Raw genomic sequence first — 52,340 nt, 5'->3', positions numbered from 1 at the left:
AACATCTTTAGTTGATTGGAAATTCTTAATTATTGCCCTGATGGTCAAAGTGGCGATTTTCAATTCTTTAGCTTTGTTCTTACAGCCACTTTCTATTTTGTAATGCTCAACAATCTTTTGATGCACATCAGAACTATATTCTTTGGTTTGACTCATTGTGATGGATGATTAAGGGAATTTGGCCTTTGTGTTTCCTCATATTTAAACTCCTGTGAAACAAGAAGTCATAGCTAGACAATTCCATGTTCCTAGTCACCATGGTGAGCTAAAAAAAAGGTAAATATTAATGGGAATATACTTTAGAGATATTTTACTCGTAAAAAAATCTAGGGGTGCCAATAATTGTGGCCAACGTGTTTTGTAGAAAAACATTTATTTCATAATGTGATCCCCCCCCCTCTCCCCCACACACTTTCAAATATTTTACTTCAATGAAAGGTTAGATTTTTGCAAATTATTTGAACGAAAGATCAAAAGGATAAACAATGCAGATTTATTTTTTACAGACATTTTTGATCATATTTACCAGGGGTGCCATTAATTCTGACCACCACTGTATATATACATTTATATACTGTATATATAAATATGAGGGACAATGACGTGTCTGTAGGCTATTGCCTAATTGCCTAATTTGTAATCTTGTATATTCATTAGCCTATACAGGTCCTTCTCAAAAAATTAGCATATTGTGATAAAGTTCATTATTTTCCATAATGAAATGATAAAAATTAAACTTTCATATATTTTAGATTCATTGCACACCAACTGAAATATTTCAGGTCTTTTATTGTTTTAATACTGATGATTTTGGCATACAGCTCATGAAAACCCAAAATTCCTGTCTCAAAAAATTAGCATATTTCATCCGACCAATAAAAGAAGTGTTTTTAATACAAAAAAAAAGTCAACCTTCAAATAATTATGTTCAGTTATGCACACAATAGTCAATACTTGGTCGGGAATCCTTTTGCAGACATGACTGCTTCAATGCGGAGTGGCATGGAGGCAATCAGCCTGTGGCACTGCTGAGGTGTTATGGAGGCCCAGGATGCTTCGATAGCGGCCTTAAGCTCATCCAGAGTGTTGGGTCTTGCGTCTCTCAACTTTCTCTTCACAATATCCCACAGATTCTCTATGGGGTTCAGGTCAGGAGAGTTGGCAGGCCAATTGAGCACAGTAATACCATGGTCAGTAAACCATTTACCAGTGGTTTTGGCACTGTGAGCAGGTGCCAGGTCGTGCTGAAAAATGAAATCTGCATCTCCATAAAGCTTTTCAGCAGATGGAAGCATGAAGTGCTCCAAAATCTCCTGATAGCTAGCTGCATTGACCCTGCCCTTGATAAAACACAGTGGAACAACACCAGCAGCTGACATGGCACCCCAGACCATCACTGACTGTGGGTACTTGACACTGGACTTCAGGCATTTTGGCATTTCCTTCTCTCCAGTCTTCCTCCAGACTCTGGCACCTTGATTTCCGAATGACATTCAAAACTGAGCAACAGTCCAGTGCTGCTTCTCTGTAGCCCAGGTCAGGCGCTTCTGCCGCTGTTTCTGGTTCAAAAGTGGCTTGACCTGGGGAATGCGGCACCTGTAGCCCATTTCCTGCACACGCCTGTGCACGGTGGCTCTGGATGTTTCTACTCCAGACTCAGTCCACTGCTTCCGCAGGTCCCCCAAGGTCTGGAATCGGTCCTTCTCCACAATCTTCCTCAGGGTCCGGTCACCTCTTCTCGTTGTGCAGTGTTTTTTGCCACACTTTTTCCTTCCCACAGACTTCCCACTGAGGTGCCTTGATACAGCACTCTGGGAACAGCCTATTTGTTCAGAAATTTCTTTCTGTCTTACCCTCTTGCTTGAGGGTGTCAATGATGGCCTTCTGGACAGCAGTCAGGTCAGCAGTCTTACCCATGATTGCGGTTTTGAGTAATGAAACAGGCTGGGAGTTTTTAAAAGCCTCAGGAATCTTTTGCAGGTGTTTATAATTAATTAGTTGATTCAGATGATTAGGTTAATAGCTTGTTTAGAGAACCTTTTCATGATATGCTAATTTTTTGAGATAGGAATTTTGGGTTTTCATGAGCTGTATGCCAAAATCATCAGTATTAAAATAATAAAAGACCTGAAATATTTCAGTTGGTGTGCAATGAATCTAAAATATATGAAAGTTTAATTTTTATCATTACATTATGGAAAATAATTAACTTTATCACAATATGCTAATTTTTTGAGAAGGACCTGTATGAAGGCCCAAACTTGCAGAAATTGAAAATAATGTAACTACTGGGAAAAATAGAGGAATAAATTACTTGATAAAATAAATACAATTATTTTTAATTAAATGTAGTCATTATATTTTTCTGTATTTTTTTTTACTTTTTATTTTAACTTTAATATTATTTTTGTTCTATTTTACCCATAACAAGGCACTTACATTAGAATAGCGTGACATAGAACATTAGCCTAGTAAATAACTTAAATTTGGATCTGTTCTCAATATTATTGTATGACTTCAGACGACTTGGAACGTTGTATGGCCTACATTTGTGAGGCTTTGTTGGTGTCTTGATATATTTAAAGATAGAGAGTCATTCTGTTACAAAAAAATAAATAAAAATGAAGTCATATACCGTAGGTTTGGAATGACTAGGCAAAAAGTTTCATTTTTAGCTGAATTAAACCGGTGTAGAGTAGTAGAGTCAACGTTAGAGACCGTCAGTCAAAGCTAACTTAAATCAGTTTTGTCTACGTTACGATGGTTCAACGAATTAGCCCTGTTAAATTCTTGCTTACCTCATGTTATATTAGTCAGTAAGGGAAATAAACAAAGAAGCGAAATTAGGAATCCAGGTAACGTTAATATGGTTATTTCTTGCAAAAGTACCCGTAGCAAAATACCGAAATTCTGAGGTTGGAGGAGAGCGCGAGGACGCGGCGCGAGCTGCGTCCAATGGCGTGCGACATCCTGCTGAATAAAAAAAGGCGTGATGAGGAGGAGAAAAAACGTCCGTTGAAAAGAGGGAGGTGGGGGGAAAGCACGTCAAGCTCTGCTCTCTTGCTAGACGGCTCGGGCGGTCAGAGCTTGTGCTGGTACATTTCATTCAGCTCAGCCAGAGAAGAAGAACATCATTTTAGACCAGCAGAGAAAAGCGAATGAGATTTCAACCGACTCTTGCACAGTGATTGGACCAGACAGCAGATCTCTCGATTCTCTTCATCAGGCTGATAAGGAAACCCAGATGGTGAGTTTCCCCGCTTTGATTCAGCAACAGCAGCCAGTGAGTGAAGTGAACCCAGCGACCCCCTCGTCGTCTATTGTGATGAGGTGCAGTACGCTAGCTAGGGAGCTATCAAGAGCTAACTGTGGGTTACTGGGCTGAAACATAATGGTGGTGCAGTGATCCATCAAATCAGATCGTTTAATGATAAACTTTCTTATTGTAGAGATGTAAGTTAACGTTATTTATGTGAGCGTTTAGACGGGAAACAGAAGATGAATACTAATCAGACCTTGTTGTGTAGTGGGGGTCTAGGTCTGAGCCTCTGACTGAGGGTCCAAAGCTGTCATGCGTCTTCCTGGAGATGCGTGTATGAATTAAAACCGAAAACGCATAAGTTAGCAAAGCCATGTTTTGACAACTGGTTTATGTCGACCCACTTTAGTTCACGGAAAGGTGGACTTTTTCTTCCGTACTGAAGCAAATAAAACCTTACGGACTTGTTTGATTTTGTAACCATAAATTCATTATACTTATCTAACGTAACGTTAAGTGTCATTGTGCATTTGTATGATGCTTGAATACATAAAATTACGTAGCCCAGCCAGCCTCTCCGTGTTCAATGGATCCTTTCTCCTGTCTGTCCATATTTATTAATTTGGCAGACACGTTTATACAAAGTGGTTTGCAACGCATTCATGCTTCACATTTTGTCTTGTCTCATTGTGTGACATTTGAACGCTGTAAATTGAACGTTGATATGTAATACTCATCCCACGTTGACCATAAACTGTTTGTCTACTTTCATAGCCCAACAAGCTTTCTTTTTATTATTGTATCATGGAAAAAAGCAACTAGGAGTAAGCAGTAAGCACAGGTTTAATGTGGAAATTTATGTAAATGTTTTGACATGCACACCAGTGAATTTCAGCCAAATGTTGTCATGGCAACATATTTGTTTAACTTCTAACTATTGAGAGAAAAGCCAACATGCTCATTTATGAGAGAAAATGTAGATTCTTCAACTTCCATTTGGCAAAAGACAGCCCACTTCAATTCTGCATACTCCAAAGTAACAAACAGTGATACAAAGAGCAAAATGCCCCATTTTTATACTCTATCGGTACTGAATAAATTTTGATGAACAGAACTAACTAACAGTTGTATAATTTAATTTTTGTGATTAAACTTATCCAATAAAACTTAAATGTCTGTATCTTTAGTCTTTTAAAGCTTCCTTTCCTCTTTTGCGCTGTTCTGTGCGGTCATTAGTGATAGTGGCACTTTGGGAATCATCTGGCAGTGGATTGTCTGATCAAACATGTACATTCTCAGTTAAATTGGCTTCATTGGGTATTCAGCAACATAAGGAAAATGGTTTTAGGTAATGATGTGCTTGAGAGATTGCAAATGCTCAAGCAAATGGTACCACTACATGCATATGTAACCGCTTTCAATTTATTCCAGAAGCATGTGTTGCTTTTTAATGATGTCTTCTTTCATTAGAGGTGTCAATCTCTGTTGTACGCAGAAGTTACTGGAGATGGCAGATGGCGTAAACACTCAGTGTTTTCAGATGAAACTAAGCCCTGAAGATTGTGTACACACAGATTATTCATGTGGAGATGAGATGACAGCCTGCGGCATCAACTGTCCAGTTGTCAGAAACGAATGTGCTGGAGGCATGTCATTCCAGGTGTCTCAACAGAAGTTAAAAAGGGTTTTTGTGTGAGACTTCCCAAGAAAACATCATTATATGAATTTCTTTCTAGGTTCTCATTCATAGGAATATCAGATACAAATGGAATCATGAGCATCAAGGCATGTTTGTTCATTCAAGTTTGTTCAAGTCTACTCTCAAATGCAGATTTTCTCTTGTACAGAAAACACTGTGCATCAGCGATGTACCTACTCGAGCTGAACGTCTCACACTGAGGTTCTAGTCCATGGACTACTCTTAGTCTCTTGACTATTCTTAGAGCTTGATACTAATGAAATTATGCCAACAAGGACTCTGGGACAGCCTCTGCAGAGTGATAATGGAAATCCTTTTTTCCTTTGCAAAAAATGTGTCCTTATATGGAGAAAGAAGAAATTAGGCTTGCTCCATAGGCTTAAATAGAACTTTCCACTGAGTGACTAGCTGTAGCGCCACAATTGATGTAGTTGTTGTCTGTGGTGTCCCAGGGGTATGTCTTTGACTTGAGCATTTTTGTAAGTTCAAATTAGTACTTTTTTTTTTTAAATCACATTAAAGCAGGTGTTTATGAGAATCAAGTGTCATTGTGTGTGTTTGGTCTGTTGACCCCTTGCATGCATTGAGATTAACCCAAATTTAAACATTCCTAGCCATTTAGTATTGGACACTTTTAGTCTTCATATAGGGGCTTTTTTGAAGCATATTTTATTTGATTTGCTTTCCTGTGGGAAAATTAGTGTGTAAGGGCAAAAGAGAATAGGTTTGCCATCTCTACATGTTTGTCAAATTCCATGGACAGGAGCAATGTCTCTTGGCAATTCTGTCGGTATGTTTTATTATTTCTGAATTGCAAAATGCACTCCCTTTCTTGTGATAAGATCATGGTATGGTAGATGCTGACTGCTGTGTTTTGTGAAGTACCACAAAGTGCCTAGATCAAGTTTCGTACTCTGTCTGAACATGTTTGAAAAGCTTCAAAAAAGGGATGTGTCTTGGCAGAACTGTTTAAGATCCACTGGTTTTCTTCTCATTTTGATGTATAAACACAAAGCGTGTTGCAAACATACCTGAGCCTATGGAAAATGGGATGGTTCTTTGGAAAGCATAATTATTTTTGCAGTTGTGTTCATGGTGCCACTTCAGCTTGAACAGGTGAAATCTTACACCATGCACTTTCTCTTGGTCAAAGGTGTACTCTGGAGTCAAATGAAACCTTAGACTGTTCCTCTTCTACCCTTCCAACATGCATTCTCTTTAAAACGTTCAGTTCAGGCATTTTTTTTCTGCCTCAACACATTTAAAGTTTCACATCCGTGCAGACTCCAGTCACAGTGTCAGCTTCTGTCAGTGGCTCAACAGTCAACACATTGGTGAAGACTTTCACATTCTTCTTTAGAAGTGTTTGAGCCAAAGCATTTTTTCATGTTTCTCCATCTTCCATTCCGACCCAGAGTTTCTGCTCTCAGTAAGAATTCAGTCTGCTCTGGCTTATAAAAATGAGCACTATAATGGTTAGAGAAGCAGTTAAAACACAGGAAATAGTTCTAACGATGGTACGAAGCAAAACTTGTGGTAGAAATTTGAATAAGACAAACTCTAGGCTTAATTTAAAACCTAAAACAGTCATGCATCTACAAGAGTAATTGGCAACCAAAGGTAATGGCAACCAAGTATTTATGTCCTTTCTGTTCTGCATCTCATTTGAGTTGTCTCTGTAGGCTGAAAGTTAGCAATGCATTGCAGTGGAGAAATGCACAAAATAACTGAAACTTTCAGAAAATGACTTGCTGACTGGAACCAGTGGAAAAAGGCTAACCCTAATGTGTCATTTGGTAAATGAATGTATCTGTTTTGGTGTCCAAAGGCTCATTTTGTTTTTCTAGTTACATGGATATCAAACATAACTTGACTTTTGCAAAAATGGGCCCTCTAGCATCTTTTAGTATATTGAATCTCATTCATGGAGCCCAGCCAAACTCCCTCAGGGCTGCTGCATGAAACTCATATCTGTGTTGCCAGGAATTTTGACAATAGAGTTTTGTCTTCGAAATCTGACTCATTGCTCTTGTTCTTTAAGAATTATTAGCTTGGCAGAATGTGGCAAATGGGACGTCACATCAGCCAAACCATTCACTCCTTGTCTATGTACTACCTGGCTCAGATGAGCACAAGTGGTCACCCCAAACAGATTGCCATTTACACCTATTATTAACTGTAGTCTAACATGCATGTCACTGCACGTTGATCAGGCATACCAAAGATATGCTGTTGGAATTTGCAGGTGCACTACAAATGTAATGTGTTCTGTGCATTCCAGGTTGCATCTGAAAGTTTGCATGATCAAATGATGCATTAGACAAAAGGTGAACAGGGCTTGGATGATGGTGACCACAAGATGGTTGTTGCTGCCTCAGTCCACTGAACTCCTGCTTATTCCCCTGGCTGTCTGGACCCATGGGGAGCAGCTGATGGGATTTTGTCCAGCTAATGAGATTAAAAGAGTGTCTGCAGTCTAGTATCAGAGAGGAAAAGTAATGGAGAGTGAATGTTGAGTGTACACGGTGTGGCCGTGGGAGAGAGTACAATGCTGACCTTTGGCAATGGCAGGGCATCACAAATCATACTGGTGTGTCAGTGTTTGAGGGGAGCAATAGGTCCCTGGGTCATAGTATGGCCTGCAGCCCATCTAGTTGGCTGGCTGTATTTTTTTTAAATTAGGTTTGGTATTTAGCTTGTTCTGTCTTGTGCACAGCACACTCTCTGCCCCACTTTGTTTTGCTCAGAACATTAAAATCTGAAACTAACAAGGGTTTTCTGTCATTGTCTCTGATCAGAAAAGTTTTGATGTCATCCTTTAGAATTAAATAATTAATTTAAATATGATGGCCAGTTATCGTAGTAGTAGCTTTATTAAAATATATATATATATACACCTTATCCTTATCATTTTCACTTTGTGGTAAACCCACTAATGCACTGTACTATGCACTATTTTTTAGATGCATTTTTAAAATAATTGGAGTGCTTAAAAGTTTTTTGGAGTCTGAGCAGGGCCTGAAAAATATTTAGAACACTGACATTGTTAGATTTCACACTATAATCATCCCTTTATACATAATGGCCTGATTGCAATACTTTTCTTGTAAATGACATTTACACAAGGTAGTGTTTTTGAAACAAGGCTGAACTTGAGAGAACATTATGTTTTTTTTCTTTTTGCGTCATTGTGAAACCCAGAGGAGCTGGTAATGTGAACTGTCGTGATCTTCAGGGTCTTATGACTGCTTATGGCATACATATACAGCACTAAGACTAGACTTGGTGTGCAGGTCAGCTGATGGCTGATTTGAGGGTCTCTAAGGAGGGTGGATTGGACCACATCATCGTAAAGTGCTTCTGAGCAGAGCACAGCACAGGAAGAAGATTTGTTATCACTCCTTCCTGCCACAGTGCAGACGGTTGGGCAGCAGTGCTATCTGCGTGTGTGTGTGTGTGTGTGTGTGTGTGACTGTGTGTGTGTGGTGAGAAAGCGTGTTTTCTCCATCCTATGTACAAATAAGGCAAAAAGGGACAGATGGCACCGGCTGAGATAGTGCCCTGCTCCACTGGTTTGTGTGCTTCTCTTGTGTGCAAGTATTAACACACTCACACATCTTTAATCCTGTTTTTTGCCACCATTTAAACTGTGACTGATTGGAGCATCTTTGTTTTTGGTTCAATAGTTTGTGGCATTTTGTTTTGCATTTTTGCTGACCAGAAGACAGAAAATCCCTAAAACTTTTTTTGGTTCCCTTTGTGAACTTGTTTAGTCTCCTTCACACGCTCTATTTATTTTCCATCTTTACTTCTTTTAAATGTAAATGGTGTTTTTGATATTTGTGTGCATTTAGCATGATTAGTTAAAATACTGTGGCAATGGCTCCGAAACAAACATGTTACACAAACACTCTGAAACAGGAAGTGGGTTGAGGGTTGTCTTGCGCTTCGGGTGTGTTGTGACTTTTCAGATAAAGTGCAATCATGTTGGCTTCTCGTTTTACATTTGCAGGTGTGTGTGTGTGGGTGTGTGTAAAAATTTAAAGAAATAAGTAAAAAAAAAAATGATTTGCTATCTCTCATAAAACATTTGGCCTATGCACTTCTTTTGGCAGATTAATGGGGAGTAAACTATATTGACAAACTTCACTATTCGATTAGGCTATATATTGATTAATTTGGATGCATATCAGGTACAGTATGCCAAAGTGAGAATTTTTTTTTGCTTTAACCCTATACAGGGAGTCAGTTGGTACTACACATTACTAAATGAAGTCAATATAATATAACTTTATAATTACATTATTATGCTTCTACTCTAGAAGATTTTGAAATAAAAATGTAAATGTTGGCTGTTATAATTTGACAGATATATTCAGACATTTAAATATTGAAGAACCATAAGATGTATAATATAGCGCATATTTAGCAAAATGTTCCTCTCCGAGTTCAATTTTTCTAGCGGACTAATGTCTTTATGGTCACTGAATGCCTGACTTTTCAGAGGTAAATGTAATATCAAGTGACATTGTTTACTGGGGTGGGACAAAATCGGTCTTATATTTAAAGTAAAAGCTGGCATGGATGGTCATTTTTAGCTTGTCACATCCAGTTGTTTTAGCTGTTCAAAAACACCTTTATTGTGCTCTATTGTTACACACTTGTATTTACTTTTAATTCATTTTCGTAATCGCAAACACAAAAATAGCACAAAATAGTTTTACCATTTACTGCACTTTGTAATTCTTCTAGTTATTTACCTATAGCAGCCAGTGTACCAGAAGTCGCACACATTCACAGGAAATTGTGTACTTCTGCTTTGAAATTGATGTGGATAATGATTGGAAATGAGGAAATGATTAATGAAAAGATGAAACGATTGAAGCGCATTTGTTGGCGTGTGATACTGTTGGTGTTCTTGTCTGATTCAGTTTTTAATGAAATATTATCATGTTGAGGAGGCTGAGTGGTTGAAATCTCATTTCTTTGTGTGTGAGCGAAATCTCTCTCGATAATGGCTATAATTTGTGAAAAGTGGTGTTATTGAATATGTGATGTCTGATATAATGGTCATCACTGATACTTGCACTGTTTTTCTGAGCTGAGCAAATGAACTCACTGTGAGCTATACCAGCAGATTTGTGTGCGATTCAAGCTGTAGGTTTATTGGAAAGAGACAAGTATAGATGCCGTAGTGGAGGTGGAGAACTGCTCTTGGCTTTCTGACAGACCTGAGCTGTTGCATAAAAACCTGTCAGTTCAGCATTTTATCAAGCAGAAGATTCTTAGACCGCATTGGTTTAACTTTTAACAGACTCTGTTTGTCTTTTGTTACCGGTTCAATGTCGTGCCAGTGTCACAAAGCCTGACCCTATCATTTGCATTTTTTTCTGAAATCTGTCATAAACGCTTGGTTCTTTAATTCCCATTCTCCTGTGTGCGTGCGTGATTTGGTGGCCTGTACAGATTGGCAGCTGTTTTGATTTTAAGCACTACAGAATATGTGGTGCAGAGTTGACCGTGGGACATGGGCTTGTGTTATGCAATGTCATATTTTAGCTTTAGACTGGCTGAAACTGAAAGCGTGTGTGTGTTCACGGGTCTTTATTTAACGGGGCGATTGAGTTAGAAATGCTCACCAGGCTTAGTCTTCGTTGATCCCTCTTCATGGATTTGTGTGTGTGTGGGTACATTGACAAAAGGTGCTTGTAAAAGCATGCGACCAGATGGAGGGATATAGGAGGGACTGGACATTTTTGGAGTAATGTCAGGTTAGAAGGACAGCAGTGATTCTGGATGGATGATGTGCAGGTGGTATTCACACTGAAAAAGGGTTGCCATGGCTAACCTGTCTTAGGAACAAACGCTTATTTTTCATTCTTTCTTCTTCTTCTTTTTTTCCAGGACAACAGGAACACGTCTGATGACAAGCCCGTTCAGCGTTCTAAGGTATGACACTTTGTTCACATCCTTGTTTGTTCTCCATTTGTTTCTAGATTTTATATTTTTATGAGCCATGCACTATATCTCAAGTCTATATTCTGAAGTCGTGTGATGAAATTTTGATCTGTTCCTTGCAAATTCATTGAGTGAACTATTGTTTTAAATGACTGTAAACAAATGGCAGTGCCTTTTGTTTCCTAATAGTCTTTCAGTTTCAAGACACAGAAGGAGACCTGTGCATCATGTGAGAAGACTGTGTATCCGATGGAGAGATTGGTGGCCAACAACCTCATCTTCCACGCCACATGCTTCTGCTGCAAGCACTGTAACACCAAACTCAGGTTAGACACTTCCTCACCAGCACATACTAAGAAAAACAGCAAACCGGAGCAGTAAAACATGTTGTAAACTGAAAGAAGTGTTCAATCTTATGCTCACCAAAGCTGCATTTATTTAATCAAAAATGCAGTAAAAACAGTGTTTTTGTGAAATATTGCAATTGAAATAGCTGTTCAAAAGAACAGCATTTATTTGAAATGGACATCTTTTGTAATAATGCTAACATCTTCGGTAAATAAGTGTTCATTTCTTATTCTTACTGACCCCAGTTTTGTATGTATGCGTACATGTATATGCATGTAATCTGTTGGTTTCTCTGCTCTGTAGTCTGGGAACCTATGCAGCACTGCAGGGGGAGTTTTACTGCAAACCACACTACCAGCAGCTCTTCAAGAGTAAAGGGAACTACGACGAGGGCTTCGGACGCAAGCAGCATAAGGAGCTCTGGGCCTCCAAGGATGCAGAGAGCATCACCAAGTCGGCATAATCCTCAGTGATTTCCAAAACTCACCTCTCTCTCCACTGGCCAATGATGATGACCCTTTATTTACTCAGCCCACATCTTTGACACACAATAAATACACACATGCATACACACTTAGACACTCTTGATCCAGGCTCTTCATGATGTAACAACACAATCACAGATCTTTCACCATGTCACAAATCCCCCACCCCTCGCTCAATTTTAATTTGGTTTTAATTATTTTTTAGCTTTAGCAAATGTAATTTTGTGTCCATTTCTTTTTGTCTAGTGTTATGGAGTTAAGTTAGTTAGTTGATTGTGACCAAAATGTTTGTATCCCTATAGGTGGGATGATTCACTTGTTAGCATCATTACAATCCTGTATGGCAGTGCTAGTATTGTCTGGTTTCAAGATGGTTTCGATTATACACTCAGGTAATGATTCTGGGGTGTTGCATCAATTTTACAGCAATCTTTTATGTTCATAGTCGACTTAAGTGCTTTTTTTCGTTTCTTTTTTTTATGATTGAGATTTGTCGCTCTATTTACATCAATCTGTACTATTTCAGACTATATGGCCTAACAATGTTCCTTACGATGGGAAAACTGTCTTGTTTTTTTCTTTGTTTTTTTGCTTTGTTGGTGCAGGATATTTTATGTGTGAATCTACAGGGTACACTGTACTGTAAAGAACTCACTTGAGTTTACACCCCCCCTCATTCCTTTTCTGTATCCTACCTTTTCTAAATCTTATCTTCTTTTGACATTAAGAATTAGTAGAACTTTACAGATCCTGTAAGACGGGCCTCTGCGAACTCCTCAAATAATATCATCATCATTATTATTAAGCATGGATATCCTTATCAAATGTAATTATAAACATTTATAAAAGTATTTGAGATTATATTCCCTTTGCTTAAGATTGAGCATTTTCAGTTAATTTTATAAATTGAGATCTAGACTTTGCACAGTCTTATGTCGCCTCTCTTTTTTGGCGGCCTCTAGTGTTTTGGATGCTTTTCCTTGAATGTTAGTTGTTCTTTTAGAAACTCAATGCTGTCTAGTGGTATCTATGCTCATCATATCAACAATAGATAAGCCGCTTATATCATATTTGATTCATTTTAGTGTTTTTCTGCACACTGCACATTTTTTTTTATTGTTGCTAAGTGATTTCTTGCAGAGGCATTTGTACATGAGCACCACTAAGCAGAGTGAATGTACTGTGATGCACTGTACTGTACTGTACTTATGCCTTGCTGCATGGGACCAAGCTTGTTTGACAAATTAAGATATTCACAGGGAACTAGGTCTGAGAGGAAGTGACATTTATGATGCTTCGCACCATTGCCTTCCACCACTTCCTGTCATCACATATTTGTTGGCTTTTTCCTGTAGGCTTCTCTGTGACGTGGTTTGGTAGGACTTTGAGTACATACGTAAAGGTGTTGCTCCTAAGTATTGCTCAGGAAAATAGATGGGTCACAATGATCTAACAGCGTCACCCCTAGTGTTCATTGTTAAAAGCTGTTGTTCAATTAACCGCTGTTCACTAAATAAATAATTTTTACACTCGAAATTGTTGACACAGTTGGGGTTTGAGCAGGAATGGGAGTGATATACATCTAAATGAAGATGATCTAAATGATCCCAGGTTTTGTATGCGCATGTCAGCGTGAAACTGCAACTTTGCATCTTGTAGATTGTCACTGTGGCCATAAGCTGTGACCTCTCCTGTGGTTCATGTATTTGTGTACAAATATCATTTATGCCATCATGTAGTTTCTTTTAATGAACGAAATGCCTCTGTGTTTTAATACTTTTGCCCTTTGGTTTTATAGTGTAACGAACAGTAAAGCTATTTGGATGTCTGTATATGTTAAATGCCGTAAGGCATTGGTCTTTAGATAGATTTGCCCTTAGTTTTAGTCCATGATAGTGGCTTGTTGTGTTTGCAAGTGTCTTGTCTGCCTTCCAGTGCAATGGCCTTTTGTCTGTACGTTTGACATGCTCCGTTTAGACTTGCAAAGCCATTGAAAATCATCCAAATATTTTCAACAACTTGAATGCCACAAAAATACCCTGTGTATTTATATATTTAAGGTTACTGTGAAATTGAAATGCATTGCGAGGTTTAGAGGAATTATTGAAAGCTCTGGGCATGAACGGAAATAATATTTTCATATTAAGCCTTATATCAGTTTGTTTCAAATCCTTCATATTAAGAACACATTTTCTTTTCAGCTTCCTTTTTGAGTTTATTTCCCCAAAATCTTAAGCGTTTTAAAAATGTCATAAGCAACTTTCTCACTCTTAACTAAATGTTACACCAAATGTAAATGATTTGGATTTCTGTAATGTCATAATCTTTTCTGTCCAAATGTGATTTTATTTTTAGAAACAAACTTTCCACAGGCACGAATCACTGTTTACCCCAATTACTAGTTATGATTGCACACAGTGCGCCATGGTACAAATGACACAATATCCTGCAAACACTCACTGTCTTTTATAAACTACAGAAAAAACAGGAAAAGGTACACTCTTCTTTGCTCTTTTCTGATGGATTTGTAGTTATTGAAATGTGTGAGTGTGTCTTTGTAAGTGTATTGATAGTTAAGGTTGTAGAAGATTATTTTTAAATGCATGCATTGAGTGAGAGGAGATAAATGTACGCAAAGTGTATTACTCTATATTTAAAACTTGATCAGTGGTACAAGGTGGCCTTAAAGCAGAAGGAGGTCTTGGCTCTTTATTTGTTTCTTTTGTCCCCATCAGGTTTATTTTCAGTTTGGTACTTTTATCAGCCCTGCAGTTCAACTGCTACTACAATTTTTAATAAAATGTTATTCTTCTTTCTCTCTTTTCCCACAGACTTGTCTTGTCCTTTCTTCCTCCTCTTTATTTGTCATTTTGTACACTCTTTTGTACAAATAGATAAATAAAATATATGCCGGTGTTGATCAACCCTTAGTTGGATGTTTTATTACAGTAAAGCTCACATTAAAGTGTGTGACCTGAGGCTTATTTTCAAGTTTTTTTTAAATTTATTTATAAAATGATTTTTGCCATCTTTATAAATAAAAGTGTGATTGTGTTTAATAGCCTACTTTTAAAACGATATATTAAAAAGTTAGTTTTTATATAAATATAAAAACTTTTAAAATATAAAGACAGTAAAACAAATAACAGCATGTGTAAAATACAGCAGATGGGAATAAATATGAGATGAATGTAATTGCCTTTTATTCACAATTATTAGCGTTTTCATTTGAAATGTCTATTTAAAAGTATCGTTAATATTGTAATTTAATCCTGGTCCCAGATACAAATACAAAAACAAATCACAGTAAGACATTTTTGCTGAAAATTATTGCCTGGATGATAACAGTGTGAAAGGTTATGTTGTGCATTTGTTTAATGCATCACGTTATTCACCTAAACACAGCACCGCCCTTTGAAAAAGTTCACGTCTGAATCTTACGTCATAAATGTGTGCGCGGCAGCGACGCTGTGCGTGTGCGCTTTACGTCACCAAACAAGAACTTAAGAAAGGAACAGCACGCCCCCGAGCGTACACTGAAGTCCGTGTGCTTAAACACAGCTGTCATCTTGAACGTGTTACGGATATTAAAAACGTTATACAATGCATTTTTCCACCGACGACGAGTAAAAAAAAGTGAAAGCAATTTTATCCGTGCACGGGCATAAACATGACGAACTTTTGGCTGGTTTAAAGGAAGCGAGCTTATGTGTTCCGGTGACGAACTGCTTTTTCGCTGTCAGGAAACTCACTGCGCTAAATATTCATTCTAGCATCTGCTGTTTATCATCCTCAACATCACGAGAATGCTTCGATTAATGTCGCCGAATAATCTCATCTCACTCTTAATATCACCAAAAGCGCTTGAACGGCCCTCGGGGAGCGTATTTCTCGCACTTTCGCGGAGTTTTAACTTTCGCTGAGTTTTAACCGTCATCAACGGAAAAGGCAATTTGTTCTCGAAGTTCAAGTAGCCGCTGACTGTAATGCGCACGCTCTTTTGTCCAGATCTTCGACAGTGGTTTTCCTGTGCAGTTATCCTCATACGTTTTTCGCCTTTCCTTCGGTAAAGTGGATACACGAATGCTGCTTTCACTGTCACATGCCTTCACTCATAATCATTTGTCGCATAATAATGCGCAGATTGTCCAATCATCGAGCTGAGGGCTCATTTTCTGGTTTATTTGGCTTTACAAAGTTGTTACGCGCAGGATTAACGAACATTTACGGACTTTTACCGATTCGCCTTTCACTAGGAAAAGTGAAAACTGTACGTTCGTGCAAGTGAGCTGGCCAGACACATCAACGGAGGGGGAAAATTTGCAAACCTAGCAGGAAAAGAAGCCACCAGAATTACGGAAATCCTTTCTTTTCCTCCAGTCTGCAAATACAAATGGATTTTATGTACGCAACTCGCTTATATTTGCAACATTAGTGTTGTTACGAGACATTCTTGCTTAAGCTTTTGGACGTGAAACTTATTATTTAGATTTATTTTGAACTCTCCATGCAGTAGTTATGCCTTCTCCACAAAGCTATAAAGATATGTCGCTTCATGAAACGTCCATGCTGTATTCGTAGTCACTAAACTGCTACTTTCTCTCAGCATAAACTGGAGACTACGTATTTTTGTGTATTAAAGAGCTCTCTTCTCTTGACTGGTTTGAGGAATAAGTTTTATGGATGAAATGGGAGACCCTCAGGGGTCCGCGCGCCTGAAAGCGCGTTAGCAATGGCAGCGGCCTGGAAATTTGTGGACAGTCATATTACATTAACTGTTGCTATTACGTTTGTCATCGCGATTTACATCGAGTTTCCGAAGACAGGACAGAAAGTGACTGAGTGAAGAGCCCCTCTTCAATTGCGTGCAATTCACCCCAAGCTCAGGTGAGTATTTTAACGTGGGGTTCATTGATACTCTTGCTATTAATGCAGTATGTACAACTTAGCTACAGGTTTGATATTGTATTTTGGGTGGATGACAGCCTTGACTAATGAAACTGACATGCCCATGTTTTTCCCCTCTTGTCATTCATAAAATATGCACCGTATATGCACACAATGTGTGACGAACAGCAGGTGTAAACTGATTCACTAGTGCTGGAATCGTGTAGAAAAACGAATATTATTTACCATGGAGGTACATGGAGGTCTCCATGCTCATGTGTTTGATTTGAAATGGGAAAATATGATATTGCATTAAAATGGAATTAGAAATTATATTTTGATGTTTGGTAATAAGTCATAACTCGGTTTCCATAAGTTTTCTATTTTAACCTGCCTATATGTTCTGGTATGAACTCGATCATTTGTATGACATGCAAGTAGCTACTCATGCAAACAAACGAATGCTCAAATTGTTGGAGTTTTACAGTAGGGAATGAGTGCTCAAGGTCATTGTTTCCCAACCTTTGTTTGTCTTATGAACCCCTCAGCAACATCAGTAAGGTTTAATGACGGGGTCATCGACAAAACCAGAAATTGTTAATTTTGCTTTAAATTATGCTCTATAACATTGCAATTGTTGTATCATTTAGCTCTTACAATATTATTGAAGCCATGTCAAACAAAAAAGTAACCGATAGTGGAGGTGGAAAACACTCACTAAGCACATTTATTTTGATTCATATCATAAAAGCCCTATTCGCATGGGATATGTATGACCTGGTGACCTCTAGTCATTTGTAATAACTGCGGAGTTTGTCTGAGAGTCTAGTATTTTGGGTGCTTGGTCATATTGCTATACACAACTATACAATTTGCAGAAAGAAAAAGCTGAAAATCATCAGAAGAGCAAAAACAAAAAGAATGATTAGATTGAGATGAATGGCATGTAGGCTATAGCAGCATGCGGTAAGGAACATTTTTCTGTTTATGTTATATCATACAGCTAGACCTATAATGACAAGACATTTCCAAGCAATAGCCTATTGACATCATATCTGGGAGATAAGTCAGTAAATTCGAGTAAAATCACAGACTCCACTTATCCCGTGCGAATGCGCCACACGATTTCAGATGTGTGTGTGTGGGGGGGGGGGGGGGGGGTAATTTCTAAATTACACGAGGTCCCCAGATAATACTAATCCAGTCCTAATAGGGCTTTAGGCGCTGTTCACACTGTCAGTTTTTGGGATTGACAACCACATTTAGCTACTTACAGGTGTGAGTCTCAAAATGTCCCGTTCACACAGCAACTTACAATAGCGTCTCGCATAATGTCTGCAGTGTTAGTTAGTTCCATTATCAGACAAGCAATAGTAGAGAAAGCGGGGAGAAGTCAAGTGGCTCCCCTTACTGCGTGCACAATTTTGAAATATATAATAATATTTATAACATTTATAACCAATACAAAGAGCTGTGGATGCACAAGTAATTTTCGAGGACAGCTGTACGAGGACAGCTTGCATACGGTTGTCACTACTAGAACCGCCTGCGATATGCCGATTTCTGTGATTTCTCATTGAAAATGAAGTAGAGACCTGCGTTTGTCAAAGTGGCCCTACCGGCCCAATTTATGAGCGGCCCACCGGGAATTCTCCAGGTTCATCCGATGGCCACTGGGCCTGACTGTCTGTATTTCCTGCAATGGGAGTCAAGCCCCTATACTCTAACCAGTAACAATAGCGACCATGACCAAAGTAATATCAAAGATGGCGACATCCATAAAACTAAAAATCTCATTAAGAGTCCAATCATGCTGCAAGTTCATCCATCAGATCTTCATTAACTGACAGCAGCTTTTATATCTTTTATAAACACAAAACTGACAGGAGAAACTCTGGTGGAGAAGTGACCATATCTTAAACCTTCAGATGACACACAGCTTATTTCACCGTTGCTGGAAGTGACCGGTACGATTTTGTACACACTATGCAGGTTTTCCTAGAGTGCGGTTCTAAATCCTGAAAATTTGAGGGTGTGAGTTCTGTTATAGACTGTTGTTGTCACACCTGTAAATAACTGTACTGTGTCTGTCTGAACATAACTGTATTATGGACTTAAATACAGGACTGACAACCGTATTCTGCAGCTATGTAAATGTTGCCCAAAACTAATAAATAAAACGTTTGCACAAAAAATGGAGAGTAATCATTAGTTAGCTATCAATTCGATTTTTTTAGTTCTATAAATAGACCATGTCCACTTGACCGATTAATTTATTCATCTCCCCAGCTTAAATGAACTTGAACTAGGCTGTACATGGACACACATTATGTGTACCTTTTTTTGCTACCATTAACTTATTTGCTACCATTGAATTGTATTATACATGTATCAGCCTTTTATTGATCAGCTTGATTCTTGATATCAGCATTGGCCACTGAAAACCTGTATCAGTTGACCACTAGTGAATACATCTATTTCACATGTTTAACTTAGTAAAACTGAAATATTTCCAATGCTGAGTACCCTGGGGAGCTGGTCTGGAATCTCTGTTATAAATGAATAAACCATAAATTACACGCATATCTGTTAACATTTCTACAAGTACGCTGGTCTACATTTTAGAAATGTTGAAGTTTAGGAATTGCCTCATAAAGAAAGGGCTCAGATACCAAAGGAGCTTTAAATCAGACATTTGTTTACAGTATATACAAGAAGATAACAGCAGCATGGTACAGAGCTGACAGTCAGCAAAGAGTTATTCCTGTTTGAATGTATTTAATAAGTTTGTGAATATGATTTTTGTGCTTTGCCTGTGTTGAGAAAATCCCTAGCAGGTTTTGAATGTCAATGTGCCTTTGCATCACAACTTACACAGATTGTGTCAGATCTGTTTATGTTTGATGTAACGTGGGGTTTTAGCCAGTTCATGACCTAGTGATAAAACATTGTCTTTTCCACCATCTAGAACAACTTGTCATCTCTACCCCAGAGCTGACAGGAACAGTTTTAGTCTAGCCACTCCAAAGTGTTGGGAACCCTAGAGGGGAATGTACTGTAATCCCCTCCACGAGCAAAAGCCAACAGCCTCAGCGCCGTGGCTGGGAAAACCAGCCACAGACTAAACAGCCAAAATTCATGCGGGAGGTTTTTAGAGCGGGAATGGTAAGAGAAAATTGTTGAGATTCTGGCAAGTACTGGAAAGGGGATACAAGCATAACAATGCAGGCCCAGGCCAGCTGACCGGGCCCATGGGCAGCCTTCTCCCCTTTCCAGATTCCACACATACTTACCACAACGTAATTTAGCAGGAGAGAAGGAAAATGAGACCGAGAGGGGATTAGAGATTCAATAAGGAAAAACTTTTACAAACCTTAATTCAGGGGTTCTCTATAATGTTTCGCTCCATGAACCATTTTAAGGTTTCAACAGAAGACCATAGCAGCAGTTTTTTGGTGCTTGGTCAGTAGCTAATATCCATCCAAGAAAGAAAGTAAAAAACATTTTTTTCTGTTAAAAACACTATTTTTTAACAGAAAAAAAGGTCACTTCTCAGGAAATTTGTGAAAAATGGGTATGGAAGTGAGAATAGCCATTGTAGCCAGAGTAGCCACTGGGGAAACCACTAATTCTTTTATTTTAATGTGTTTCCATCATATACAAATCTTATGGAATCTAGGCCTATACTTTTTGTGTGTTCATTTTAGGGATACAATTTGCATGTTGGTGTTCCTGTACAGCATTTTATATTTTCCATTTCAATTTGTTTAAAAATACATAGATGGAAACTCAGCTAGTGCCTTTTCGGCATATTCAGCCTATGTGACACTTCATTACAATGTGTGTTTACCTTTGTGTTTTTTAGCCTACATATTGCTTAGTGTCTTAGACACAAGAAAACCACATCATCTACAATAAATTCTTAAAATGCTTATGCCTAAAGTACATTTAAAAAAATATTCCACAATCTGACAGCCACGATCAATGCCTCAAGTGTCTGGGTCGTAAGAGTGCTGAGGTAGCGTTCTTTGAGTCATGTACCCACTCCGGGAAGATGACCATCGCGATGTTGAGTTTGAGTCTCAAATATCTTGAGAAAGGTGAAGTCCCCTCTGCTGTTCCCAGATCTGGTCTGTCTGCCCAGCAGAGAGCCACATCGGTTAATGACATAGACTGTAAAAAAAAATATGGACGTAGTGTCAGTGACGTCATCCGTAGGTTTTAAAGTGGGCAGAGCCAGCCGTCACGATCTTGGCAGCGCATCACTCCTGGATAACTGAAACTGAGGTGCTGTGACGGCTAACAGACAGCAGACAAACGGCTAGTAGTGACAGCAGTGATAATCCAACTGTTACTCAAGTGACCACACCCTTAATTATGCAGAACTATGAGGCTTAATATAATGTAAACGGACGAGTTATAAAAATTAAAAAATCATTCCCTTCACAGTTGTCATGAAGGGCAAAATTAGCTATATAGACCCAAACCGCTTTTTGTACCAGGCTGTAAACTTATTTTTTTTTTTCTGTAAAGTTGGCCAGACGATGAGTTGCAGTTTAAGTCACTTTCGTGTTGGATTCAAGAGAGAGACCGGAAGGTTGCCATTTGGTTAATACACAGGGGGATCTGAGCATTATAGTGGGATCTCTCTCGTCGTCAGGTCAATCCCCGCGGCCCCTCCACTCCTCTTTCTCTCTTTCTACGGCTCGAGGACGCAATGCCTTCTCACGTGTTTCCAGCCTCTCCCTCACGGTAACTGTGGAGCCAGGTAAGTGTGATACTACACTCACGGCCCCACGCTGGGACGGGCGGGCCCCTGCACTCCACAGTGCTGCCACACTGCAGGCACATCTGTTGTCCCACTGGTCCCCCTTGCGCAGTCTCTGCAAGCCTGGCTTACCAGGCCGTCTCGCTGGGTCATTCAAATGATCAAACTTGGCTATGCGATTCAGTTTGCCCGGCATCCCCCCAGGTTCAGCAGTGTCAGGATGCTCCTGTCCTGCATGCAGAAATTGCGGTCCTGCTAGTTCTCGCTCTCTTTTCTCCGACGGCAAAGTGACACACACCTGCCTCCTCTCACTTGTATGTCTCATTCACTCCGGTTAATAGTGCTTGTATTGCGCATCATTTTGCACAAGACCTTGCATTTCTGTGGGCAGCAGTTCCCCTAGAACAGGTGTCCTGGCATGTTGTCACAACAGATGCCTCCAGCACTTTAACCAATGTTAAACAAATGAGACCTTATTGTAATGTATTAACTTACAATGGGCAATACATTTGTAACAGTATTTATTAATCTTAATTAATGTTAATTAACAAAAATCCAGCTGTTCATTGTTTGTTCATGTTAGTTCACAGTTAACTAATTTTAACTAATGTTAACAAATACAACTTTTTATTTTAATAATGTATTTATTAATAAATGTAACCCATTTGAAAATATCATCTAAAAAAAAAAAAATTTAATTGTTGTTAAGAATCTCTGCCTTACTTTTTAACCCGCTTGAAAATATTACATTTGTGAGTTTAGACTCTAGATTTATCCTACAGAGTGAAATTGGTTTAATTGGAAAGGAAGAAAAGACAGAGGTTGGATCTAAAGTCAGGTAGGAAACTGCGATGATGTTCCTGGTGAGGGTCTGTTTCACTTAGACTTGGAGGTATATAAAGCCTAATATCAGAGGAAGCCGCATGGATTCGCTGCTCGTCTAGTCCAGTATGTTCATAGGTTCAGTCGGTCAGGCCACCTGGTGCCATCCATATTTGACTAAACGAGTGCAAATGAAAGACCTCTGTAATTTCTCTCAGTTCAGTTGAAGTTGCATGACTGGAGGCGCTGAAACAAACGCACGCATGTGTGCACATGTTCCTTACCTCATCCATTTAGTTAATAATTTCAGCGTTGACCATAAATATGGAAGGATGAGCAAATTTTTTTTTTTAGCAATGTCCAGTTAGTCCTCTCTTCTTCAGGCCGCTGTAATTGCATCTAAAGAGTTTTGCAGGTCAAATGAAGTCTAACAGTGAAGCACAGGCAGGGCAGGTAATGTCATTAGGAATGATGCAGTCCTATCCAGCGCTTCATTGTTGAAAGTCAGGATATGCTGATGGAAGAATTCTAATGAGATTTTGCTGACTTTCTAGTGCAACCATTGGACGGTTTGCCCCTCAAAAGCTCACCTGGTTTGAGTTCTTCAGGATGTAAAATCTCCTTTACATTGTATAGATTTGATATGGCATTTTTGCATGCATTTAGTGTTGTATTTAATGAAAATAACTGAATTAACTAAGGCTTGAGTATTGATACAGATTTCCTGTCTTTTCTGATTTCCATCCGATTCAATTATTAGATTTTAATTCTGATTCACTTGTGTATGTTTCAGTTAATATAACTGTTTAATTTAGTACAAATTTAACGTATAACATATGGAATACATTTTACTTGAATAGTAAAGTTGCATATGAAATTTTCTCTAGGCTAATGCTGTAAATTATTTAAATTATTAAGGTAAAGGCAGTTTTTTTTAACTGATTCATCTATTATTTTAATTTTATTAAAAGAACCAACTCATAAGAATAATGTTTTGATAAATTGGGCTACACTAGTTTCAGTTTGATTTTGAACACTTCATATTGTAATTTGTTCATGAATCTGACTACGCTGGTCACGATATACATTTGTTTTTGCATACAGTCTGCAAAGGACAACTCAATAAAAATTAATTTCTTGACTTAGTGGTACATAACCTTTTTATTGCATCAGTCAATGCAGAACTCCTATTCACAGCTTGGGTAAATTATTATTTATTTTGTCATGGCTCTAAAGATTCAGCCGAGGGAGTTCAGCAAAACGCATTGACACCTGCTGCATAGTCATTTTTACACAGCCACTGAAAATAGGCATAGTGTAAATTATTAATCTTTCGGTTTTAAGAATTGTTTAAATGAATATCCCGATTAATCAAAAAAATTGCACAACCTCAGTTACAGCAGAATCAACACTGATATTGTCCATCAAATGCATTTGTAGAAAATACTGTAGTTTGTGAAATATACTAGCGATGAATACTGAAATGTGCTCAAACATTTTAATACAGAAAAAATTAAGCTAATAAAATCCGACTGTTTGGTAAATAAATACTGGCACTACATATTCCATGCATAACACAGAGTTTAGCTGTGGTTAAATGGATTTCTTCAGAGAAATGGTTAACATTATGTGAAACTATAATTTGGACACCTTTGTGGTAAAGCAATTTTTTCTTCTTTCAGAAAGAACAGATCATATCTTTGAAGGACATCAAAAGTGTACAAGGTAAGAGTTTTAATTATTTATAAAAATTAGCAATTTGTTTTAGAATTCCCAGTACATGGTCAACAATATTGTTATGCACCAAATGATTTGTAAAATTGTTTAGCCTTGAAAAATAAGACAAAACCTCAGTTAAAATACAGAACATCCAATGTACAGTACAGCCATTTTGATTCACATTCTTTTTCTTAATGTGAGCCACCTTTATTCATGGCCAAATGAAATTTGAAAATATTTCAGTGATAGTGTTTATAGGGAATATGGCATTGTTGAAAGGGACTTTTATGGCTGGAATCGAGCCTGTGGAGCTGAAATCTGGCAATTTTTAAATGGTAAATATTTCCCTCTGTTCATTTCCCCTTGGCTGGAAGGTTTGTGCCTTAGTTCCTCTGTGCCAGCAGAGGATCATGTTACAGTCCTTCAGGTCTCACGTGCACTAACATGCACGCACAGCATATACTCTCATCATCCCGTCACATATGTAAAACATTCCACATTTAGTTTTCCTGCATTTCAGATGGGGGTTGTGAGCATCTAGCATCACTCAATTTTAAAGTGCCCCTATAATGCTATTTTAAAGGTTCCTAATTTGTTTGGATGTCTCCTACAACAGGTTTACATGCATCAAAGGTAAAATATATATATATATATATATATATATATATATATATAGCCTATATATTTTTTTCCCCCTCATAACATACATTGCACATCACTTTTTTCAATGATTATGAGACTATTCGTCCAAAGCACTCCGAAGATTCAGTCTTTCTAAATCCCTTTGCGTGAGCCTGTTCTGCTCTGATTGGCCAGATGGCTCAGTCTGTTGTGATTGGTCTACTGCTTACAGCACGTATTGGAAACGAAACTATTACTATAACTGAATTTCAGCTCTGTAGGCTTCCTAAAGCTCAGCGATTGTACACACTGTAAAGACCGTAACTATGGGTTCGATTTTACCATATCAATCCGATCGCAAGGATGACTTGAGCAGGTTGTTTCTCAGTGATGCGCTACTCAGTTTGATGTAGCCTACATTACAAGATGTTGCAACTAATTCCTCACCATCAGCATTAACAAGTGTATGTCGTTGTTGTTGTTGTGGTGGTGCTGTTGACTGATATCATTGTTTGGTGGCTCAGATTACATTTGTTGGTAGATAGGTAAGTTACAGCTGATGAATCATTTTATCGGGAGTTTCTGTATAACCTGAATATTGTTCCATTTCTAGGCCATTGATGGGTGACGCTAGAGGAAAGGGTGTGTGAGGACCTTCAAACCTGAACTTCAATCAATAGCACATACATTCATACCGTCAAAATGAGTGAGTCCTCTTGTTTTTTAAAATCATATATAAGAGGTCTTCAATTATTGCTTGAGCTCAAACAATTCTTTTATGAAAATAAAAATAGAGAAAATTAAATGTATACAATATTAAGTTAATTTCAATCATAGATAAAGTAAAAAAATGTAAGTCCCCCTCACTCACTGAAGTGAACACTACAAAATCGTACTGACCCCAAACGTTTGAATCCTATTTTCACCAATATTGCATTTTAATCAGAAATACAGTAGAAACATTCATATTGTCAAATATTAAGATTTAAAAGAACTTTTCTATTTTAATGTATTTTAAAATGTCATGTTTTCCTGTGAAGGAAAGGTGAATTTTCAGCATCAATACTTTCCAGTGTAACATGATCCTTCAGAAATCATTCAAATATGATGATGTGAAGCTCAAGCGTAATATTTTTGCGGAAACTGTTGCATTGTTTATGTGATTAAATAAATAAAAGTATGAAGTTTCTTGAAAAAAATCTTACTGACCCCAAACCTACTTTGTAAATTATGTATGTATAGATTAGTGTATGGTGAGTTGTAAAAGTTCTTGCACAAGTACTTCTAATTGAAAGCGACACTTTATCATTTTTAATCCCGTAAATCTGCTTGCTTCAGCCCAATCAATTGTACAAAGTGCTATATGTATTGCTGTTTTCTCACCTCTGTCATTTTTGCTGTGTTTATTTTGTTGTTGAGTGGAAAGTCTGCAGGACATATTTACTTTGTCATCTAATTGAATGGCATTCGAATGTTCGTTAACACTATTCCGCTGAAAAGGTTTTTCGAACTTCCCTTTACCTCTAAGTGAAACACGGAAAATAAATTTGCTGTGAGTATATCAGGGCCTTCCTAAATGACAGACAAGTTGCTGTTGATCTGGAAACAACTGTGATATCTGGAATTAAAAGGATGTTGTGAGATGATTAAATGGAGACAGAGGGAAACATGGAGACAGAAAGTGATGTTTACGTTCTCACTGGTCACATGAACGCACAGATATTCAGCAGTTGAGTCTGTTGCTTGGGTTGATCTGCCATTTTCTAACACAGGTTTCCCAGTATTAGTGGGTTCTCTGTTTGTCTCCCTCTCAGGCGGTGTGTGAAGTCCATCCAAAGAACACACTGCAAATATTTTCCCTGAGTGAGCTTAGCCAAGACTCGGCTCATTCTTACATCAAACATGAGAACAGAGATCTCAAAAACACGGTCATCTCCCTCTCTCAGACTTCTCTGCATTGACGCAGGTCTAGTCGTCTGACTGTGAGTGTTTATTCACAAAGGAGGGCAGAACATCCTCTCAGTTCTTCTGCACCTGTGTTGTAACAGTATAGCAAGTTTATAGTTTCTGCAACATAATCTCTTGTTTGGTTTAAATATTCAGCCACTCACTGACCGCAGTTAGGGTCAGACACAAATTGGTTTCATTTTTGATTTTAGTTTGTTTGATGGATACTTTGTCAAAGCAATGGTGCAATGTCAGTGACCTTTTATGTTATTAAGAGAAAAGTTAAAAAAACAATTCTTAATGAAACCATGGCGGGCCGCATGAGTTTAGGAAATTAATAGGAAACGCTGCATATCATATCGGTTATAACTTACCTGGTATGAGAGTTTTTTTTTTACCTTTATTGACTGATAATATTTTATAATAACGCGATTTGGCAAAGGCTGCGATTTATTTTATGCGCAGTTATATGTACATAAAATACATTTATTTTATGCCAAACATGCCCCGCAGTAGAAGTACGATAACACACATCATTCCAGGAAATCCCTATCGCTGTAGCTGGATAAACAGAAGATTGAAACGCTTTGATTGATTAAACATGACTAATAAACACACGACTTCCTTATTTTGTGTAAGAAGCCACATCATCTCAAAGAAGGATGAGCTCAACTGTCGTTATGAAGTGAGTTTGGAGGAAAAGCATGTTATTAAAGTGGTCATATAATGGTACATGCACTTTTATAAGTTGATTGTACTGAAATGTGTGTTGGCAGTCCCTGTACACATCCATCATATAATGATAAAAATCCATCCAGTGATTTTGTTTTAATCTCCTTATATGTTTTCCCCTGCCTCAAATCGAGCCGTTCGATTTTGTGACGTCACACGATCGCACGCCCCTCCCATGATTGTTGATTGACAGCAGCGTTTCAACACAGACCCGCCCTCGCTCGTGATCGAGCTGTCAATCATAGTGCGCGCGGACCGGTGTTGTGCCGAAAAGTATGCTGGAGCACAGTCTATGAGCAGAATGGAGTCTAACGTTAAGCGAAGTGGTGTACTGTTCTTGGGTGCAATAAGGAACACCGCAGTCATTTTAATGTTCCTAAATCCAATCCGCTGAAGACGCAGTGCCTGAGTTTGTTTTCGAAGGGAAAATTCCCCACTGCCACTATCAAAGTCAATGCTTTCATGTTTGCGCGAATCATTTCACACACCAGACTGCTTTATAAACGAGGAGTATAAAGCTGGTTTTACTAAGAAGCTGCTCCTGAAAAAATGAATCGATACCAACTATTCGTGTTCCTGCACCTCCAGAAGAACTGCAGTGAGTGTAGCGTTTTATTAACCTTTATATTAATCTTTGCAAATCGCTAGCTTCACGATGAATGCGGCTAAGGTTTACACTCAGGGAACATTACGGCATGTGTTCTATGTACAACGTTCTCAATATAATTCATAATCCCACGTTTATAATGAACAACGCGTTATGGTTATTGTGTTACAAACGGTGTACGCACAGAACAGAGGCGGGGTGAGCAAAGCTCATTATCATTTAAAGGCATATGCACTGAAACGGCGTGCTGACAACAGAGCTGTTTTGACCAGGTCAAATAAGTGTTTTCTTACAATACTAATGAGAATTTTTAAATGAAGTATATTACAAACTTTTAATTTAGACCCTAAAGAATCATATTAGCTGGTACAAAAATGGCATTATATGACCCCTTTAAATGTTGTTTTTTTTGTTGGACAAGCGGTTCATAAATGCTTCTGATGTTTGAAAAGATGTTTGACGCGTGTTGCTTTTTCAATTGCGCGTTATAAGTGACTCAAACTCAAAGTGCTTTCAGATGGAGCAGCGTTTACAGAGCCCGTGCATCAATGACAAGCTACGCATAAAAAATAATTGCAGCCTTTGCGATTTCATAATAGTGATAAGCCATATCGGTTTAAATGCGATTTCATGCATATTGCGATTAATAATGCAGCCCTACCCCTATTTTTACATTAAGATACAATTTGCCTCATCTAAGACTCACTTAAAGTAAATCTTTAATTAAAATTAATTAACACTGTTAAATGTAATCTCAAAATTAATATGAAAATATGATCTGTCCCATAAATGTTGTTTTAATGTGAGTTTGCGGTCTTTGTCTATCTAAAGTTTTTGCAATATGTATCTCTGTCTTTCTCCCCAGATGAGAGACAGGCTCTCCATTCAATTATGAAGGATCTAGTGGCCCTGCAGATGACCAGGCGCCAGCCTGCGTCAAATTACGAGACGGCAAAACCTAAACCTGTCAACACTGCCAGCTCTTCCAACAGAATGGTAATACACATACATACAGTGGAAACAGTGACCTTGTGACTCCTAGTCCTATATGACCCTGATGTGACCTCACCTCTTTTTCTTTCTCCTCAGGAGGATGTCAGGATTAAGTTTGAGTTCTGTGGTGAAAGAAGGTGAATTTAAGTTTCTTTTCTACTTGAATGTGCATGCATGTATGTGTTAAAATAAAAGTAATAATAAAATACACTGGGGTTTTGATTTTGAGAGATTACACACAGATGCACACAGGCATGCTCTCTCTCAGCTCTCAGACTGGTAACACAGTGGAAAGGGAAAGGACTGTGGTTTGTCTGTGGCTGCCAGGACAGACCACAGCTATGCTAGGTGTACTCGCAGGAATGTGTGCACTCTGCAGATCCGACTGTGTGTTCGACCTGACTTGCCGCCTTGGGTTACACATCTAAAGAAATCTCAGCTTCCTGTTTGATGTCCCCCCCCTCTGTGTGTGTGGCGTGTGTGTATGTTTATATATGTTTGTGTAGGATTCTGATGTTTGGGCGGCCTGTGCAGTTTGAGGAAGTCCAGCAGAAAGTCAAAACATTCTTCGGTCAGCAGTTAGACCTGCATTATATGAATAATGAGGTATTGATTCCCATTCAAATGCACTCACTGACACTCGCTTATGTCTGGTCACTTAGCAAAAATACTCAATAATTTAATGTCCTGTTAGTCCTATTTCTTGGGTAGATTGATTGAATTTTGTGTATTATTTTGTATAAAGGATTCATCAGCCTGATTCACTGTAACTCCTAAATTTATAAGTCTTTTGAATGACTCATTTAAAGCATCGGGAACTAAGAGTTATTTGCTCCTGAATTGGACTACACTGCAGCGGTTGGACACGAAACAGATGATAGCGTTAGTTAATACGTTTTAAACTTTTTTTCCCCCCAAAAGATAATTTCTTATTCTGAAATGTTTAAGCAAACGAAAAAATACTGACTGCACCTTTTATCAATCAGGCAGCTCTACTAAATGTATGTATTAAGTGTATTTGCGCATTTGTTTGTACACACAGCTGTCCATTCCCCTGCGTGATCAGGATGACTTGGATAAAGCCATTGATCTGCTGGACCGCAGCTCGAACATGAAGAGCATCAAGATCATGCTGCTGACACAGGTACAAAGCAATGTGAGACTTACAATCAATCTATGTTAATATCTACCAATTCAATTTAGAAAGAAGACAAATGGTGCAGAGCACAAAATGTTTTCTAAATGCTTAATGTGTGTGTGTGTGTGTGTGTGTGTGTAGGCCTCCTCTCCATCTCATCACACAGTCAGTAAGCAGGTTCGCATCAAAACTTCTCAGTCCACTGGTGATGTCAGCACTGCCTACCAGTCCTCAGAACCCAGAGGACGCCACCACTCCACCAGTGAGTTCACACACACTGAAAAATCACTGCCTTTCTTATCAATCTTCTTGCCCTGGTCTCTCTCTCTCTCTCTCTCTCTCTCTCTCTCTCTCTCTCTCTCTCTCTCTCTCTCTCTCTCTCTCTCTCTCTCTCTCTCTCTCTCTCTCTCTCTCTCTCTCTCTCTCTCTCTCTCTCTCTCTCTCTCTCTCTCTCTCTCTCTCTCTCTCTCTCTCTCTCTCTCTCTCTCTCTCTCTCTCTCTCTCTCTCTCTCTCTCTCTCTCTCTCTCTCTGACTTCCTCTGTGAGCAGTGGGTCCTCTTCCTTTTCCTGTCCACCATCACTGGCGGCTGCACAATGGCTTGCTGGATCCCAGCCAATCAGATTGCGAGACATTATTAGCATGGTGGGCCAATGGCCTGTTGTGGAGAGAGTGTTGATTTTAAGGGGGAGGGGAGGTTGTTACAGCTTGTGATGGCGTCTGGAGAAAAGCGTGAACTCCTTGAGGCTCTGTAACTGGAAGAAAAAGACTTTTGTTTATACTTTCCTTCAGTCTCATGATTAAGCTGTTTTGACTTTAGATCATGCCCTTGTCACAGTGTATCATGTAGCATGGGACTTTTTTTTACTTCAGATTTTGTTTGAGCTCGAAATAATCTACTGTCTGATTATATCATGCAACCTGTTTGAGCATGTAAGTCTAACAGGAAGGCCATAGCTGAAATAAAGTTATACAGATGCTTTATTTTACAGTGGCATTAATGACAGTTTGCAAATATAAATTAAAATATAAATATTAACTTGTATGAATTGTAAGGTGTCGATTTTCAGAGTAATTACGGTACTTTTTCCCCCTCTCACTAAATCACTGTACTGATTTAGTGAGAGGTAATATACAACAGTAATTAAATATGATGTGAATACAAATAGTTGCCTGTGTGCATTCTCAATCTCGCTTCACAGCATTTGACAGTCCTACTGAGATATATGCACTTTAACAGTAAGACCAGATAAATATCTTCTTGCAGTTGTTAAATTATTAGTTTTATCAATTTATGTCTTTTGTCTTGTCATTACCTAGGCTCTCAGAATACTGGGCGAAGTTCTCCGCCCCCTGGTTACGTTCCTGAGCGGCAACAGCGAATTGCACGTCAGGGATCTTACACCAGCATCAATAGCGAGGGGGAGTTCATACCTGAAACCAGTGACCAGTGTGTGAGTTCATATGTTTTCGAGGCGCTTTAAAACTATAACAGGTTTAGTGCTTTGTGATCATTTTTATATATAAAGAATTATACAGAATTATTTTAATATATTAATTATTTTTTATATACACTACCATTCAAACGTTTGGAGTCGTTCGGACAGTAATATTGAGAAACAGTATTATAATTGAAAATTTCTTCAGCATCATTACTCCAGTCTTCAGTGTCACATGATCCTTCAGAAATCATTCTAATATGATGATTTGATGCTCAAGAATCATTTTGTATTAATACCAAGTTTGAAAACAGTTGTGGAATTTTTTTTTTAGGATTCTTTGACAGTAAAGACGTATACATACACACATATATTTAAATATTTCAAATAAATGCTGTTCTTCTGAACTTTATATTCATCACTGTTGTTCGATTTAATGTGTTCTTTGCTGAATAAATGTATTATTATTATTATTATTATTATTTTTAAATTCATTTAAATCCAAACTTTGTACAGTAGTGTATTTGTATAAAAGTATATATGCTGTTCTATTCTATAACATTATATTACGTTACATTTATATATACCCTCCATATGCTGTGTCAGTTTGTCAAAACTGTTGTGCTGTATATTACACTCTAAAGCAGAAATGAATGATCAAATCATGGGAATGTGTAATTTGGTAACATGCTAACTTTTGCAATTACTGTACTCCCCTAAAATCATATATACAGTATCTCACAAAAGTGAGTACACCTCACATTTCAGCAAACATTTTAGTATATCTTCTCAAGGGACAATACTATAGAAATGAAAAGTGGATAGATATTAGAGTAGTCAGTGTCATAGCTTGACATTGGTTGTCATAGCTTGTATAGCAGTATATATTTGCTGTCATCTGAGAATAACTCGACAAACAGCCATTATTGTCAAAATAGCTGGCAACAAATGTGAGTACAACCTAACTGATAATAGCTGTCATCGTTTAACTATGCAAAGCCACATGTCCTATTCATCAGGTTCATGTTTTTGTCTGCTTGACAGGACCATACAAATTTGTGTATCTTGTATTGGAGCAGTTCAAATTTGTGCTTTGAGTACAATTCTCTCATACTGACCACTGGACATGGCAACAGTGCTTGGCAACATGGCAAAGAACTCTCTAAGGATTTGAGAATTAGGATTGTTGCTCTCCATAAAGATGGCCAAGGCTATAAGAAGATTGGTAACACCCTAAAACTGAGTTACAGTACAGTGGCCAGGGTCATAAAGAGGTTTTCCAAGACGGGTTCCACTCGTAACAGGCCTTGCAAGGGTCAATCAAAGAAGGTGAGTCCTCGTGCTGTGCGTCAGAAGCTGGCTTCAAAAAATAGAGGCATGAGGGCTGCCAGCATTGCTTTAGAGGTTGGAGAAGCGGAAGATCAGTGCTCAGACCATACACCACACACTGCAACAAGTCGGTTTGCATGGCCGTCGTCCCAGAAGGAAGCCTCTTCTGAAGCTGGTTCACAAGAGAGCCTGCAAACATTTTTCTGAAAGCAACCTGTCCAATAGCATGAATTACTGGAACCATGTCCTGTATTCTGATGAGACCAAGATAAACTTGTTTGGCTCAGATGATGACCAAAAAATTGTGTCTTGCCTACAGTCAAGCATGGTGGTGGTATCATCATGGTCTGGGGCTGCATGAGTGCTGCTGGTTCAGGGTAGCTGAGCTTCATGAGGGAAACATGGATTCCAACATATACTGCGACATTCTGAAGCAGAACATGATGACCTCAGAAACTGGACTGAACGGCATGATAACGACCCCAAACACACCACCAAGATGACAACTGCCTTGCTGAGGAAGGTGAAGGTGATGGAGTGGCCAAGTATTTCTCCAGACCTGAACCCTTTTGAGCACCTGTGGGGTGTCCTCAAGCGGAAGGTGGAGAAGCGCCATGTGTCAAACAGCCAGAAGCTTCGTGATGTCATTATGGAGGAGTGGAACAGGATCCCAGCAACAACCTGTGCAGTTCTGGTGAACTCCATGGCCAGGAGGATTAAGGCAGTGCTAGATAACAATGGTGCTCACACAAAATATTGACATTTTGGACAAGGGCTGGGTACCGAGTTCGGTACTTTTTAGGTACCGACAGAATTGCCTCGATACTACCGAGTATCGAAACACGTCTTGTTTTTCGGTACCAAGTTTCGGTACCTAAGTGGTTAATCTCGTCAACGTCAGTGAAACAATAAACATGCAGCATGATTGGCTGTGGCGGAAAAACACTAGTTTACACGGCTGCCCAGAGAGAGAGAGAGAGAGAGAGAGAGAGAGAGAGTGTGTGTGTGTGTGTGTGTGTGTGTGTGTGTGTGTGTGTGTGTGTGTGTGTGTGTGTGTGTGTGTGTGTGTGTGTGTGTGTGTGTGTGTGTGTGTGTGTGTGTGTGTGTGTGTGTGTGTGTGTGTAAATGATCAAAAGTGTAACTATGTACCCGACTCGATGCCATAAGCACACGATGCAAAATTTTCGACAAGATAATTGCTGCCAAGACCGGTAACACGGTAAATCTGATAAGGCACTTAAAAACACACAGAATACACTCGAGAGTAGAAAGTTTATCAGCCTTCGACTACAAGAACTGGAGCGTGTCACATATAAACCAAAACTCAGCGTATAGGATACTTGCCTCACAGACATGAGAAATAGTTCTATATATGTTCAAAATATGTCTACTTTTAAACGAAACAATTAGAAATAAATAGTTTGATTAACAAATCCATATAGGCGCGCGCGCGTTCACTACTGCAGGGATGACAAGTCAGCATCGCAAATTCGCAATAATCATCTTTGCAGCCAACACGTTGAGTAAACACTTGTTCATTAATAAACAATTAAAATATCTCCTTGCTATCGTTTCCCGACACATCCATAATCATTAGGCTACTTTTGCCAGTGCTTTGCGCAAGCTTCATGTGTGCTGAGCGTGAGGCATATATCCCGCACCCCAGTAGCCTATATTTAATTCAATTCACATTTATTTGTATAGCATTTTTCTGTGTGTAATGCATTTCAATTAATTTTCATTCAGTTTCATTGTTAAACAATGCATTAAGTTAAGGCAGAAACAATGAACTCATTGAAGTAAAGAATACATGTTGTTAAATGATAGAAAACTTTAGCATTGGTGCTTTTTTACAGACTCAAAATATGAGTTTAAAAAAGTCAACAAACTGAAAAAATAAAAAGTTTTTTTTTTAGGTAATGTTATATTGATAAAATTGGTATCGAAAAAAGTATCGTTCAGGAACCGGTATCGAAGTCAAGGTATCGGTATCGAAAATTTTGTTATGATACCCAGCCCTATTTTGGACACAGTTTTGACATGTTCACTTTGGTATTACTCACTTTTGTTGCCAGCTATTTTGACAATAATGGCTGTATGTTGAGTTATTCTCAGAGGACAGTAAATATATACTACCATGCAAGCAGCACATTGACTACACTAGTAGAATTGTCCCTTGAGAAGATATACTAAAATGTTTGCTGAAATGTGAGAGGTGTACTTACTTTTGTGAGATACTGTACATTGGTAACTTGCATATTCTTGCAGCCAGTATGTGCTGAAAAAGAGCAACATGTACAGCATAGATTTCAAATACTGTATAGAAAAGGTGTCAGGGTTACCTTGAAACAGTGAGATGTTCCCATATAAATGCCACATTCTACAATTGTAATAGAAGCTCTGTGAGAGAATTCAAGTAAATATACCACTGCCGAATTTACATAATATCCCCTAATCATCTAGTTTGCCATCTGAGTCCATTAAACGTATAATTTACCTGTATTTAAAGGTGCTGGATCCTTGGAGCAGTGCAGAAAACTCAGTGTCCGGCAGCTGTCAGTCACTGGACAGCAACTCTGACAGGTGAGGACACGGATACAATCGGAAATGTATTTGAACGATACTGTAATTGTAAGCACCTGTTACTGTTATTTTGCATTGATTGGTGTCTCTTGTTTCGTAGCCCCTCACTCAGGAAACCTCGCACACACAGGGTTAAGAGTTACTCTGACAACCGACAGGACTGTGCTGGTGTGTTTCAATAAAGATGCTGCTGCAATCAGTAAATCAATTGATAAAGTTCTACAAATCTGCTCTTCCATTGACCCAATTGTCCGTTCTCCTCTTCCCATTCTCCTCTTTTAGACCGGGAAAACCATGCAAATGATAAGATTGTGGGTAAGGGAGGGACGTACCCTCGAAGGTATCATGTGTCCCTGCATCATAAAGACCACAGTGAAGGTGCGATATCCTCAGGCCTTTCATAAATTTGAGTGTACTCAAACACTCCAGGTCCTCCCATGTCATATTTTAAACAAATAATGCTGCTCCTCAGGTCGACGGACGTTTCCGCGGATCCGTCGTCCCCATGGAAACTTGTTCACATTGGTGCCATCACGGCGATCGCTGAACGGCAGTGAGGAGAGTTTGGGTAGCTGGCAGCTGGTGGATACTCAGGCCAGACTCCGCCCACAGGACCGCCCTGTCCCTCATAAGTGTGAGTGTGATAGATTATGATGTTGTACATTATAGTAGTGTTTATAAGCATTTGTCAATTGATTGGTTTCATTCATCATTGTTGTATCATTCTATGCGTCATGTGCAGCTCCTACAGCTCCAGTGACGTGGCGTAGGGGGAAGTTGCTGGGCCAGGGTGCTTTTGGAAGGGTTTATCTGTGCTATGATGTGGACACAGGCAGAGAACTTGCAGCAAAACAGGTTCATTTTGACCCTGCCAGTCCAGAGACCAGTAAGGTACACTACACATATTTATTTTATTTAGCCTTTTCTCTTTCTCTTTTTGTTCTTTTTCTCTTTGAGATTATCAGCATATTTTTTTCTTTTCTCTTGATTTATGTCTATATCTTTCTTTCTCAAACTTTTCCCCACTCTAAACACTTTCCTGTCTGTCATTGCAAAAACATGCACTGTTGCTTCCTGTATCTGTGTATGATTGTGTGTGTTGGGCAGAGGGGGGTTTTGAGGCGAGGGGAAGTGGTGTAGTCTAACAACACATTTCTCATTGATCATGCCCTCACTTGACACAAACACACACATATGCTCACTCACACAATCAAAAACAAAGTGCTTCCATTATGTTTGTGCTTTCCTATCCACTGTTTGGCTTTAGTGTGTTGTGGTTTTATATATTTTATATACACTTATATGCTCAGTCATCTCACTCATGCTCCCGCTGGTCACAGCCGCTCGGCTCAGCTGTGGTCGTGTCATGACTCTTGCCCCCCTTTCTGCAGGAGGTGAGCGCTTTAGAGTGTGAGATACAGCTGTTGAAGAACCTGCACCATGAACGAATCGTCCAGTACTACGGTTGCTTTAGAGACCACAGTGAGAAGACCCTCACTATTTTCATGGAGTATATGCCTGGGGTGAGTTTGAAAGAGCATTGGGTCATCAAGTATTGGGAAAGCAACAATAATTAGACTTAAGGGATAAGATTTCCAAAAAGTAAAATTCTGTAATTCCATTTGCCTCATGTCATTCCAAAACTGTATTCTGTTATTTTTTCCATGGAACTCATGGAAAGAATCTTTTTATATAAAATGACGTATTACGGGGTGTCATGCTCCAAAAATAACAACAAAAAAGGAATCCACATGACTTCTGCACTATGTATGTATGTACACTACAGTTCAAAGGTTTTGGGTGGATAAGTTGGTAGGTTTTGAGTGGGTTTTATTTTTTTCGAATATAGTCTCTAATAGCCACCCATTTATTGGATAAAAAATACAGTAATATTGTGAAATATTATTACAATTAAAAATAACTTTATTTGAATATTTCAAAATGTAATGCTATTCAGCATTATTATTTTTCCAAAAATGTTACTGACTCCAAACTCTAGTGGTAGTGTATGTTTACATTTACACTACGTTTTCATATATGCACCTACAGATTAGATTTTAGATCATTATATAAATTTTCTGAAGCCATATGATGGCTTTTTTGAGAAACGAACCAAAACTATTGTTCATTGATCAGAGTCTTATTAATTTGAGGCTTATGCACCTCTGCTGCGACTCACAAATCAAATATAATATGACAAACTACATCTATGGAAACACTACTTTAGTGTTCCAGTGATAAAATAAAAAAATTAACAACATACAGGTTTGGAGTAATTAATGACACAATTTTTATTTACATTTTCATTATCACTCTAATGCTATATATTTTTTTTTTATCTTAAGGGTTGTAATGTGTCACTATCACACACCTGTTTGATAGCAATACTGTGGTTGTGGTGTAAAGTTTAGCGTGATTCACTGGTGCTGTGGTTTTTGACCCCTCAGGGTTCAGTCAAAGACCAGCTAAAGGCCTATGGGGCCTTGACAGAGAATGTGACGCGCAAGTATACGAGACAGATTCTGGAGGGCATGTCCTACCTGCACAGCAACATGATCGTCCACAGGGACATCAAAGGTACAGCTTGGCATTAGACCTCACATAGTCAAAAACAATTTTTTTTACAATTAGTTATTTGAAACGTGTACTATGTCGAAGTTCAATTTGTTTGTAAATTCACACTGCTGACCAATGGGAAATGTATTCTGTAGAAAATTAGTAATATTTGAAGAGTGACTATTCTGAGTAAAAAGTGTGTTACTTTTATATCACATAGTATAGCTTGTAAATCTATAATATAGCCAGGGTTTGAAATTAACACCCACTGTGGCGTAACGCTGTCAAAACACTAGCCAATTTGGCGTGTTACTTATTATGTTTACTCATTTTGGTAGAGAAGTTTGTGTGAGCCAAATCTGCGCAGATTAAGCGCAAATGCTCAACTCGTGAGTCATAATGATATATTAAATACAGCGTATTGCACAGAATCTGCACATATCTGGCTTACTTGACTATGCACGTCAATTCGCAAAAAATAACGGCGGACTTGTACATTTTCATTGAAGCAATAGCGAAGATTAAAAAGCATTTGGTTAATAGAAAAGGCATTGTTATTTTCCAACATCCTACATTTTTTTTATGTTCTTTGTACTGTATTGGTCTGTCAATTTTTGGTGATGAAGATGAAAGAGGAAGGGAGGAGATTGCTGGACGACAGGAGTTTGTTTGAATAAGAAATTAACGTATGAAATACAAATTTTATAATATACAAGCTGTGACGTAGTTAATCTTTTTTATTTATTTATTTAATTTATGAATGGCCGCTTACAGGGTTCGTACGGGTGCTTGAAATCCTTGAAAATGCTTGAAATTTGATGTGTTTTCAAGGTTTGAAAAGTGCTTAAATTTTGGATAAAATGCTTGAAAATGCTTGAAATTGTAACTATTTGTTTCACAACATATACCTATCTGACTTAGTAGTTTGTTTATTTAATGGAGAAATAAATCGTTTGCTGCGGCCTGAACGCGATTGTTCCCGGCGCAACCTGGTGCATTTGTGTGCATCTTTCGTCATCCAACCGTGCACGACTCATGATAGAAAACAGAACGCGGGTCAATATAATGTTTTTTATTAATTTGGTGCTATTATGCGCAGCTGAGGGAACAACACAGGTTTACTGTGTCGCATTTGGCTTTCTGCTTATTGCAAACGCAGGAGAGAGTGGATTTCCATTAATTTATGGCACTGAGTCCACGCACTATGTGTGTGCGAATACACTGCAGACTCACTCTCGCTCATATCCAAGGTAAATTATCAACACTATCATCCCTAACATGTGTTTTATTTAACTAAATACATCATAATCAGCTAAAAAGCATGCGCAGGTCACTTTACTTCCTGAACAAGTGCGCACCCGAGTCCATGATGCTTTCACATTCACGCGAACCGCTGCACGGTTCAAATGCAACCGAACTCAGACCACCTCCTCCAGGCAGTCTCGGGTTCGGTACCCTGGTGCGCAGCCGGGTCCGCATTACAGCGTTCACATTAGCGATTTTTCATGCGAACCGTACCCCGTTCCGTTACGAACTAAACTGCCCGTGTGAAAGCACCCTAGACTTTTCAAGTAAGCCAACTGAAGTAGCCTACTGTACACATTAGCGCCTATTTGTTTACACAGACTGTGAATTAGTGTCCTTTCACTCTGGCAGTTTAGTTCGGTAACTAACGTTAGCCCAGTGCACAACAACAATCGTTGATTGCTGAACAGAAATCGTGTCAGATGGAGTGTCACACAAGTAGCCAACTGTAAGTTGAGGATTCCTTATGCAATATTTACGCTGCTCTATTCCAGTAGATAAGTGTATATGTCTTGACAATGAAATTTTCATTTAATATAGGCTATTCATCAGGCAGGTGCCTGTGCACTGTCAGAGTCTTCTGGGTTAAAATTGAATTACAGGTTGTTGTTGCACTGCCTCAGATTTTGTTCAAACACTGTCTATATCAATAATGTGTCCCAAAACCAAAGCCTGTAAAATATTCCTGTTCAAATCCTATGTATTCATATTTTCAGACCTTGAAATTACTTCAGTTTTACAGCCTGAAAATCACATTATCTGGGAAGCAATGTTTGGACATTAATATAATGAAAAGTATTAATCAGAAGCAGCCCAAACTTTGTAGGGTGAAAGACAAACATGTCAATATGACTGAACCATTACAAGTTTGTATGGCATGCCCTAGATTTGGAAAAAAGTGTGAAAAGACTGAGGAGGATGCAGCAACTGTTTTCCTGGATTTTGTCTGATTTGACCCAACATGACCCAGCTGCATGTCATTTGGCTCAAATCCTCCCACTCAGTGTTACTAGACAGTGATACATTTTGAAAAATAAAACCTTTGTTTTGCTTAAATGTCTGATCCTTCTGCTATTACGAAACACAATTTTGGCTGTAGCATTATCTCTTTTAATGTGATAAAAACACAAAATAATAATTTTGACTATGTATTGCTATGTAATTTACGGTGGTGTAAGGTGCTGGAAAAAGCTTTAAAATGGACCTTGAAAGTGCTTGAATTTGACCTTGGAAAAGGTGTACGAACCCTGTACTTAAAAATGTAGTAGCCAAATTGCCCGGTGAGTGAAAGATTTCTTTTCAAACCCTGAATAAAGCCAATCTATAAAATATCTAATATCTATAAATATCTAGAACTTTCGGTCCACTGCATGTTAACTTCTCACCGTGGTCACTTCCTCCGGTGCATTCAGGTGCCAACATCTTGCGAGATTCAGCCGGCAATGTGAAGCTGGGAGATTTTGGCGCCAGTAAGCGGCTTCAGACCATCTGCATGTCCAGCACTGGGGTCCGTTCTGTTACCGGAACGCCGTACTGGATGAGCCCAGAGGTCATCAGCGGAGAGGGGTACGGCCGGAAGGCAGACGTTTGGTGAGAGCAGGTTTTTTGTTTGTAAATACATTTTTTTAACTAATATTTTAAGACGGAGAGATTTTGCCAATTGAGAGAAGCACGTGCATGCTTTGGAACAGCAGCTGGGATTTAGGGAAGTCAGTGTTAGCGTGATGCTCGCAGTAATATAAACAGCAACAAATTTGCACCATTTAGATAATTTTTTCTGTAAATTGTTTGTTAAACAGACATGATTGTGATCTGTGGTGCGGGGAGTAAAAAAAAAAAAAAAGCAACAGTCTCTAAATATTAAGAACCTATTTTAACATGCCAAAGAAAAGGTTTTTAAAATTGGAGAAAAATAACAGGCCTGTTTTTTAACCTTAACTGCACAAATTCTCATTCAGTGGGAGTGGCCTAGTTGCTGCTCAGGGATTCCCCGACATAAACTGATTGGACAGTCTCCCGTCAGGTCAGGGGAGCATTATGATTGGCTGAAAGTCAGCTCGGAAAGTTTGTGGTTGTCTGGGTCTCAATATAGGCCACTATCATATAACACTATATAAAAAACATTCTTGATCAGTATTTTCATCTTATTTTGCAGTTACAAAATGTCTATAAACATCCATAAAAAGTTTAATAAATTTATTTGAAGCAAAATGAAAAAGGTAATTGCCAAACATCAATCAAATGTATTAGATAAACACCTGGAACTATAATCTGAAACATCTGGAATCTATAACTTTACTGAAAAATTTACAGATGGTACTTGAAAACATGTGGCATTTAAAATAAAAAATATCATGTGACATTACGGGCCATTAATCTTAAACTGTATATGTTGTTTGAACAGGAGTCTTGGCTGCACTGTGGTGGAGATGTTGACAGAAAAACCCCCTTGGGCTGAATACGAGGCCATGGCGGCCATTTTTAAGATCGCCACTCAGCCCACCAACCCCCAGCTGCCCTCCCACATCTCCGAGCACACGCGGGACTTCCTACGCTGCATCTTCGTGGAGGCCAAATACCGTCCGAGTGCGGAGGAGCTGCTCAGACATCCCTTCTCACAGATCTTGTGCTGAGGAGGCCCACTGTCCATCCAACTGCTTCAACTTGTTAGTTTCCCTGTTCAAAAACATCTAAGAGTGTGATAGACTCAGTTTCAAAGGCAATCTATGTTTCCAGAGCATGTGACCTGCCAGCACCCAATCAGCTGTTGCCTGGATTAGGTCACAAAACTGGTTTATTCTCCATCAGTTTAAAATGTGGTGTCTTTGTGACAGCAGGGGGCGCTACAGGACTTTCGTGCTGCATACACTCTTTAGTTCAGGAATAAACAGGTTGATGGTGTAAGAGCAGAATAAACAAACATGTTACTGTTAGAGCTGTTTATTACGACAACTGCCAAATGTGCCGTCTGAAGCCAACAGGGTCTGAATCTCCTTGAATGAGGTTTTCAGACATCAAGAATGACTCCTAGTAATGAATGTTTCATACAGTCCACGGCAGAGTTGTGAAGCCAATGCCCTACGTGCCAGTTTCCCGGGATCTCCATGTGCGCCTGTTTCTGACTACAGGCACTTAGTGTTAAAAGAAGCGTAACAATTGTGTCTCGTTTTGTTTCTGCCTTTGACAAATGAGGGTCTTATGCACGTCAGTCTCGAACGCTTTGGAATTTGTGGTTAATCTTATATTTTGATTAATCTTTATAGAATTGCACTTCCTTGATTTGTCGTTTGTAAGTAGCGTTTAGTCTGTTACAGAAAGCAGCTTACTCTCTTTTTTGACTTGAGGGTCAGGGCATGAGGTTATAGTGAAGAGGTTTTTTGGATGAAGCGTAATGCGTAGTTTTGTTAAACTGTAGTGCCTTATGGTGTCCTGTAGAGAGCAGCAGTACAGTCCTTAAGATGCAGCTAATCTCACTAATAGTCTTCCCTTAGTGATGAGATGACAAATTGGGAATCTCATAAGGCGTTTTATTGGTTATTTAGGGTGTGGTGAGATATTGAGAGCATATTAAGATGTATATTAGTTTTCTCTCCAGCCCAGCCAAAGAAAACGTATTAAGAAAGTGCCTTAAGTGTCGTATGGCAGTATATCTGACTCATTTGAATCAGATGCACTTTTATTAAATGAATGTTGAATTTACCAAATTGTTCGTTTGTTACACAGAATGTGAAGCCTTTTTCACTTTTATTTATATCCCATTGTTCAGCCATTTTTATATACGAGTATATATGTTTATGTATAAATCTATTTTTATATAGTGACTCTGTCTGAACTCTGAACCGAGTTGCTCTAATAGGAACAGAAGATGAGTTAGAAACAAGAATTGTAAAAGCAGCTGGTATTGCAGAGACTACAACATGATTTTACATGTTTATTTCTGGCTGGAAATTGAGTTCTAGCAATTTATGCCGAGTCTGATCTGTGCAAGTCACAAGTCCTCTGTACTCTCGTGTGTGTGTGTGTGTTGGAGAAAATCTCTTGCGGACAGGATTTGAATGCAGGTTGTTCAGGAAGTGACCAGTGCCTTGAATCATTCTCATTCACATGTACACACAGAATTTCACATTTGCTGCCACTGAGGAATGACTTGCACAGAGATGGATTTACCTTTATGTATTCAAAGTTGCAGTGTTAGAAAGAAAAATTAGAGGTGTAAAAGAGATTTTTTTTTTTCGTTAAGAAAAAAAAAAAGAATGGTTTATAGGTTGATGTACACTAACTTTCAAAGTTTGGGGTCAGTGAGATTTTTGTAAAATAAGTTAATACTTTTTCTCAGCAAGGATGCGTTAAATTGATCAAAAGTGACAGTAAAGACATTTATAATGTTACAAATGGTTTCGATTTCAAATAAATGCTGGAAAAAAAAGGCACATCGCTTTTCAACATTGATAATGACAAGTAATCTTTCTAGAGCAGTAAATCATCATATTAGAATGATTTCTGAAGGATTGTGTGACACTGAAGACTGTAGTAATGATGCTGAAAATTCAGCTTTTACATCACAGGAATAAATTACATTAAAAAATATAGTAAAATAGAAAACACTCATTTAAAATGTGCAATAATATTAAGTTTTTTACTTTATTTTCGATCAGATAAATGCAGCCTTGGTGAGCATAAAGGACTTATTAAAAAAAATAAAAAATTGTCTGACTAGTAGTGTATTTCAGAATGCAGGAAAGTGTTCTTATACTTGGAAAGTAAGCATGTAGGACTTGGAATGTTTGTGATGAACTGAGAAAAGTGTATGAAAAAGTGCCAAGCTTTTTTTGGAAATGTATTATGGGGCGTTGCTCAAGTGAAAGGGTATGTCGAGGCCAGGGGTAATATTCCATTCAGCTTGACGACTTTGTTTAGCTCAGGGTTTGAGTGACAGGTGTCCATCATACGGGCACACCACCACTGACCGCAGGACCAATTGTCCTCCTTTTTTTATATTATTTTGAAAGCATTTTGGCCTCCTCAAAAGAGTTTAATGGCTCAAATATGATCTTAAAAAGCTGCTAGTTCTTGTTTAGGCAGCTAAGAATCAGTATTGTACCAAAGAATCAGATATTGTACCAAATGTCACAGTAAGTCTAGTTGAGAACCCTGGGATAAGCAAAAGAATGCAAACCAATAGGTTAGATGAACAGTATATGATTATGTATCTTGACATGAGACTTGCAGTGCAAAGTCCAGTGTATATTTTCCAATAAAATAAAATGCATTAAACAAACTTGTATGCTTGTTTTTAGTCTTGAATATACAGTATATGGTATCATTTTCAGTGTTCTCTAATACCTATTATGTGTGTTTGTCAGTGATTCTTGCTAACAGTGTGTTTCGCAGCATCAGTCTTTGTCTATTTGGAGTCAGTCTAAGCCAGTCACATAACTAACAGCTTTTCTCTGTGAATACACGCCATTGTGGTATCAAGGATGGAGTGACTGAATTTATAGCACTTCCTCCCCCTCGTCTCTCAGTTCAGTGAAATATAGTGCGAAGAGAAACATTATGTTCAGGCAGGAATAGTAAAGAAGTGAATTATGCGAAGTCTATTTCTTCACTGGATTTTTTTTTTCTGTTCACTGCATTTTCTAAGGCTTCATTTGTTTTTCACAGTGTTCCTCGGGTCTTTCGACAGTCAGACAAATAAGTAAATCTTGCGCATGTTGTTAGACCAGTTGTGACCGAGAAAGAATGCATTTCTATAGAATTCATGTGAGAACATTTTACTTGTATTATCTTAATGCTACGGGCTAAGACACCTGCGTTCTTTAGAATGGCAAGTTCTTTGTCAGTTTTTTCATACTCTTAAGAATGTTTAATTGCATGTTAGGGTAAAAAAAAAAATTTAATCTTCATTTTATTTAATTGAATTTGAAAATGCCATAGTACATGGGCAGTTTTTTTTTTAACATTTAATTTGCCCTTTTAATAACTAGTTAAAATAGTTTCAATATTTTAGGGCTGCCAAAGTTGATGCATAATGATACCAAAAACATTTCATATGTTTAACATGAAAATTTTTCAGAACTTTCTCACCATCGTGATATCTACTGCCATTTTCATACCAGGTTAAAAACTTTTAAAACATTTTTAATTAAATGGAGAATCATTTTATTTGTTTTTTTACTGAAAAAAATTATGCTATTTTTAGTTTTAGATATTTTGTGGCCATTCATTATATTGTCGTTTATTAGTTTTGTAGTTTACATTTTTTTTTTCCGTTTAATTTAACCAACATTTAGTTGTTAAAAACACTGCCGCGTTAGAAGCACAATAAATGTATCTTTTCCTCTAAGCAGAGCACCTGGCTGGATTTTTTTGGCAAAATTTTCACTGTACACTGGACTTGCTATTTGTCTTGTTAGGTATGATTCCCATATTTAAATTTGTATTCCTCAGATTCTTCTACACAGTGTGAATCACAATCGACATGCACACGCATAAACATAAATGCACACAAGCATAGTTTGGCAGAGAGGTGCAGTCTCAGTCTGGTTGTGGCTTTGTCTTGGCTGATGATCAGTCAGTGAAAACGTCATTAGGATTCTGCTGTTCACTCCTGCCTCATTACACTGAAGACATGAATCAGCTGTTTAACGTTTTTAGACCTGAGAGAATGAAACCAAGCCGTAACGATAAAAAGAAGAGAATGAATAACAAAAAATGAGAAGGAATTGAAGAGGGAACAACTGGACATTTCTATGGAACTGCTTCTCGTACAGTCACTGACTTTCCTCTTTGAACTTTTCACCTCTCTTGAATGTTTCGTCTCAGACAGACATTCCCTCAGTTACCGGGGCTGAGGCAACCACAGTCACCCCTGCAGATATTTATTAGGGGATCGCAACAACGGCTCCTCCATGTTAGTCCTGACACTAAACACACCAAACAGCATACATTACAGCTGGCCTTGTAGTAGCAAGTGGTGGGCGTTGTGCATTACAAGTAATCCATGTTATGTAATCAGATTACTTTTTCCAAGTAACTAGTAAAGTAACTAATTACTTTTAAATTTGTAATAAATTACTTTTAAATTTACAACAATATTTACATTTTCAAATCGACCTAATTTACTTTGATTCCCCATTTATTGACTGATAGCTCTCCTGTCCACATGTTGAGAGAAATCATCAGTAAGTATAGAGGCGTTGTGTGTAAACATGATGGTTATTGTAGTTCTAGATTAAATGTGAGCAGGCATTTACTCATCTTACTTACACAAAAACAGATTCAGTATTCATCAAAATGAATAAAAACATTGAAATGCAAACTCAGAATATCCAATATTACGCAAACCTGCGCTAATTTAAGTATATTTGTGTTAAAGTCCCTGTAAAGTCAAAATGAAGTATGTGTTCTGAGTTTGTCATATCACAGAAAAATGTGTTCTTAGACACCCAGCCAAATTTGAATGATAAAAAAGCCGGCAAGTACATAAAATAAGCTATCAAAATCTTGAAAAAATGAGCAGTAGTCTCTACTCTCAAACGCTGGGGGCGTGTCCGCTGGCTGCGCTGTAACCACGCCCACTCGCGGGACAGCTGCCGTTGCCACACTCAACTGCACCCGCTACAGCCGGAATGGATGCTCCTAGCAGCTTATTAGGTTAATTATAACATAAGCGCACAAGGCAACTTAAACTCATTGGTGGGCACGCACTGCCGATGATGGCACCAGTTGTCGGCGCGACGGGAGGATGAAGGCCGAGGTGGGAGATAGTCGTTCGCTCCCATTCACCAGTAAAAGCGGATTATCAGTGAATCCCAGTTGTCTCCGACGAAAGTTTATAAAACTATCCCGTGTAAAATGATCACTACAGAGGCGGGCTTTGGTTCTGATCCTCAGCTCTCTATCAAGGTGGCTCTTCACAAAATGAATCCACCTCTTCTTGATGTGATCGTTTTTAGGAAATTTAAATAAGGACACTGATCTGTTTTGTACGTGATCGCATCCAGGTAGTACGCATTTCCATGACGAAGACATAGCTAACTAGCAAACTGTAAGCTGTAGTAACTAATAATACTGACAGTAAGTCGCGATTGAGCGGCAAACTGATGCGAATGTGCTCTATTTATATTGTTAGGGGAGCGGCCAGCCTCAGGGGCTCCAGTGCGTCATCAGGTAGGGGCGGGGCCTGGAGCTCAGGCACTCCAGTGCGTCATCGAGTACCCTTTTAGCCCCGCCCAAAGAATCCGTAAAATATCAATGGTGAAAAACTGTTTAACGGTCTAACTCCACAATTCGGTACTTCATAGTTCACAGTCTTCGTAATGTGTTTTAGCAATACATTTCTAACATTTATAATGTGTTTAGAATTTTTTTTTTAAATTGCCTTTACAGGGACTTTAAGATATTTATGTAATTAATCTCCCTTTATTAACCAATGTCTTTCCTGCTGACCTTCAGTAATCCAATTCAAACATACCAATAAGCAAAAATTACTTTAGATAAATATCAGATTTGTTTTATTTTTTTGTTTTTATTGTTGAAGAGTGCTAAATATTCTTGTCTGAATTGCGCCCTCTGTACAGGTTTGAGTTTACATTTCCTTATTCATTTCCCTTATGCACAAAGGGCCTTTACATTTGCCAAAAATAGAATAACTTTTTTTGTTCTATAAACAAACAAGCAAGCCCAGCCCTGATGAGAAGTAAAGCAAAAATGTTACTATTAAAAATAACTTTCCGTAAAAAAGTAATGCAATAGTTACATTTTAGGGAGTAACACAATATTGTAATTCATTACTTTTAAAAGTAACTTTGGTAGTGGCAACACTCTTTCAGGAACATACAGTGTGACTAAAGGCTCATTCGTACTCTAGTCGCCCTGTCAAGTTTCAACCTGCAAGTTTGTTGATAATTTAAGTAAGAATCAAAATGAGTTTTATTTGATACCTAGTTTGTTCCCAATTAAAATAGGGACTCTGTATTTAAACTTTCTAGTCTGAATATTTCTGATATTTTATTTATATCTTATATAAGGTTTTGTTTCACACACCTGCAGTAATACATGTTTAAACTGACAACAAGCAACACATTAAATTGAAGCCATTTATGCAGACACATTTAAAGAGGCTTTATTGAATTTTTACAGTGCTCATGCTCATCACATTTTGGTTATAATGGTGGTGAGTGATCACATTTTAAATTGATTGATTAAGAATTGATACATGATTCTTCATACATAACAAGGCTCTTTGTACCCTGCACAGAGACGATCATCCACACAAGTCTTTATCGCAGCAGTGGACATTTTCCCCACGTGTGCAGGAGTCCTCACATGTACGGGACAAATAAGAAACTGAAAATAGACAATTATATATTAAATATATTATTAAGATTATATACTGTTAATATATATATATATATATATATATATATATATATATATATATATATATATATATATACTGTATATATCAAAAATTATTCAGACACCAGATATAATTTTTTATATTATTTTACTAGCGGTTGCAGGACACTATAGTTCATTTATATAATTGAGGATAGCAAAATACAGTACACTGTGACATAATATACCCAACAATTCTTTATAGTGGACTACCAGTAAGATTTATAAAAAATATTATTCAGACACTTTGACTTGGCCATGTTTTTTCTTTAATTGCTAATGCAACCGTTTTACTCCACAAAGCAGCGGGAGCAACAACAAAAAACAACTAAATTAAGCATTGCATGGTAATCGGTTGACCTAAATTGGTATTATCTAATTTGTGTACTTAAAGCTGCAGTAGGGAGTTTTGAGAAAATGTTGACTTAGCCTGAAAATTCGAACAAGCACAACTTACAGGTCCAACCCCCTTGCTCTCTGCTACGCTACAGCCCTCCCTCCACAGCTCCTCCCTCCACAGCTCCTCCCTCCACAGCTCCTCCCTCCACAGCTCCTCCCCCACAGCTCCTCCCTCCACAGCTCCTCCCCCACAGCTCCTCCCTCCACAGCTCCTCCCTCCACAGCTCCTCCCCCACAGCTCCTCCCTCCACAGCTCCTCCCCCACAGCTCCTCCCTCCACAGCTCCTCCCCCACAGCTCCTCCCTCCACAGCTCCTCCCTCCACAGCTCCTCCCTCCACAGCTCCTCCCCCACAGCTCCTCCCTCCACAGCTCCTCCCCCACAGCTCCTCCCTCCACAGCTCCTCCCTCCACAGCTCCTCCCCCACAGCTCCTCCCTCCACAGCTCCTCCCCCACAGCTCCTCCCTCCACAGCTCCTCCCTCCACAGCTCCTCCCTCCACAGCTCCTCCCCCACAGCTCCTCCCTCCACAGCTCCTCCCCCACAGCTCCTCCCTCCACAGCTCCTCCCCCACAGCTCCTCCCTCCACAGCTCCTCCCCCACAGCTCCTCCCCCACAGCTCCTCCCTCCACAGCTCCTCCCCCACAGCTCCTCCCTCCACAGCTCCTCCCTCCACAGCTTCTCCCCCACAGCTCCTTCCTCCACAGCTCCTCCCCCACAGCTCCTCCCTCCACAGCTCCTCCTTCCACAGCTCCTCCCTCCACAGCTCCTCCCTCCACAGCTCCTCCCTCCACAGCTCCTCCCCCACAGCGGAGCCTGCCGTGAACGCGCAGGCTAGTAAGCAGGACCACCGATGACGGCGGATTATAAACAGTTATGGAACATTCACTAATAGGGACGAAACATCAACAATATGCTTTACATTGACTATGGCCTGCCCATACTTTGACTACAAACTTGGTCCTCAAATCATTCTGTATTTTGCAATACATGTAACTTTATAACGTTGCACTCTTCCTATAAGTTATAAATAGCTAGTAAGATAACGTTAAAGGATTAGTTCACTTTTAAAAAAACTTTTGCTGATAATTTACTCACCCCCATGTCATCCAAGATGTCCATGTCTTTCTTTCTTCAGTCGAAAAGAAATTAAGGTCTTTGATGAAAACATTCCAGGCTTTTTCTCCATATAGACTTCAATAGGACACAAACATTTCAAGGACCAAATGACAGTTTCAGTGCAGCTTCAAAGGGCTTTAAACGATACCAGACGATGAATAAGGGTCTTATCTAGCGAAACGATCGGTCATTTCAAAAATAAATAAAAAACTTTAAGTTTTATAAGCACAAATGCTGCCTTGCTCTGTTCTGTGATGCACGTCCGTGATCCTGTTCGAACTCGTTCATCAAAATGAACAAATCTTTTTTCGAGTCATTTCGTTCGTTGAATGAACGAAATGACTCCGAAAAAGACTCGTTCAAAATGAACAAATCTTTTTTCGAGTCATTTCGTTCGTTGAATGAACGAAATGACTTCCAAAAAGATTCGTTAATTTGGATGAACGAGTTCGAACAGGAGAGTCACGAACGACGGTACGCACTCGCGCTGTGCAAGTGAGGGATGATCAGCGCGTACACGAGCGTTATTGACACTGCTAAGACATTTCTCCTGGCTCTGATTGGTTGTATCTGCAGAAACCTCGGTCCTGCAGAAGTTGGCAGATGGGGAGCATTCAGTTATGACCTTGCAGTTGTCTTCCACACAGGTGAAGCACTTCAGGGAGTGCACTGCACAGAGAATGAAAGAGACATGACCGGAAGCAAGCAATATATACATGGTTATTGTTGATTTTTTCTAACGATTTCAGTACAATTACAGTATGTTTAGCACAATCGTTTCAGACAACATTTTCGGGTTTACTTCATAGTTCTGAATTTCAATCCTATCACCAGTACGATAAATCTCAGCGGGGCCTATTCAGTATCTGTTATTCTGCAGTTGTAGAAGATAAACTCACCAGTAGGCTAATGCTGCACACGAGCATCAGAACAAGAGCACAAACTAGAGCCTTCATGGTTGCAGCTTTAACAAACTCCTTTTGAAGCAGCAATATACTTATGTGGTATCACTGAGTGTCTGGTAAACTGCAAACGTTTGCTTGATTTATATAGTCTGCTTGCTAAATTGAAACCGGTTTTTGCTGAGAGTACAGAATGATGGTATGCTGTAGTACAGGATTATTAGTATGCTGCAGTAAAGGATTTTTAAAAAAGTGTTGGCTTGAAATTACAATGAAATGAGTTATGCTACTATGCTTCGATATATATTTGTACTGCTACTATGGCAATCCGTTTTAACATTTAATCCTTAAAACCTTATAGTATCTATTTTAATGCTACTAGTAATTATTTTTAGATATTAGTATCTATTCCATTAAGTACTAGTGCTTATTCTTTAGATACTAGTAGCTTTTTAAAAGATACTTGTTATTCATTAGTTCTTATTCTTTTAGAGACAGGTACTTGTTCATTAGATACTAGTACCTATTCATTAGATTCTAGTACTTAATCATTAGATACTAGTACCTATTAAATAGATACTAGTTCTTATTCATTAGATACTAGTACTTATTTCAATAGTAACTATTCTTTTGTTACTAGTAACACAGTATACTATGGGGATCTGTCATTCAAATATCTACTATTCAGTTCTGACTAGTATGTATTCCAATTGTAACTAGTACGTATTTATTAGGGAAACGCTTCATTTTACAGTACAGTACTTAGTGTACTTACCTAGAAAGTACTGGGTAATATAAGGTAAGTACATGGGTTAAGGGTAGGTTTAGGGGTAGGTTCAGGGTTAGTACCTAGTTATTACCCAGTTATTACTCAGTTATTGTAATTACTATAATAAGTGTATAGTATGTACATGGGAAACAGGACTGTAGTAGTTATTCATTAGGTACTAGTACTTATTTTTTAGATACTAGTACCTATTACTAGAAACTAGTACTTGTTCAATAGATACTAGTACTTAGTCATTAGATACTACCACTAGTACTTATTCAATTTACTAGTACCTATTTATTAGATACTAGTATTTATTCCAAATGTTACTAGTAAAAAAAAATATTTTACTAGTAAGATTTTTAATTGAACTCTACAGTGGTTGTTCTGACTATTCATAACACAAGAACATTAAAAAAATAGTTAGATAAGATAATAAGATAAGAAATGTTACTAGTTACAATTAAAAAAGATAGGCCTACTAGTGTCTAATAAATAAGTACCTAACGAATAACTACTAGTATCTATTAAATAGGTACTTGTATTGAATGAAAAGTG

General features: G+C 38.5%; 2 protein-coding genes across 3 annotated transcripts; both read left to right on the top strand.

Annotated features, from left to right (window-relative positions):
• The first annotated feature begins 2,932 nt into the window (after positions 1 to 2,932).
• Positions 2,933 to 14,673, top strand: limd2 (LIM domain containing 2). The gene is made up of 4 exons (XM_077212733.1): positions 2,933 to 3,247; positions 10,863 to 10,907; positions 11,106 to 11,242; positions 11,568 to 14,673. The coding sequence occupies exons 1-4, from the start codon at positions 3,245 to 3,247 to the stop codon at positions 11,725 to 11,727; spliced, it is 345 nt and encodes a 114-aa protein (XP_077068848.1). The 5' UTR covers positions 2,933 to 3,244; the 3' UTR covers positions 11,728 to 14,673.
• Positions 14,674 to 15,265: 592 nt separating this feature from the next.
• map3k3 (mitogen-activated protein kinase kinase kinase 3) lies at positions 15,266 to 44,471 on the top strand. 2 transcript variants are annotated; one of them, XM_077212729.1, is made up of 18 exons: positions 15,266 to 16,636; positions 23,909 to 23,951; positions 25,180 to 25,272; positions 28,718 to 28,848; positions 28,942 to 28,982; positions 29,352 to 29,451; positions 29,888 to 29,989; positions 30,125 to 30,245; positions 31,302 to 31,435; positions 35,259 to 35,332; positions 35,433 to 35,500; positions 35,615 to 35,710; positions 35,805 to 35,966; positions 36,075 to 36,223; positions 36,724 to 36,855; positions 37,780 to 37,909; positions 40,606 to 40,783; positions 41,598 to 44,471. In XM_077212729.1, exons 3-18 carry the CDS (start codon positions 25,269 to 25,271, stop codon positions 41,824 to 41,826), a joined length of 1,851 nt encoding a protein of 616 aa, XP_077068844.1. In that variant the 5' UTR covers positions 15,266 to 16,636; positions 23,909 to 23,951; positions 25,180 to 25,268; the 3' UTR covers positions 41,827 to 44,471. The 2 variants fall into 2 exon arrangements, with proteins under 2 accessions (XP_077068844.1, XP_077068843.1); XM_077212728.1 differs by having other exon boundaries at positions 29,888 to 30,001.
• The last annotated feature ends 7,869 nt before the right edge of the window (positions 44,472 to 52,340 follow it).

Source organism: Siphateles boraxobius, unplaced genomic scaffold, assembly GCF_051911475.1.
Source record: "Siphateles boraxobius isolate OS27281-9 unplaced genomic scaffold, OSU_SipBor_1 66, whole genome shotgun sequence".
Taxonomy (NCBI): domain Eukaryota; kingdom Metazoa; phylum Chordata; class Actinopteri; order Cypriniformes; family Leuciscidae; genus Siphateles; species Siphateles boraxobius.
Note: the sequence above shows the minus strand (reverse complement) of the source record. Positions and strands in the feature narration are given on the sequence as shown.

Bases quoted from the DNA above. Each gene is read 5' to 3' on its own strand.
- limd2 (XM_077212733.1), top strand. The intron at 10,908-11,105 runs GTATGACACTTT...GTTTCCTAATAG, and splicing joins AGCCCGTTCAGCGTTCTAAG to TCTTTCAGTTTCAAGACACA. The intron at 11,243-11,567 runs GTTAGACACTTC...TCTGCTCTGTAG, and splicing joins CACTGTAACACCAAACTCAG to TCTGGGAACCTATGCAGCAC.
- map3k3 (XM_077212728.1), top strand. The intron at 35,333-35,432 runs GTGAGGACACGG...CTTGTTTCGTAG, and splicing joins CTGGACAGCAACTCTGACAG to CCCCTCACTCAGGAAACCTC. The intron at 36,856-37,779 runs GTGAGTTTGAAA...TTGACCCCTCAG, and splicing joins TCATGGAGTATATGCCTGGG to GGTTCAGTCAAAGACCAGCT.